A 68,259-nucleotide genomic window follows, 5' to 3' on the forward strand; every position below is an offset into this window, starting at 1 on the left:
ATTTGTTGTGTAATGAGTAGTAAGCAGTAACTTGATCTTGGATGGATGGATACTTTATTAATCCAGAGGGAAATTTTAGGACATCGAGTAGCATCCAGACACATCATCCATTTTTTTCTCAATTTGAATTTGAATTACATGGGATGCACACTATGGTCTTATCTGGTTTTCCAGAGCTGATATAGAACAAAAGAAAATATATTTAATTGTAATTTCTTTGTTAGCTAGTGACGTGACGACAAAGGTCAGAAGGTCACAGCCCAGTGCGCCCACGGCAAATAGGGAGCTTAAGTTTTATATCTTGCCTATATGGGGGGGAGGGGGCTTCTTGTGTTTCCGTTCCGTTCTTTTGAACGTGTTCTCCCTATGTGGATGTGATTTGTGGATGTTGTGTCTGGATGCTACTGGATGTCCTAAAATGTCCCTCTAGATTAAAAAAAGTATCCATCCATCCAAGATCAAGTTACTGCCCCCCCCTAATTTTTAGTAACAAATACAAGAATGGAAGGGATTGTGCAATTAGGCTAGTAGAGCAAGTTAAGGGATAGACAGTGGGTTGCCGAGATGGGGATCTTCCCAAATAGTGAGCCTGCATCGACGTATAAAACTTTGTTTATAACTCATTTGTAAGGGCTTAGTAATGACTTACAAAGTGTTTACAACCTAATTAATAACCTATTTATAAACCATTTAGAATGGAGTCTTATTGTAAAATGGTACAGAAAAATGTGTTTATTTAAAAAAATGAATCCGTCTGGCACCTGTTTTAAGAGCAATTGTTTTGGTTTTCCTGGGTCTGATGACATCATATTTTGTATAGCCATTTACTTCTTCTCCATTAATATTAACAATGAATTTGAAGAAAAATTTTATATTAGCCAATGGTAGAGCTTTTTGGGGTGTACACACATAGTAAACAAATGACATATGCTGTCAACACGGACCTAAATTCTTCCCTAGGATTACACCATTTTTATCTCATGGTGAAAGTTGAGCTTCTTGATTGGCTGAAGAGTTTGTTCACGTTTCAGTAAATCAACGTGGTTTACAACGAGAAAAGTAGCATCTCACAAGTTTAAACGATGTGCCCCAGCCACCAATGGTTGTTCATTGTGAGCTTGCCTATTCTGATAGCTTCTCCTAGTGCAGGAAAGAGCAATCATAAATATTGTATTGCAGAGGTGTCATTTTAGTTCCCCGATGGGCTGAAAGATCTGGATAGTTAAACCTTCTTTTTGTTATAATATACTTTGCATTTTCTTCACATAAAGTTCATGTAGTTGTTTTTTTATATTAAAAACGTTTTATTCAAACCTTTTACAATACATTCTGGGTCGTTTTTAGTGACAAGAATCCATGATGCGCTTCATGCTCATGAACCTGGTGTTGCTGTATCCCTGGTCCCTGAAGCTTCTGTGCTCTCCAGGCCTCATGTACATCATTCTGCCTCTGAAGTGGGGCTGCTCATACATGAGCCAGTGGCCATCCATAACGTTGCAGGACTGGCAGTCAGACATACGATGGCGATCCATGATGGAGTCACAGTCATCCATCAGCTCCATACTCTGACCACCGAAGTTCTCCCTCTCGAAGACCTTCATTCTGAACTGTCCTCTGTGCTGTATTGGAGATAGTTCAAACTTAATAGTTGTAATACCTACAACAACCAGCTTAACATCATGTGGACAGAATAGACAAAATATTGATAAAGAAATTACCATTGGGATCATACGGCAGGACCTGATGTTGTCGAACATCATTCCCATGCTCTGCATGCGCTGCATGTCATTGTACTCGCCCCTCTTCATGAAGAACTGGTTGCCCATGAAGTTGGGACGCTCGTACATCATGAAGCAGCCGCTCTCCACCCTGCAGGACTGGCAGCGGTTGAGTTGGGAGGACATGTCGGAACAGTCGCTCATGCACTCATAGGAGCGCCCCTGGAAGTTCTTTTCCTCGTAAAAGACAATCTGAAATAATAATAATTATTATATTAATGAAATAATCCCAAAATATACATATACATTATTATTTTTTAATATATATATAAATTTACCTTGCCCATGGTGGTAGTTTTAAAGAATATCCCCCGATACTGAGCTGTTGGCACTGCACTACGTGGTTTAACCCTTACTTATATATGAGTCTGAACATAATATGTGGCCTCCTATTGTGTCTACAACCCTGACCCAGCAACACGGCATAGAGGCCTTTAGAGAACAGATGCTTTTGTCATAATTTCATGTACAGTTAATGGTCAACTAAATACTTTGAAGAATGGAATGTTCCTTTGAACAGGGCTTTCTGTAACTGTGAAAGGCAGCTGTAAATCACATGAAATAAATAGTGCCTTAAAAAGTCTTCACCAAGGTGTAAAGAAAACCTCAGACTGTTATTGATATGTAGAAAACTTGGAATGTGATACCGAAGCTCAAATGTTCAATGGAGCTGTACTGTATGCATGTGAGTTCAATGTAAAACTATATGCTAAAAAGTGTTTTCTCACTGCAGCAGTTACTTGTACCGTATTGCATGTCCTTTATGTTTATAGTCTAATTCTCTGGACCACTTTAATTTGGTAAAAGTAGAATTTTGGGTTGACTAGTCTGAATTTATAGGTAACATGATTGTAACACCGAACTTGCAACTGCTATTACACCACTATAGCGAATTTTAAGGATTTGTATTATATAGAATGGAATATATGTATTTGTCATTGCACAAGTGCAACGAAATTGAGGTGGCAGCTCTCAGACTTCAGTGCAATTGAAAAGTAAAAAACAAAAACAATACAAATATATACAATATAACTATACAGATTTACACTATTAATACTCAGCTTAAGTAAAAACAAGTAAGAAAACACAAGTCATATTACACAACAGAGAGACAAATACAGGTCCGTTTGTGCATTGTTGAGTGCATTGGATAGAAGCTGTTACTCAGCCTGTCTGTTTTTGCTTTGATGGTCCGAAAGCGCCTCCCTGAGGGCAACAGTTCAAATAGGTGGTAACTGTCTTTGTCTTGGAGGTGTTGAGGATAAAGGCTGAATTAGACTTATCCGTAAAACACGATTTTGGGCACATAGGAAAGCCTTCAGGTAGCTGGAACGCCTTCTCAGGTAGCTGAAACGCCCTCTCCGTGCTCTACAGAGCCCTCGGACAGCTCTCCATGTCCCCGCAAAAATGTAAACAGAATATCAACAAAAGAAAATAAAAAAGTGCGTTTTATAACATTTATGACTTTATTTGCATTTGATGCAGAAAATAAGTATTTGAACCCCTAACAAAACATGACTTAGTTCTTGGTGGAAAATCTCTCGTTGGCAAGCACAGACATCAGACATTTATTGTAGTTGGTCACCAGGTTTACACACATCTCACGAAGGATTTTGGTCCATTTCTCTTTGCAGATCCTCTCCAATTCCTTAAGGTTGCTTTTTCAATGGGAGGGAATAAGGTTGTTAAAGAGGGGGGTCGGGAAATCTGTTATCCCTGAGAGGCATCCGGTAAGAATGGGAAATAATGGAGACTTGGATTGTAGTTTGATTATAAGCACTTGTATTGTTTTCACACAAATAAATGGAATGGATTGTAGGTGAGTGTATGTTTGTATGTGTGTGTGATTGTGTGTGATAATGTGTGTGTGTGTGTGTGTAATTGTGGGTGTGTGTGTGATTGTGGGTGATAACGTGTGTGGTTCTGAAAGTAAAATACAAACAGAAATATACATTAATCCACAACCCTGTAATAACATTTAAATAATAAATGAAACAGGGAACTAACTAACTAAGGGCATGTACAATAAATAAAAGATTGCTCAAAAGTTAGCATAAATAAACTTCAACACTTGTATATTAGCAGTATTAGCAGATTATGCTAAGCTAGTTCACTAACAGTTCACCATCATGCTAACGTAATTAAATTACATTACTTGTAACAATTATGATCAAACTATAACTAAACTATAGCAATCACATAATAACAAGGTACTCACTTATAGATGGACGCACACAACTTAAACCATGTCTAACGTTAAATAATATACAGTACAATTGTTGTTCGAAGGAAACTGCCACTCCAACTATATCTGCCCTTAAGCAAACCTAAAAACAATACCGTTTGGAGTGCAGTCACATGACCAATGTAATGACCTTATATGGTCATAAACCAAAAACATGCTCTGCTGGGCAACTTAACGAATAGTTCCCATGGCCTTTTTAACAGAGGTTCAAGCCAAATATTCCACGTTACATGGCCCCATCCATAGTCCCTTCGATGCGGTGGAGTCATCCTGTACCCTTGGCAGAGAAACAGCCCCTAAGCATAATGTTTCCCCCTCCCTGCTGGACGGTGGGGATGTTGGTCATATTCAGCATTCGTTCCCCTCCAAACGCGGCAAGTCGAGTTGATGCCAAAGAGCTTGATTTTGGTTTCATCTGACCACATCCCATCTCACAATCCTCCATAGAATCATTTAACCATCAAGGGCAAACTTCGGACGGCCCTGTACATGTGCTTCCTTGAGCAGGGAGACCTTGCGAGTGCTGCAGTACTTCAAACCATTACAGCATACAGTAGTATGTTGCCAATGGCTTTCTTGGTGACTGTGGTCCCAGCTGCCTTGAGATCATTCACAAGCTCCCCCTGTGTAGTTCTGGGGTTATTCTGCACCTTTCGGATGATCACCGTTACCGCACAAGGGGATATCTCGCATGGAGCCCCAGACCTAGAGCGATTGACAGTTGTTTGGTTTTCTTCAATTTACGAATAATCGCACCAATATTTGTCTGCTTCTCACCAAGCTGCTTGCCGATAGTTTTGTAGCCCATTCCAGCCTTGTGCAGGTCTACAATCTTATCTTTGAAGTGCTCTGACAACTCTTTGGTCTAGCCCATGGTGGTGAGGTTGAAGGTGTGAAGTATGATTCTTTGGACAGGTTTCTTTTTTGCACGTCACCAGTTGAGATCAGGTCTAGCCTACCTTGTTAGGCCAAATGAGGACTAATCTGCTTGGGGGTTCAAATACTTATTTTCTGCATCAAATACAAATAAAAGTCATAAAGTCAAGAGCCGGTGCTGATGCTGAGAGCTGAGGAGAGATGGGCTCCTACTCTTACCCTCTGAGAGCGGTCTGTCAGGAAATGTTTGATCGATCAATTTTGTGACCAGTCTGCTTGGTATGATCGTGTTGAAAGCAGAGCTGAAGTCTATGAAGAGCAGCCTGGCGTAGTTCCCTCTCTGTTCCACGTGTGTAAGAGTGGTGTGGAGAGCCGTGGCAATAGCATCTTCTGTAGCCCTGTTTGCTCTGTATGCAAACTCAAAAGTGGGTGGCAGGCTTGTTTTGATGTGACTCCGGACCAGTTTCTCGAAACACTTCATTATAATAGGTGTCTGTGCCACTGGTCGGTAGTCGTTAGGGGTGCTGGCAGTTGTCTTTTTTGGTAGAGGAATGATTGTGGAGGACTTCAGGAAAGGTGGAATCAATTAATCATGAATATGTTAGTGAACACACCAGCCAGTTTGTCTGCACAGCCCCTCAGCACCCTCCCAGTCACACCGTCTGGGCCAGCAGCTTTTCTTGGGTTCACTGCCTGCAGAACACGCCATACCTCCTGTGCCTGCACTGTGAGGGTGTGGCTACAGGTGTCTAGTGGAAGTGGCGTGGTCGCATCCAGTGTATAAAGCTCAAAGCAGGTGAAGAAGCAGTTTAGTCCCTCATCCAGCGAGTCATCACCGCCGGCTGCAGTTAGGTTGCGGGACCTGTAGTTGGTGATGTGTTGGACCCCTTGCCACACCTTCCGTATGTTGTTGCTGCTGAAGTGGTACTCAATCCTCCTCTTGTATTCTGTCTTGGCCTCCCTGATTAGGGTTGGGTACCGAGAACCGGTACCAATACGGCACCGGTTCCATACAACCGATACCTACCCGGACCGAAATGCAACGCAGATTTCGGTGCTTCCTTTCGGTGCCTGAGCAGATTTTTTTTTTTTTTTTTTTTTTTTTTTAATTAAAATTTTTATAATTTAACAAAACTAGCGATAGCTAACGAGATGTAACGTTAGTGGCGTAGATCTTTCTGAGTACGATCTGTATACTTTTTTGTGTTGCTAACAGATTTCGTGGGGCACATATAAAACTGCTCCATCTCCCAATGTAGACTCTCGCCTGTGTAGCTCACGCTGCATTCCGTATGGGACTAGTGGAAACGAGATTTGTGTTGAGTAGTTGCCATGGTAATGGGTTGACTTGCGTGTGGTTTCGGTTTCAAGATAAGTGTGGTTGTTCTAAGCAGAAGTTGGATACGCTTTATTAAACGGAGAGCTACCGTCTCATCCAAAGATATTCCTTCTCAATGTGAGTTCTTAAGAGAGCACTCGGACGCTACAATAACATTGCAACAGTCTGACAGCGAAGAGCAGGCAGCCTTGCACAGAGCAAGCACAAACATAGAAAACTAATTAATATTTTTTTTTACTCTGAAGGCAAACATGCTCATATTTCTGCAAAAGTATTACTGAAGTGTGAAGTGTGTGTACAGAGTGTGTTATGTATTTATTTATATTTATTTAAGTATACTGTAAACAGTTGTTATAAGTTAATATATTGTTCATAGTTGAAGTTAAAAGGTTTGAAGCCAAGTGTTTTGTATTTATTTTTATTTATAGTATACCTTAAACAGTTAATATATTGTTAAATTTGAAGAAAACTATTTGCCTTGGCAATAAATAAGCCTAATGTCTTTAATTAAAAAAAAAAAAAAAGTATCGGTTCTGGCACCGTTTAGGCACCGGTATCGTTTTAAAAGTATCGGTTATGTACCGGTATCGGAAAAAACCCAAACGATACCCATCCCTAAAAATAATGTGCTTTTTAAGTGTTGAAAAATCATGATCCCCCTATTCCTCAAAGTGGTTGGGTATGATGTTTCCAAAGGGCGGGGCGAGCACCGTGTTTTAGTCAATCGGCCCATTAATACACGGTCAGGTTGTGAGATTGTTTCTTCCTCTCTCCACCTCCCGCTATGATACACGATATGTAAAGATATTTACCTCATTCTCGAGCAAAGTTTTTCTAAACTCCATTTACGAAGTTTCAATCGATAATCACAAGTATTCATAAGTTTATTAATGGATTGACATGACAACGTGAACGTTTGCCATAACACACGCAGGTAATTAACACCCTTACGATAGCTAGCTAGACAGTTAGGACACGGTCCTGTCAGGGGCAGGTTAATGCTTGTTAATAAACGTAGGTCTACATGTCAGTGCCTCTCCAGATTAGTTAAATTAACTGAAAGTAAATTAATGTCCTTTTTTCGTGGGGTCAATAAACAATACTGGTATTGGTGGCATCAGGTGAGAGTGGTACAGTGGATAGAGAGGTCGTAAGTTACTGAGAAGGTTGCTAGTTCAATTCCCAGTCAAAACGTCCTGAAGCCTTTTTAGAACTAACTTTGAGCATCAAGTTCTATTGCACTTTGGACATTATTGGTCTGTGAGTAGATATTTCGCATTAGTTCATTTAATGCCATTTAGATCATTCAAAAATCACTTTGAATTTCTGTTTGAAAATGTGATACGATAATTCGGTATTAAGCAGTTTATGCTAGCTCTCGTGAAAGCAATTTTTTCATGTCCCCCCCCCCCCCCCCCCCCCCCCGGAATTACTCTCTGAAATGTTACCATGTATTGTCCACCCCTACAATGAAACGGGATGTCCGCCCCTGGGTGCGGGAGTCCGTTGTCGGTTGGCCATCCTTCAAGACTGAACCGCGTTTCTCAGGAGCATATCCAGGGCTCCCTTCCAAATGCGGCGACAATGGTGGATTAACCTCACAGCAACAGAACTGTAATTCCTTATAAAACGTCTATAAAAATTAGCAAAGCCCAGAAAGCGATGTAATTGCTTGCAACTAGACGGAGTAGCTCATTCTGTCACTGCACTGACCTTAGTAGGATCCATCTCAATGTTATCCTTTGAGACAATGAACCCCAGGAAAGAGACGGAGGGGACATCAAACTCGCATTTCTCTGCTTTTACAAAAAGCTGATTGGCGAGGAGGCGTTGAAGAACTTGCCGGACGTGCTGAACGTGTGTCGTCTCATCCTGTGAGAAAAAAAAGAATGTTATCCAGGTAGACAGGAGGACATCATTGATCAGAGCCTGGAAAACAGCTGGGGCATTGGTCAAACCGAAAGGTATCGCAAGGTACTCATAGTGACCACTAGGAGTGTTAAAGGCAGTCTTCCATTTGTCCCCCCCCCCATCCTCACGAGATGATAAGTGTTTCTTAGATCTAGCTTGGTGTTCCCCAACAATTCAGAGGACATCAGAGGGAGGAGATACCTGTTCTTGTTGGTGATGCCGTTCAAAAGAACGCGTTCATTGAACACGTTTATTTTTATGAGAACGATGACCTGAACGTAACTTAATAAGAAATAATGAATTTCAACGGTGAACACGTTCATATTATCTGGGTCCGGTGCAACTGAGATTTAGCTAAAACGTCAGTACCTGTTAAAAAGGCCATAGTAATTATTTGTTAAGTTGCCAGGACAGAGCATGTTTCGGTAAATGACCATATTTGGTAACTGTGTTGGTCATGTGATAGTCTTTTGATTTCTCTTCACGACTTATTTAGATGGAGTGGCAGTTAACTTCGGGAATATTTTCACATAATTGAATGTTGCACTTTGTTGAAGTTGTGTGTGTCCGTACATGTAGCACATTTGTAAGTTTGACTTTGTAGCCTGCCTTGTCTTTGAGTTTTTTTTATAGTTTAGCTTGCTCATAATTGTTAAGAGCACTGTCACTTAATTGATCTAGCACGATGGTACTGTTCGTGAACTCGCTTAGCATAAACTGCTAATGTATAAATACGAGTGTTACAGGGTGCACCTTTGCTAACTTTTAAGCGGTCTTTCATTTAGTGTACATGCTCTTGTATATCTTAGATTAAGCCAGTCACATATCATTGCTTATGGAGTTGCATTCCGTTAGTTCCCTTTAGAATTCATTATTTAAATGGAACAACAGGGCTGGGTATCTGATAACGTTTCCGACAGTAAAAATCTTACCTTTTTGTGCAAAATATGTCCTCCTGGAAAATTAGCACTTATTAAAATAAAAATGAAAATGAACTGAACTGAACTATGAACGAGTTCAGAATTTAATTGGTGAACTATGAAAGTGAACAGGGGCGTCGCCAGGCCTATATTGCTGGGGCACGTGCCCCAGTATAAGTCGCCAGTGCCCCAGTAACTCCAGTGTCAAATGTACCTGCAGTAGCGCCGTTCTCATTACGGAACCGGCAGGAATCATCAAGGCATCTCCATGAGCCTGCTACTTACAAGCCAATCAAAAAAAGAAATGGGCTACACAATAGCTAATCAGAAAATAGTACTACTGTATCTGGGGAAGATCTAACGCAAAAACCAATGAAAAAAGCACAATTATTCTGGAATTGGTCACGTCATTCCTTCGAAAGTTTCTTTGTTCAAGTTCATCTCTCCCCGTTTCGCAGTTCTTACTTTCTGAGGAAGAGGTCAGTGGTGGAAGAAGTACTACAGTTTCTTACTTAAGTAAAAGTACAAGTAAACAGGCAAATGAAAGTAAAAGTAAAAGTAAAAGTACTACATCAACAATCCTACTTAAGTAAAAAGTAAAAAGTACTCACTTTTAAATTTACTTTTAAAGTAAAAGTAAAAGTACTCACGCAATGGGTTGTCTCAATGTCTAGGCTGTCCCATTTTGATAAAGAAATAGCGACTGGTAATAAATGCCTCTACAGATGTCACTACTAGTAATAATTATAAGCAACAACATTTGTTAATTGGAAAGGTTGGTGTACTTATTGGGCCTATTGTCTGTAATACTGTTCACACTCTATCTTACAATTCTGCAGATGACAAGTTATCTACCGGGGATTATTTGCAAAGTTAATACCATTAAGCCAAACCAATAAAAATATCTTTTAATCTTTTATTTAATTGTAAACGTGTAAAAAATGGAAATATGAAACATGAAAAACAAATGGAGTTGTTAAACTGGTCAATGCAGAGTTTTATGCTCTATTGATTGCAGAAAAGAAAAAGAAAAACATATTGAGTAACCCAAGACTAGGCATTGCATGCCAGGCAATAACCAGTCAATACAAAAGGCAAATCTTCACGTTAGCTTGACATTGCTAAACTACCAGCTTTATCTTACCACTACGTTAAATAAATAATCAAGGTACAATCGTGTTATTTTGATGCTATTGCTGTATGTCAACATGTATTTTTGCTAGATAACAGTATAAAATCATGTCAGTAACCGCATACGATATGCAAAAGTCATTAACTTAGCATAGCAAGAACTCTGCATAATTTGACCTGTTTCTCCAAATTTGAAGGCGATTTTTTTTAGGTAGACAAGAAACGCACTGAAACCTCCACGGGTTATTCTTGGGGCCTCTGAACTTGAACATGTCCTCAGATGAGGCTGACTCTGAATCCATGCTGAAAAGTTGTTTGTTAGTCAGGCTGTTTGTCGAATGTTTAAGCAAAACAGGCAAGGCTACCGTAGTGCTGCTGCTGCTGCCAAATACACACTCTGCTGTCATTGGAGCTGATAGAGCCACCTGATTGGCTGAAACGTCCTAAAGCAACGCAATCCATATTTTTGTGTAGGCAACATTTTGGCAAAACTCTGTTCATAAAATGTAACGAATAACGACACATATTGTAGAAATGTAGCGGAGTAAAAGTATAGATAATAGCTGCAAAATGTTACGAAGTAAAAGTAAAAAGTATACACTATTATTTTTACTTAAGTAAAGTACAGATACGTAAAAATGTAACGAAGTAAAAATACTTCGTTACATTCCACCACTGGAAGAGGTATGATATGCTCTCTATTTTCAAAATCTAATAACTATCCCCTTTACAAATTGACATCCACCACTATTCAAAGTTCTGTCCTGATTGTTCTTATAATACTGCTCATTTTAATATGATTATTATGGTGGTGACTTGTAGTATTATCATATATTAATATGATAGTGTCGCATGGTATAAAATAAGCCTGTGGCTATTTAGCTTGGGGTATGCTCATTGCAAATGTGCACATATGCACATTTTAATATGATTATTATGGTGGTGAGTTGTTCTTATATTGCATATTGATATGATAGTGTCGCATGGTAAAATACACCTGTGGTTCTGTCCGTTATTAGCATGCTAGGTCTCGCTAGCATGTAGTATGCGTTAAGGTTAGCTAGGCTAGCAAGCTGCCTGTATGGCACTCTTACCCATGCTCTTACCCGTCTTCAAAACTTGAGAGCCCAGGCAGTAACCGTTAATAGCATGCTAGGTCTCGCTAGCATGTATGCTGTAAGGTTAGCTAGGCAGAAGAAATAGAAAAAGAAGAAGAAGCTGCCTGTTTAGCATTATTAGTAACCTGTCTTTCAGATTCGAGAGCCCTGTAAATGTATAAGCATTTGTTTTGTGAAGCTGTCCTGTGATTAAACATTAGCCCTCTGCACAACTATTCAGATGGACATTAGGAAATTCTTTGAAAACAGGCAGAGGGAGAGGAGCAAGGAAAAATGAGGAGGTCGAGGGAGGTAGGCAATTATAATTGCCCACATTTACGTTAACATTAACTTTTCTAATGTAATGGCCTACAATTGAAAGTATGCTGTGCTGTTTTTGATCAGTTGATTAATGGCGAAACAAGTTTGCTGCATTTGAAGAGGTAACCTACAGTATCACCTATATCACTAGACTTGTGTAGGCTTAAGTATATTAGCGATAAGCTACAAAGAACCAGGATGACTACAGTATATGACCAAACAGTAAATTCAATTGTTTTATCTTTTTCAAATTACGACCTGTAATTACGACTATCTGACTGATTTGCCATGGAGGGAAGTACATTTATATTTTGCCTATTCAGTTTTGTCTATACTGAAAAAGGTAAACTTTAAGTTAAGTAGGAAAGACTATAAAATTCATGCAGTGAGTTTACTTAGGCCTTTGTGTTTGAATGTTGCTGGCTAGTGGCTGCTAGAGAGAATGAGGGGCAGAGTGCTGGAGCAGGAGGAGAAGAAGGAGGGGAGGAGGGGGAGGAGGAGGAGAAGAGAGGGAAGAAGGAGCACAGGCTGGGCAGTCCAGGGCCAGGCAGGGGGGGGGAGGAGGAGAGAGACATGGGGGCTAGACGTAAAACTAATCAGAATATGGAGAAGGAGATCTGTGACCTAGGGGAGATATGTGATGGTCCAAATCAGGTCAAATTGGCCCAATACCCACAGCACTGGTTCAGGTTGAAAAAAACGATCTTTTAATTCCAGCTGGTTTGTCAATTTTCCTCTGTTGGAGTACTCTGTGGCAAAAGATGCAGCTTTGTGTGTGTGTGTGTTTAAATAAATATCATCAAACAGTACTCATGAAACTATCTTTGTATTTTATCTTTACCTGTGCTATAATATAGTGTATGACGGTGACAATAATGATTTTGAAGCTTGTGCATACCCTTCTGTAATCTGTAGCCGTCTATTTCATAGTTTCATATTGTGCGCACATTATAAATAAATAAATAAAATAATGTTGGGGCCTGTGCCCCAGTAAAGCTCTAAGTCTAGCAACGCCCCTGAACGTGAAGGATTCATATTTACTTGTATGAACTAAACTTTGTACTAGTTCATGAGAGGTGTGAACATGCACAACACTGCTGGCGTTACTGTCCTCCGCAGTTAAGTGAAGACTGTCTACTGGCCAATGGGAGGGAACTGGAAAGAACAAATGTTGATTGAAGAATTTATATATGTATGAGCTGATAGTTGGTATTCTTGTCTTTTGTGTAAAGTGTGTGTATCTGGTAGGAAAACAACAGGCAGTATGTAGCTTTAAAAAGACTCCTTTGTAAAAAGGGAAACATTTTATTGTAGTCATCATTGTACCGATTGCTTGACCAAGAACGTTTTACAAGAACATTTACATCATATCAGTGATACGTCTCATGCTCATGTATTTTGTGTTGTTGAATCCCATGTTCCTGAAGCTTTTGTACTCTCCAGGCCTCATGTACATCATTTTGCCTCTGAAGTGGGGCTGCTCATACATGAGCCAGTGGCCATCCATAACGTTGCAGGACATGCAATCAGACATACGGTAGCGATCCATGATGGAGTCACAGTCATCATTCAGCTCGTTCATCTGACCGCCGAAGTTCTCCTTCTCGTAGATCTTCATTCTGTACTGTCCTCCGTGCTGTAGACATAAGATGCCATAAAAGATGAGTTCTCTACATAAAATTCTCATAATAATAATAATAATACTTATAATTCTGAATTTATTTACCATGGGGATACTGCGGCAGGATCTAATACAGTCATTCCAACTCAGCATATTCATGTCGGAATACTCGCCCCTCCTCATGAAGAACTGGTTGCCAATGAAGTTGGGACGGTCGTAGACCATGAAGCAGCCGCTATCCACCTTGCAGGAGTGGCAGCGGCTAAGGTGGGAGTGCATATCAGAACAGTCTCCCATGCACTCATAAGAGCGCCCCTGGAAGTTCTTGTCCTCGTAGAAGATGATCTGTAAAAAAAATGGAAAATTGTATGTACATTTTCCTTGGTAAGTAAGGCATCGTTTTCTCTAGAACTAACCTAATATCATTATTAATAATTTATAATTAAAATTAGAACTTTTTCATTTTGGGTCGTTCAAGTGGTGTAGAGGAGTGTTAGTGTTGCCCTTGTGTGTGACATACCCTGCCAATGTGTGTTAGTGTTGTCCTTGTGTGTGACATACCTTGCCAATGTGGGTTAGTGTTGCCATTGTGTGTGACATACCCTGCCCATGTGCTGGGTGTCGTCCTTGTGTGTGACATTACCCTGCCCATGTGTGTAGGCGTTGCCCTTGTGTGTGACATACCCTGCCCATGTGTATAAGTGTTGCCCTTGTGTGTGACATACCCTGCCCATGTTGATGGTGGAGATGTCTGATGGAGTTTTAGAACTAAGCGTTCACGACTGATGCACAGACATCCTGGTGGTTTATCTCTTACTTTTATACCAAACCAACGTAAAGAATATGTTGTCTATTGTATATAAAACCCTGACAAAGCAACCACACATTGAGGCCTGCCTTGCAGGGACAGCTCCAAAAGGTTTGTTATTTTTCACTGTGTGCATTTCTATAGCATGTGTGTTAGTATTGTTTCCACATGAAGTAGAAAGAAGTTTCTACACACATCACTACAAAACAAATCACCTCACTTTTCACCATACATGATATTACATTTCAGGGTTAGGTGTAAGTATAGGGTGTGGGTAATGGGTGCATGTGTTTTGCGTATTTGTGCACTGGCCTAGAGGTCAATATGGGTGATGCGTGCAGTGGTAGTGTCTATATGTGGGAGAGTGGGAAGGGGGTAGAGGGCGAAGGGCTGGGCTGGGGTGGGCTGGGGTGGGGGGAGAAGGGGGAAACAAATATATATTAAATAGTGCTGTCAGTTTAACGCGTTATTAACGGCGTTAACGCGAACCCATTTTAACGCCGTTAATTTTTTTATTGCGCGATTAACGCGATGTAAAAAAAAAAAAATTTTTTTTTTTTTAGATTAACGTTATTTTGCCCTCCCAAACTTTGTAGTAGGCTAACGTCACGTTTCAGTGAATGATGAGCGCGATACAGCGAAATGGATGATAAAAAGCTTCTGAATAGAAAGTTTACCTTTAAAAGTTGTGTTGTGCAAAAGAAGCGAGCTTCACTGTTGTCTGGAAATGTCAACAGGCAGCTGGCAGCAAAAAATATTAAGCCATGGTTTAACTGCACTATAGGCTGAGTCCATGTTTATCTTATATGTGCACTTTATAATTTTATTTTGTACCGCCCTGTTTGGCAATGTTGTTTTTCAATAAAATAAAACATTGCTTAAAGCAAGCCAATCCACTTTTCCATGTTGATAACAGCATTAAAATAAAATAAAAATGATGGAAAACAAATAATTGAAGGGGCATTTAGAATAGATAAAATTTGTGATCGCGATTAATTTTGATTAATTTAATCGCGATTAATTTTGAGTTAACTATGACAAAAATGCGATTAATCGCGATTAAATATTTTAATCGTTTGACAGCACTAATATTAAACACACTCTTTTAAAAATAATAGTATAAAAGGACTGGTAAAAAGTGCTAAACAATAAGTGCTAAAAGGTGAAGTGTTAAAAAGCACACAAACAAGGTGAAATTATAAAAAAATATATAGATAAATGCTAGGTAAAAGAAGTAATGAGTAAAAAACACAAATTAAGAACACAAAAACCAACACAAATAAGAAGATACCAGTCCTTATAAACTGAAACCATACAGAGTATAAACATTTAGATACATAATTAATTGATAGTTAATAATTAATAAATAGTTAATAAATACTTTATCAAATATAAAACTTAAACAAGGGGAGGGAAGGAAACAGACAGGGAGACACAAGGGGGTAAAACATTTTTATTTTTTAATTCACTTTTTCATTGAGCCCTGTGGGCAAAAGAGTATTCAGTTTAAAATCCACAGCCGCTCTGCTCTTTTTCTCTGGGCTGTGGACCAGCCTTGATTCCCCTCCAGACCACAAGTCTTGAGGTGTGCAATGTTGTGTGTTTGAAAGTGAGTGACGAGGTGTGTGTGGAGTTTATTGTTTCGTATGTTTCTGAGGTGTTGTCTGAGTCGTATGCGGAGTGTATGCTTTGTTTCCCCAATGTAATTATGTGGCAGATGGTGCAGGTGATGGCGTAAACTAGGTTGGGGGTGTCTAGATTAAGGGGGTTGTTGGGGGCTGAAAGGTGGCTGTGGATGTTGGTGATGAAGTGATGGGGCCTGAAATATATGTTTTCTTTGGGAGTGGGGGGCTTGAGATGACGGGTGAAGGTGGTTCTGACGAGTTGGTCCTTGAGGTTTTTATTGCGTTTGTATGCAGAAATTATTGTAGTGTTCTGAAATGCAGGGAGTGTTGTTTGTAATGTAGTGAAGTTATGTTTCAGTTTGTGGTGTAGATGTTGTGTGTCTTTTGAGAAGGTGGTGACGAGGGGTAGGATGTATGTGTCTGTAGGGGGGGTCAATGTTAGGGTTAGGAATGATGTCTGGTATAGGGTGTGATGGTACGGCTGGGCTAGGGTTGAGATCTGAGTTGGGGTTAGGATGTGGGTTAGGGTTAGGGATGTATTCAGTGTTTGATGGAAGGTGTGGGTTGGGAGGTGTGGAAGGCTTGAAAAGTGTCTGAATGGGCCTGTGTGTGGCTGGGATGTTGTGTGTGAGGGATGTTTGAGTAGGTTGGAGCAAGACCGGACAGTGTTTTGTTTTTGATGGATCGGAGGAAGCATTTTGAATAATGGCGTGTATGCAGGGCTTGAAAGAGAATTCTAATGGCGTGGTGGAGGTCTGAGGGGAAGGAGCAAATGCGGTGAAAGCGGATAATTTGTGATTTAATGATTGATCTGAATGTGTGTTTGGGGTGGTTGCTGTGTTTATGTAAAAGGGAATGTGTGTCTGTGGGTTTGAAATAAACTTTTGAACCGATGGCTTTGTGGGTGGGGGAGATGGGGGAGAAGAAGATGGTGGTGTCTAGGAAATGTATCTGTTCTGGGTGGAATTTGGCCTTGAGTGTGATATGTTGGTGATGGGAGTTGAGGGTGGCTTAGAAGGTGTCGAATTCTGAAAGTGAGTGTGGCCAGGCTCCTATGATGTCGTCGAGGAATCGGAAGTAGAATATGGGTTGTAGGGGGCATTTGGCGAGGGCGGCTTGCTCCCACTCACTCATGTAAATGTTTGCATAACTGGGGGCAAATCTTTGGCCCATGGCAGTCCCATGAATTTGTAAAAAGAGTTTATTGTCAAATTGGAAATCGCTGTGAGTGAGGCAGAGTTGAAGTAATTGCAGGAGGATGTTGTCTGGTCTGTCTGGGTCTGGGTGTTTGCTGAAGGTGGTGCGGACGGCTTGGTTGCCTGTGGTTGTGTCGATGTTGGTGTATAAACTGTCTACATCTAAAGTGAAAAGATGGGTGTTGTTTGGGACTACCATGGACCTGATTTTAATGAGGAAGTGGTCTTTGAGGTAGGAGGGATGTTTGGTGGAAATGGGGTTCAGGTGTGCGTCAATAAATATGGATATGTTGTATGTGGAGCTGTTGCAATCAGAGACTATGGGTCTACCAGGAGGAACTTCAAAGGGAATGGTCCAGGTTTCTGGGGGCTTGTGAATTTTAGGGAGGAGATAGAATTGGCGTGGGCGGGGGTTGTCTGGGCCGGAGAGGAAAATCTTTTGTTTGTGATTGATGTAACCTTGCTGGTAGAGGGTGGAGAGGTGGTGACAGATCTGGGATTGTGCTGAGGGTTGGGTGGACTGTGAGATGGGCCGGTAGTGTTGGATATTGGCTTCGGTGAGGTACTGATGGGTGTCCAAGATGACAATCTTGGATCCCTTGTCAGCTGGCTTAATGATGATGTTTGGGTTATTGCAAAGTTGTTTGATGGCCTGTTTTTCTGATGGAGTGATGTTGTTGACTGAGGGAAGGGGAGGGGGGCCTTCTAAGGTGAAAAGTGAGGGTTTTCCTATCGGTTTTGAGGTGCTTGAGGAGAGAAGTGTTGAGTTTAGAGGAGGGTGGTTCCCAGGTGGAAGGGTAAGTGAAGGGAGTGGGAGTTGTCTGTGTCAAAGTAGTCGTGTAGTTTGAGGCGGCGGTGAAAGTTGTGAATGTCCCTTCGAAGTTCCTCCTGGTTCTGGCGTGTGGTGTGGGGTATGAAGGTGAGACCTTTGTCCAAAAGTGACTGCTGTGAGGGTGTGAGGTGGAAGGAAGTGGAGAGATTCAGGACAAGGTCATTTAAGGGAGTGAAGGTTGATGGTGGGAGATGTGATTGTGAGGGGGCGGCAGTTTGACGGGCGGCCAGGGTTGTGGTTGGAGCTAGTGTAAATTTAGGTATGTCTGCCAGTGTGTGAAAATTGTCTGTGCTGTGGTGGGAGTCCAATATATGTTATCACCTGTTGGGCCCTATCTTGCACCCAGCGCAATTGACATTGTCACCGACGCATGTATCATTCCTATCTTGCACCCGGCGCACAGCGCGATTTTCCCTCCAGAGGCGCGTTTCGAAATGAACTTGCGTCGACATGGGCGGGGGCGGAACAGAGAAGGCGTTTCTCTGGCGCAATTTGTATTTTGCAGTTTCAAAACAATGCCGTGCGCAGTGCGCCATTGACCACAAAAAAGCTGGTCTAATGTCAGAGGCGCAATGTCTTAAGTCTGTAACGCGTATTCAGAACGCTATTTTAAGGGCGTATGTGCTTGCCCGCACAGTATAGGACCTATAAGCTACACTTTACTTCTGTCGTTTACACGAGAGATTTACACCAATTTTTTGGCAAGCCATATATAATTACAAGGAAAATAAAGTATTTACCACATGAGGAAATCATTGTGATATCCGTATCCAAGATATTTTAAAACTAGGCATACATCTAGCTTACACATTGACCCAAATGATTCAGGTTAATTGAAGCTGCGTGACATTTGATTTATTGTATGGCTTTGTTGCATTTATTTTATGCCAGTATTATTATACATCTTGTAAACTCATCTCTGTGTATGTGGACTTTATTTATGTACCTTGGGTTTGGTCAGCTGGTGCACTGGGTTGGGTGCCGATTTCCATGCCCCCAAATCCCTGCACGCTCTCAGGCGTGAGGGTAGACGTGGCGATGTCCTCTGCTGCCGTCAGATCCTGGGTCGAGGCAGATCCACCTCCCGTGAGGCCACGAGAACGTGTTACCTTCCAGCTTGGATGTCCCATGTCTCCGGACGTCATTATAGCGTTTTCGGCACCGTTTTCGGGTGCCCCGTAGCAGAAACAATCACGGCAATATCTTCCCATGCTTGCTTGACTTTGCTAACTTTTGGAGGGTCTCTCGCATCCCCATATATATCTATCTCCCGGCTTTTTACAAAGCCATACAATAAATCAAATGTCACGCAGCTTCAATTAACCTGAATCATTTGGGTCAATGTGTACGCTAGATGTATGCCTATTTTTAAAATATCTTGGATATGGATATCACAATGATTTCCTCATGTGGTAAATACTTAATTTTCCTTGTAATTTTATATGGCTTGCCAAAAAATTGGTGTAAATCTCACGTCGGTCTCCTCGGCTGTGAACTTTTCCGGTCTTCCACCAGGTAATTCCGCCATCAAAATAACAAGCCGCTATGGACTATGCGCTCCTCGCTCTTAAAGGGAATGTGAGATGACGCTCGGATTGGTTTATTGCATATTACGCCCAAACCACACCTATGGCTGAGTAACCTCCTTTGGACCAACCCTTTTGACACTTGCGCTGGACGCAAATGTGTGTTTTTTCCGCCGTTAAAATAGCAACTGCGCCATAGAGCCGCCCACACAGCTACTTGCGTTTGGCGCCGTCCTACTTGCGTTTCTGATCGGCAAGATAGGGCCCGTTGTCTGGAAGAGGTGTTGGGGGATAGCGGGAATGTGGGGGAAGTGTGATGCAATGTATTTGTTAAGGTCTGTGAGTGTTTGTTGTTCTTGTGGGGTGAGGTTGGGAGAGAAGTTGATGAGAGGGATGTGTATGAGGGCATTGGGGAAGACTTTGGAGGCTTGTTTGTATAGGGTGAGTAATAGTGCTTGTAGCTGGTGTCTTTTGATTTGTGATTTTTATTGTTAATGCCTACTGAAATGATGACTGAAGATGCGTGTGGGATGATGTCTGTGTGTGCAAGCAGTTGTGCAAAGTGGTAGATGGCTGCTCCGGGGTAGCTGTCTATTTGTATTTGTGGGTGAGTGAATGGGGGAATGCGGTTGAGGTTGGAGTCTCCTAGGAAGAGGATGGGTAAGTGAGATCTGATTAGCCATTCCTTTAGCTTTCTGTTGGGGGCAGAGGTGGCATGGTAGGTTGAATATGACAGAGGGATGTTCTGGGGATGCTGATGTAGGGAGGTGGATGGGAGTGTTGAGGGATTAGTCTGAGTGGTGTGTGGTGAGGGGGGGCGACCCCGGCAACTCCACAGCTTGGTGGGTAGAGGGCTCAGACACGGTACTGAAAAGTTGGTTGACTTTCTTAAACCGCTCCTTTATCAGCGCCCTCCGTTGCTGCGGAGGTGCCGGTGAAGCCCTCTCCTTTTCCTGTTCCTGTTGGGAAGATGGGGAGAGGGTGAGGAGATCTGGTGTAAAACTCACTGCAGGGTTCTGAACGGGTGTGTGTGTGTTTGAAGGAAGAGGGTCAGGAGAGTCTGGTTGGCTGTGTAGGGTGTGGTGAAAATCTGCTGTGGTGGCATCTTTGGGATGTGGGGTTAGTTGATGTGAGGGAAGGGTAGTTAATGTAATTTATGGGAAAAGTCTGTTGAATGTTTTGCAGCATTGAAGGGGGAGTACTGGTGAGTAGGGCCAATAGTTTTCCGCGTCAAAAAAAAGCAAATTCCGTGTCACGTTTTTGGTAATTCCGTGATTCCGCGTCAAAAAAATAAAAACAGCCGTATAATGCCTTTCTGCACGTTAACTGTATGAAAAACTCTGTTGATAGTGATGTTGCCTAGCAACGCTGTTTGCTTGCGTGCAGCACCCACAGTTAAGATACTGTCGAGTTCAGTTTGTCGCTAAGTAGTTGACCATACTGTGCCTTATACATTTCCAATGCTTAAATCATCATTGTTCGACCTGTATGTGAGGCATTATGTGCATACTTAATGAAAGTAAGGGTTTTCATGAAGTTGCTTCTGTAATAGATCGTGTATTAATACCAAATTTTGGGCTACCTGCTCGTGCTATTAGTAGTGATTAGCATGATGCTAAGCGGAGATTTAGCCATGTTCTGTTCTTATGTTGATACGCTGTAATAAAGATGGGTTCAATCCTGTTAAGATTTCGACTGGATGAGATATGAATGAGATCCATGTTGCCTAGTGTAATGTCCACTATTGTATGTATCTAGTAATATTAGTTGTGTAATTGTTATTGTGTAGCATAACTCATGGTAATGTAATTCAGTGCAGTGCTAATTAGTCCCCATAAATTAGACTGCTTGGTAACTCAGTGAATAATACGTGCCCTTCTTAGATTGTTGTTTGCCAGCCATCAACACAACAGAAGACTTAACATTTTTAGTTTTTAATGCGATTGGGAAGATGAGCAAATTAACGTGACTACCGTTGAAAAGGGGGGCGTGGCCGGAGCAGAGTTCAGCGCAGACGTGACATTTTCTGACCGCTTTTGTTCTTTAATTAATGTTTGTTCATTGTTGCGATCGTTGTTGTGTTTATTTGAAAGAAATTCAGTCTTACAGGGTAAAATACAGGGGGTTTTGGGCGATTTTGATGCACAAAATTATGTTTCCGTTTGAAAAGTTGCAATTCCGTTTTCAGTGGTCCATTCCGTTTCAGATGGTCCATTCCGCGTATTCCGTCCGTTTTCCGTTTTCGCGGAAAACTATTGGCCCTAGGTGAGGTGTCAGGGATAAGTGTTTGTGTTGTGGATGTGGGTGGTGAGGTGGATGGGCTGGGAGGGGGGCTGGGGTCAGACCTCAGGTGAGTAGGAGAAAGTGGAAATTCTTGAGGGTCTGAAGGAGAGGGAGGGAGAATGTTGGGTGGTGTATGTGAAGTTGTCTGTGTGGCCAAGGCCAGGGTAGTGGGGAGACTGATTGCTTGATGAGATGTGGTTTTTGGTGAATGTGTTGTGGATGTAGATGGTGAGGCGGATGTGTTGGGAGTGGAGATGGGGTCAGACCTAGGGTGAGTGGGGAGGGATGGGAATTCTTGATGGTCTGAAAGAGAGGGAGGGAGGGTGTTGGGTGATGTATGTGAAGTTGTGTGTGTGACTGAGTTTGGAGAAGTGATGAGTGGGACAGAGGGCTTGATGGGCTGTGGTGAGTGTAGTGTCTGAAAGTCTGAACCTTTTTCTAGCCCAGCCACTGGCTATTTGGAATGCTTGGCTATTGTAGGGATATGTTGTCTGGAGAAGGGAGGAGATTTTTGAGGTGTAAGTGGTTATGTAAAATGTGCAAGTTTTGGTGCATCCAGAATGTTATAATTTGGTCACTCAGCACACGTCCCCAGGACGTCCTTTAAAAACGTCCCCGTAACCTTTACCTGCAGGTCCTCTGCGTGACGTTCGCATGAGCCTTAAATCGGACTTTTAGGGAACGTTATAATATGGTCACTCAGCACACGTCCCCAGGACGTCCTTTAAAAACGTCCCCGTTACCTTAACCTGCAGGTCCTCTGCGTGACGTTCGCATGAGCCTTAAATCGGACTTTAAGGGAACGTTATAATATGGTCGATCAGCACACGTCCCCAGGACGTCCTTTAAAAACCTCCCCGTTACCTTTACCTGTGGTCCTCTCCGTGACGTTCGCATGAGCCTTAAAACGGACTTTTAGGGAACGTTCTGATTTGGTCTCTCAGCACACGTCCCCAGGACGTCCTTCAAAAACGTCCCCGTTACCTTTACCTGTGGTCCCCTGCGTGACGTTTGCATTAGCCTTAAATCGGACTTTTAGGGAACATTCTGATTTGGTCTCTAGGCACACGTCCCCAGGACTTCCTTCAAAAACATCCCCGTAACCTTTACCTGTGGTCCTCTGCGGGACGTTCGCATTCGGTCCTTCCAAAACGTCCCCTTGACGTCTTCTGATGGTCCTCTCTGAACCAGAGGTTCCGCTAGAGAATTTTTTTTTTAATTTGCACGACATTTTAATGATAAGCCGGCCAAATATCTATTTGTGCTTCTAAATAAGCCTATTGAAGAAAAATAATGGCCTGTGTAGCTTAAATAATAACAATCAGGTAGTTTAGAATGCAACATGTTTATTTTCCTAACTTTACAATGGGAAACAAAAACATTAATGTCTGATGCACGTCAATAAGTGGCCTTTAATCGCAACCTGCTGTGGCGTTAAAATGAGCGCCGCAACATGGTCATTGCTCTGTTCAATGAGAGCAGAGATTCTAAAATTATTCGATCCTCTTGTGAATCCTTTGCATCGCCTTTTCGCAGTGCTAACAGAACATTTTACTGTGACTATCAATTACCTCGCACCTTAGCCAAGAGAACTTGTAACTCCATAACGACATAAACGCCTGACATTTCGGCCTTTTGTCTGGTGAAGCTGTTCGAACATCTAGGGCTTCAGGTATTCAGTGTTTGGAGAGTTCACTTTCTACATGAACTAGTTCAGTTCATTGTCCATAATTTAAAATTTTGAACTAAGTTCACAGCTCCAATTTTCAATATGCTGCAAGTGCGAGCTTTAATTTTCCCAAATCTCTGTCTGCAATACCGCTCTCGGCTCCTACACAACTTCGGCGCGCTCACGCGCAAGCATAGACAGTAATGAAATGAAACACGTTCAGACGCAACACTACAGGTATTACAGGTTCATCCTCGTCAGACGGTTTACCCTCATCAGTTGTGTTTGGCCTCTGAAAAAAAGCTTTTAAGGCTAGTCTGCTTGGCCATGTTGGATCCTTCTCACTCAGTTCGCTTCTTGTTTGTAACCGAGGGTTTGCGCTTTATTTAAAATGCAGCATATGCGTGTTGTTGAATAACTTTCTAACGGCAGATTAGCCTGTTCCTTTCAAACATAATAAGGGAAGTGCACGTTTGCTTTATAGGCCTAAATATTAGGATTGTTGTCAAATCCAGATTGTGTTTGCGAGACGGGTTTTTTTAAGAAATTCCAATCAGACAATTTGACCGGTGAGCTCTACGTTCTGTTGCAGCATCTTTGAAGGCCTGTGGAAAGCTCAATGTTAAAGCTAGAGACTTGATAGACTTTCCTATGTATGCATTGTATTGGAATCATGCGGACATTACATTTATAGCACAGATCAGTAGAGAAGCATTCATAGTTTGGCTAGTTATTCTGCCTCCCTGCCCGCACGTCCGTGACGTGCCATGGATGTTAATTTAAAAAGGGAGCATTACGGAAAACCCTCAATGCGTAGTGACTGAGATCGCTACAATATGCTTTTTCCTCAAACCCTTGGAAAAAAATGACTACGTTTGTTGGCTGTCTCACACTGTGCTAAACGTGTTAAAGTGACAAAAATAATTATCAGATAGTGTTAGTACAGTAGGTAGAGAAGAGGTTTAGTAATAGGAAAGTTAACAGTTCAATTCCCAAGCCTCGCAATCAAGTTTGTAAGCGCGTGTGTCTGTGTCTATGTATATCATGTGAAATGTGCTACATAAATAAACTTGAACCTGTGTCTGTGTGTGCCCTGTAAGCAATATGACGGCTCCGCGATCTATTATTTTTTATTTTTTTTCATTTAGCTCAGCAAAAACGGGCGTTACCCCCACCGTGCCTGCTACGTCCGCGGTGCGTCCTTGAATAACGTCCTTGAATAACGTCCCCAGGACGTCTAAAACACGTTTCCCAGAAGTCACCACAATGCCCTCAGGACGTTCTTGCAACTTCCTGCAGAACGTCCCCAGGACCTATAGAAACACGTTTTCCAGACGTAGCCGCAATGTCCTGGGGACGTTCTTGCAACGTCCTGCAGAACGTCCCCAGGACCTATAGAAAATGTTTCCCAATTGTCACCGCAACGTCCTCGGGATGGTCTCGGAACGTCGTGCAAAACGTCCTAGAGTTGTCAAGGGAACCATACACATTTACGTTTTTAGAACGTCCAGAGAGACCATTACAGGACGTCGAGGGGACATAATTTTGCTTACAGGGTAATGAATGTTGTCAGTTTATGTACTTGTCTGTTCATGCCTATGGGAAAAATGTGTGTATGTTGTACTGTATCTATTATCTGTTTGTGGTGTGTGACTTGAAAGATTTTGAAGTAATGTTTTGCTTGCTGTCCTGTCTGGGGGTCCGGTTCCTGTCTGAGTGTGTTGGTGTATATGTCTGGTTGTTGGTGGGAGTGTGAGTGTGTGGGGTTGGGGTTGGGGTTGGGGAGCCGGTTGTTGGGTGTTGAGATATGCTTGTGAGTGAATGATGGATGTGGGATGGGTCGTCTGTGTGTGATTTGTCTGTGGTTTGTGTGTGTGGTTTGTCTGTGGTTAATGCGTGTGGTAGTAGTGTGGGGAGTGGGTAAGAGTGGTCTTGGGGTATGTATGCAGGATTGTATGCGTGGAACAGAGTGAAAGGGTAGAAGTGGAGGAATTTTTCTTGTGTAATGGTGGGAGCGTGTTGGTAATGGGTGGCTAGGTAATGTGGTGTTTGTTGGTGTAGGAAGCAAAGATGTGGGCATTGCGGGACGTGTGTTATTTGTAGGTTTGGGAGGCATTGGAAGGGAAGGAAGAGTGTAGGGAGAACACAGCTGAGGGGTCGGGCACAAAGTGTGGTGAAGGTGGTGTGTGGTGAAATAAAACAAAGATCAATGGTACAATAAAAAAGATATAAATAAGCCAAAAGACATTTAAAAGGAAAAAAACTAAAGATAAGGTGGGAACAATACAGGAAAGGGTTGTTTGTAAAAGAAAAGAAAAGGGGGGGGGGGGGGGGGGCAGAGGACAGTTATTCTGATTGAGCGAAGTGGGGGGTGAGTAAAATGTGTATTTATTAGTCAGAAAATAAAAAATGGGGACCAAATAACTGTTGGGTAATGTGAGAAAACAAAAAGTTTGGACAAACAGGGAGCTGTTGGGTCAATGAGTGGTGAGGCAAGGAATGGCGTGGCAGGGGAAATAGACAATAAATGTTAAGGGGGAACAGTGGGCCTAAATTCTGGCAGGGGTGGGCAAATAGAAATAAGGGAGCTAATAGGGCAAACTAAGGGTGGCTAAAACCAGGATTTAAAACAATGCTGTACAGATAATAAAACACGATTTAAAAGCTGTGGGTGTATCTTAAAAAGAGAGCAGGAAAGTCCAGTATTGGAGGTGGTCCGTTTAAAATCCAAAGAACTTTATTAAAACAGCCAATCCAGTGTTGTAGTTGGGCTTTTAAAAGGAGTATTAAAACATCCAGTAAAAACCAGGACCTCAAACAAGGGGTTAAAAAGAGTCCGTACCTCAGTTGAGGTTTTTTTTAAAAGGTTTGAAAAATCCTTAAAAAGGCTCTTAAAAAGTAAAAATCCACACTCTTAAAAAGGTAAGAAGGTAAAATCTCCACAGTTAAGATTTAAAAGGCAAATTTAAGAACAAACGCTATAATCCAATTGGGGTTTTAAAACTGTTCAGCAAAATGTTTAAACCTGTGTTAAAAGGCCGACGTTTCAGAGATCATCTCCTTCATCAGGGTAAGTGAGCTCTGGGGGACTGCCAATGGAAACTAGCCTTTAGGCTACAATTGGGTGCATTTACATTTGAATGTTTATTAATGTACAATGTCCCTCTTCAACAAATAAACAAACTGAAACTGAAACCTCCTGTGCCTGCATTGTGAGGGTGTGGCTACATGTGTCTAGTGGAAGTGGCGTGGTCGCATCCGGTGTATTAAGCTCAAAGCAGGTGAAGAAGCAGTTTAGCACCTCAGCCAGCGAGTCATCACGGTCGGCTGCAGTTAGGTTGCTGGACCTGTAGTTGGTGATGTGTTGGACCCCTTGCCACACCTTCCGTATGTTGTTGCTGCTGAAGTGGTCCTCAATCCTCCTCTTGTATATTGTCTTGGCCTCCCTGATGCCCCTCCTCAGGTTGGCTCTAGCAGTCCTGTATTGTGCCTCATCCCCAGACCTGAAGGCGCCGCTTCTCTCCTTCAGCAGCACTTTTACTTCTTTTGTCATCCAGGGCTTCTGGTTATGATACACCCTGATGCACCTGTTCACTGTGACAGTGTTGACACAGTGTTTGATCAGTGTTGCCAAAAAAAAATCACAAGAAGTCGCTATTGGTTCACTGGAAAGTCGCCAGAAGTCGCTAGATTGCGTAATGACGTCATGCGGGACGTAACCACGCCCACCACGCGCGTGACGTAAACACGTGGCCAGGCGGAACTGACCTTTTTGTAAATGCTAAAAAAAAAAAAAAGCGCTATACCCACATTTTACCAATAGATGGCACTGTTTTAGCATGTTTCAGCTGTGAATTCTCGTGACATTTATGAACATAAATTCAACATACTTTCGAAATTGTCTAAACGGAATTTATACAACACAAAATATGCACTTTCAGACAAATAATGCCATTAAACATGACAAACGTCAGTAAACAGCTGGACAATGCTTTGAAATCAAGTTCGTTTTTTTTAGGAAACGTCAGACCAGTTATGTTTTCAAACGTAATGTTCTATGTCTATGCCGCGGAGCATGTCGGGGCGAAATTCTCACAAGAACTCAAATAAATGCCCCCCTCAGATATCAAAACACATTTGGGGAAATTGATGACAGAGGCACTAATTTGTATTCTAAAAATATTGATGAATGAAAAATGTTTTGGGCTCCAGCCAAAAGGGCACTTTTTCTCAACCAGGGCACAAGTGGTGGTGCTTGGGGTCTATCTATGCACTTGCCTGCTGCAGTGTATGTTGCGCCATTGCTGCATAGCTCTGTCTATTGCAAGGTCAGAGCAGCCTAGCAACTTGCCATCTGCTTAAGTGCAGCAAAATTTGAAGGTACTCGCCTTCAATTCATGGAGCAGGGCCATGATGTAGCGCACACATCTTGTGCGCACACATCTTGCGCGCACATTTGCTTCGTCCTGGGATGGGAGTTTGAGCTCCTCCACCATGGACTCCAACAGCACAAGACAAGTGAAATTGTCGCTAGATTCGGCCAGATTGAGCCTGAAAGTCGCTAGATTATTTTTTTTGTCGCCAGAGGTGTCCAGAAGTCGCTAAATATAGCGACAAAGTCGCTAAATTGGCAACACTGTGTTTGATGTAGCCCAGAACAGTTAAGGTGTACACTGTACACTTCCAGGTCCTGGTGCTAGAAAATATCCCAGTTGGTGGTTTCAAAACAGTCCTGCAGCTGCTGAGAGGCATTATCAGGCCAAGTCTTAATAGTCTTTGTTGGGGGGGGGGGGCTTTTTTCTTAAGGGGGGTTGTATGACGGTAAGAGAAGCAGGGACATGTGATCAGACAAGCGAAAATGGGGTAGCTGTGTAGCCCTGTAACCATGCTTGATATTTGAGAAGGTTTTACCCAGAGTAACGCCCGACTCACATTGTTGCGTTGGAAGGCGTTGATGCAACGGACGGTGGAGGAGGAGTCTGGCGCATGGGGTTCTGCTGATACCGGAGACGTTATAGCGAGATGGACAGGTCAACAAACCATTCACGTCACTAGCAAGCTTTACCCTGTGAGTAGTAGCATGCTATTATTATATAGGGTGCTAAGACACCTCGCAAATCCTATGATACGTATTTTTCAGGTACAATAAAGGGGTTTTTACATTGTACAGTGTCTACTTCTCGGTAACTTTAAAAAAATCTAACCAAAAAAAAGTCAAACAACCAACTTGTAGGTACAAATACGACCATCTACGGAGTTTGGTAAGCCATTTTTTTTTTTTTTTGAGCTTGCCGCTGTGTAGACGTGAGCATATACGGGATATGATTGGCTAGCGCCTGTGCTGTCAGTTATGCATGAAAGGGAATTTGATTTGCTGACGCATGCTTTGCCTCTCGAAAAGTTCAACATTCTTCAACTCTTGCCGCATGCAAAGCATGAAATGTAACGTACGCAAACCAAACGGAGCCACAATTCAGTTCGGCAAAGGATGACGTCACCCCATTCAAAGTGAATGGGGATGCGTTAACCCTGACGCATCAACGCCTTCCAACGCAACAATGTGAGTCGGGCGTAAGTATATGGCAATGATAGTATGAACGTTCTGCGTATAGCCCTCTCAGTGGGCGACATGAATTGCGTATTGCCCTCCAACTACATTATTCGGGAGGAGATTTGAGAGCAGGAGAAGGAGCAAAGAGGAGAAGGAGAGAAAAACGTCAGCTTTGGCGTATCAACCTCGCTATTGCTCTGTCATTATGCCAAAGCCTCAGTTTGATATTTCCCGGCATGACCTCACTCTCGGTTAGTAAGTTGTTAGTATCGATTCAGTATTATGTCATTTAAAGCATAGTTAAGGTACAGGACTATTGACCAGAGTATACTGAAGCTATTAAATTGATTTGTTTTCAGATTTTTTTATTGATTGAATGTAATTTATATCACATACCAAAAGAGATGAACTTGCTCCTTAACTGAAAAAATATTAAAGTTGTGTATGCCAAATAAAAACATAGTTGTCCTGAAAATATTCCTAATATTATGTTGTAGCGTTTATTTTTAAGTTTTTATTTATTTGCTTGTAAAAGAAAATTACAACCTTTTTTGCCTTAAGTTTGTTTGAGACTCTAGCAGGGACCATATACAACAGGTAAAGGGGGAAGTATTTTTGTGTGTGTCTGCTATATACGTAGTGGTGGTAAGCAGTATTGGTACCTTGTGATATTTGGTAAAGTAAAAGCATTAAGAGAAAAAATAATAGGGGCCCAAGAATCGTACCCTTGGGATCTCCATTCCGATACACAATTTCATGGCTCATCTCCCTATTCGGTCCCAGGAATATCTGGACCCATCAGATCTCATTTTGCCATAACTTGGGTCAGCATTTTTTAGATATGCTCTTAGGTCAATTGGAATCCAATGGCTTTCATCTAGAACTAAATGAATTTAATGCAATTTTACTGGCAGAGTCAGACTTTGAGAGAGCATGTAAATAAAAATACAGACATCGTCAGAGAAGGCTAAATGCTTAGAAAGGTAGTCGGTTTATTACATTTCAGGTGAGTGATTATCATAACCTCCACAGACAGATTTTTTTTTTTTTTTTTTAAATAGCTGGGAGTCTTCTTACATTTCAGGCATATGCTGTAAAACAATCTCAGTTTGTCAAACTCCACAATTTCCACCATCTCTACCGATTTACTTCGATACATTGTCTACTTCTCTCAACACAAAAGACAGTGACAATTTTGAACATATTTTACAGCCAGTACCGATTGACAAAGCACCATTTCAGTTGTTGCATCAAAAGCATTTATTTATTTATTTTAAATTAAAACGTTAACATAATAAAATAAAAGTGGTGCTGCCAAAAATAAACACATTGCTATTTTTCCACTGTTGTGTTCCAACTCTTCAATGTATTGCACTAATCATACAATGCAATGAATTAAATCAGTGAATCAGGTTGACTCTTTGGTGACCCAGGTTAAGCATGTGATGATCTCAGACTGTGGATCCAATTGCAGGACAAGGAGACAGATGTATGTGCAATATAATAATTTTACTGTTTTGGGTTCGGTACACGTATCGGCAGTCCATACACAAGTACACAAATCCCAGTAGAAAACGACAGCGGCAGAGTTCGTAGTCAGATCTGTCCAAGGCTGGTACATGGGCAGGCAGTCGATGATGGAGCAGGGTATCCAAAAAGGGAAAAGACAAAGAAGTAATCCGTTGATTATACGGTAGAGGTCGGTACCCGGGCAGCCAGTCCAAGATAGGGCAGGGTATCCAAAAAGGGAAAAGCAGAGACGTAATCTGTTAAACAAGCAGAGGTCGGCAACAACAGATCTATCAAACACGGGCCATCGCTGGAACGCTAGAAACATGAAGAGACTTAGACCAACTGACGGCACTCCACACAGGGGGAGGTCACGTGTGGACAACCAAACTCAAACCTTATGTGCAGGCCGGCTAGTGGGTGCGGGAGTCCGTTGTCGGTTGGCCAACCTTTAAGACTGGACCGCGTTTCTCAGGAGCATATCCAGGGCTCCCTTCCAAATGCGGCGACAATGGTGGATGAACCTCACAGCAACAGAACTGTAATTCCTTATAAAACGTCTATAAAAATTAGCAAAGCCCAGAAAGCGCTGTAATTGCTTGCAACTAGACGGAGTAGCTCATTCTGTCACTGCACTGACCTTAGTAGGATCCATCTCAATGTTATCCTTCGATACAATGAACCCCAGGAAAGAGACGGAGGGGACATCAAACTCACATTTCTCTGCTTTTACAAAAAAGCTGTTTGGCGAGGAGGCGTTGAAGAACTTGCCGGACGTGCTGAACATGTGTCGTCTCATCCTGTGAGAAAAAAAGAATGTCATCCAGGTAGACAAAAACGTAACGGTCAAGCATGTCTCGGAGGAGATCATTGACCAGAGCCTGGAAAACAGCTGGGGCATTGGTCAAACTGAAAGGTATCGCGAGGTACTCATAATGACCACTAGGAGTGTTAAAGGCAGGCTTCCATTTGTTCCCCTCCCTTATCCTCACGAAATGATAAGCGTTTCTTAGATCTAGCTTGGTGAAGGTCTTGGCGTTCCCCAACAATTTTAAGTCAGAGGACATCATTGACCAGAGCCTGGAAAACAGCTGGGGCATTGGTCAAACAGAAAGGTATCGCGAGGTACTCATAGTGACCACTAGGAGTGTTAAAGGCAGTCTTCCATTTGTCCCCCTCCCTTATCCTCATGAGATGATAAGCGTTTCTTAGATCTAGCTTGGTGAAGGTCTTGGCGTTCCCCAACAATTTTAAGTCAGAGGACATCATTGACCAGAGCCTGGAAAACAGCTGGGGCATTGGTCAAATCGAAAGGTATCGCGAGGTACTCATAGTGACCCCTAGGAGTGTTAAAGGCAGTCTTCCATTTGTCCCCCTCCCTTATCCTCACGAGATGATAAGCGTTTCTTAGATCTAGCTTGGTGAAGGTCTTGGCGTTCCCCAACAATTCAGAGGACATCAGAGGGAGGAGATACCTGTTCTTGTTGGTGATGCCGTTCAAAAGAATGCGTTCATTGAACACGTTCATTTTTATGAGAATGATGACCTGAACGTAACTTAATAAGAAATAATGAATTTCAACGGTGAACAAGTTCATATTTTCTGGGTCCGGTGCAACTGAGGTCTAGCTAAAACGTTTCAGAATGTTTTCCTTCTACTGAGGAAAGACGCTGTCTAAATTGAATGCTTGCAACCTGTCATTGCTCAGTACCTGGTTAAAAAGGCCATAGTAATTATTTGTTAAGTTGCCAGGACAGAGCATGTTTTGGTAAATGACCATATTTGGTAACTGCATTGGTCATGTGATAGTGTTTTGATTTCTCTTCACGACTTATTTAGATGGAGTGGCAGTTAACTTCTGGAATATTTTCACATAATTGAATTTTGCACTTTGTTGAAGTTGTGTGCGTCCACGTAGCATATTTGTAAGTTTGACTTTGTAGCCTACCTTGTCTTTAGGTGTTTGTTATAGTTTAGTTTGCTCATAATTGCTAAGAGCACTGTCACTTAATTAATCTAGCATGATGGTACTGTTCGTGAACTCGCTTAGCATAAACTGCTAATGTACAAATACGAGTGTTACAGGGTGCACCTTTGCTAACTTTTAAGCGGTCTTTCATTTAGTGTATGCTCTTGTATCTTAGATTAAGCCAGTCGCATATCATTGCTTATGGAGGTGCATTCCGTTAGTTCCCTTTATAATTCATTATTTAAATGGTACAACAGGGCTGGGTATCTGATAACGTTTCCGACAGTAAAAATCTTACCTTTTTGTGCAAACTATGTCCTCCTGGAGAATTAGCAATTATTAAAATAAAAATGAAAATGAACTGAACTGAACTATGAACGAGTTCAGAATTTAATTGGTGAACTATGAACGTGAAGGATTCATATTTACTTGTATGAACTAAACTTTGTACTCGTTCATGAGAGGTGTGAACATGCACAACACTGCTGGCGTTACTGTCCTCCGCAGTTAAGTGAAGACTGTCTACTGGCCAATGGGAAGGAACTGGAAAGAACAAATGTTGATTGTAGAATTTATATATGTATGAGCTGATAGTTGGTATTCTGGTCTTTTGTGTAAAGTGTGTGTATGTGGTAGGAAAACAACAGGCAGTAGTATGTTGTTTTAAAAAGGGGAACATTTTATTGTAGTCATCATTGTACCGATTGCTTGACCAAGAACGTTTTACAAGAACATTTACATCATATCAGTGATACGTCTCATGCTCATGTATTTTGTGTTGTTGAATCCCATGTTCCTGAAGCTTTTGTACTCTCCAGGCCTCATGTACATCATTTTGCCTCTGAAGTGGGGCTGCTCATACATGAGCCAGTGGCCATCCATAACGTTGCAGGACATGCAATCAGACATACGGTAGCGATCCATGATGGAGTCACAGTCATCATTCAGCTCGTTCATCTGACCGCCGAAGTTCTCCTTCTCGTAGATCTTCATTCTGTACTGTCCTCCGTGCTGTAGACATAAGATGCCATAAAAGATGAGTTCTCTACATACAATTATCATAATAATAATAATACTCATAATTCTGAATTTATTTACCATGGGGATGCTGCGGCAGGATCTAATACAGTCATTCCAACTCAGCATATTCATGTCGGAATACTCGCCCCTCCTCATGAAGAACTGGTTGCCAATGAAGTTGGGACGGTCGTAGACCATGAAGCAGCCGCTATCCACCTTGCAGGAGTGGCAGCGGCTAAGGTGGGAGTGCATATCAGAACAGTCTCCCATGCACTCATAAGAGCGCCCCTGGAAGTTCTTGTCCTCGTAGAAGATGATCTGTAAAGAATTGAAAAATTGTATGTACATTTTCCTTAGTAAGTAAGGCATTGTTTTCTGTAGAAGTAACCTAATATCATTATTAATAATTTTTAATTAGAATTAGAACTTTTCCATTTTGGATCGTTCAAGTGGTGTAGAGGAGTGTTAGTGTTGCCCTTGTGTGACATACCCTGCCAATGTGTGTTAGTGTTGTCCTTGTGTGTGACATACCTTGCCAATGTGGGTTAGTGTTGCCATTGTGTGTGACATACCCTGCCCATGTGTGTAGGTGTTGCCCTTGTGTGTGACATACCCTGCCCATGTTGATGGTGGAGATGTCTGATGGAGTTTTAGGACTGATTGTTCACGACTGATGCACTGACATCCTGGTGGTTTAACTCTTACTTTTATACCAAACCAACGTAAAAAATATGTTGTCTATTGTATATAAAACCCTGACAAAGCAACCACACATTGAGGCCTGCCCTGCAGGGACAGCTCCAAAAGGTTTGCTATTTTTCACTGTGTGCATTTCTATAGCATGTGTGTTAGTATTGTTTCCACATGAAGTAAAAAGAAGTTTCTACACACATCACTACAAAACAAATCACCTCACTTTTCACCATACATGATATTACATTTCAGCGTTAGGGTTTATGGGGATGAAATTATTTGGATTTAAGGTTTTTCATTATTACACCAATGTGATAATATAGTTGCACCCCATTATTACACAAATAGCTCTTGAGCTATTTACTGTATGCTAGTGTGCGCTCTTTAGCTATTTACTGTGTGCTACTGTAAACTCTTAAGCATTTTACTGTATGCTAGTGTGAGCTATCAAGCTATTAACTGCATGTTTACTCATGCAGTATGTGTTTGGAGGGTTATGGAGTGTAATTTGTGTCATCTTTTACATTTGCATGTGTAGGTATATAGTGTGTACAGCAAATAGTGTGGAGATTTCTGTGAAAGAGTCTCTTTTCCAAAAGACATGCCCTTGTGGAAAGGCTTTGTATTGAGATGGGAAGGAGTGTTAACAGCCCCCATCTGCATCTGCATGGTTTAAGGTCATTAGCCCTCCCACTGAAACCTTTTGGATAATACTAATGACATGGACATAAATGTTTGATAGCAATTTATTTGTTTATGTGAATGGAGTGATTCAGTGTTTTTATGCTTATGGCACACCCAAGGCCTTAGAGAATCAGCTCAAGTGACCAAAACAGTTTGTCACTGTGGGTTAGTATATGTTTCTGCACATATTCCAGTACAAGTAAAAAAAAAAAAAAATGCTTATGACAGTATGATTTTGTTTAAGAGGGATTTGGGGAGAGAAAAAAATTAAAATACGAAATACATACTACTTACACAAAAAAATGTGACTTTGGAACCACTGTTTAAAGCTGCTTACATTTTAAAAGGTTTGTCAGAACCACACGTCAGTGCCTGAGTCCAGCTTTGGCCTCCTGGGGGTTAAAGGTCATAAAATTTATATAATTTAATATCAGTTAATTCTTATACTGAAATGTTGTGAACTGACAGTGTAGTGCAAAGGTAATAGAGATATTGAAAGTGAAGCACAATATTGGGATTGTATTTTTAGACTAATGAAAAAAGGTAAAAATGTTGAGTGATGGTGTGTGTGTGTGTGTGTGGGGGGGGGGGGGGGGTAGTTGTTGATAGGTATCTGTGTACATATTTTGGTGGAAGTACTTAAATGTAACCTACTGATGAATTAGGGAAGGTGAAATACAGACAGCGAAGAAAAAACTGGGGTGCGATGGCAAGGGTGCAGCACAGGGGAGAGGGCCGTAGTTCAAATATGGTAGTGTGGATCTGAATGAGGATTGTTTAAAGCTGTTGATGGTTTTATGATCTCAACAAAAGGGGAGCGCAGTCACAATTTGAAAAATAAGATCACAGAAACCCCAGACCACAACTGCAAGATGGTAGGAGAGGTTTGGATTCAGAGAAACCCCCTTAGAAGTAACATCAGAATGTGTGCATGATTGTGGAGCTTGGTCATCTGTGCTTCTTATAGGGGGCCATTCTTTGAGTGGATAACTGATTTAGCTTGATTTAACAGTTAATATGCTGATGTGGTCTGGTATTTTTGCATTCTTTAAAGCTAATGTCAGATGTCGTCAATGCAACATGTCCCCAAACCTGCTCAGTTGCTGGCTTGTTCAGTAACGAAACTGGATTGTATCATATTATTATAACCTGTAATAAGAAGCCTTTCCCAGCCACACCATTACTGGAGTCAGCCAAATAAGAATACCCTTTCCAGTATAATAAAGTGTAATGAAGGTGGACCTTCAAGTTTTTTTGAAATGGAATTATTTGCCAACAGATCTTATATAGGCATATATTTTAATTGTTAATTATTTAATTAATTTGTTTGGAATTAATACTAAATCACAAGTAATAGTCAATGTTTATAACTAAGCCGTATGTTATAATAGGCCTAATGTTCTAATTGGCCTAATTTTTATTTCCTTTGTTCTTTTGCCAGTTGTAGACTTGTTGGTCATGGTTTTGAGTCGTAACACTTATGACCTTTCTTAACAACACAGGAACCAAATGTATATTGTATAGGTTTAGAATGCCCTGTTTGCTTGATCAAGGACAAAGATCTAACAATTTTCACATCTCCCATTTTCTAAACCACTTGGTATTTGTTCTGAACCAGACACATCCTGTAGCTAGGTTTATGTAAGGGATAATGTATTGTCCGGAGGTCATTCTACAAAAATAATTCCTGACGGGGCGAACAACACCCCGACGCGCAGCGGAGGGTGTTGTTTTGTATCGAAGGGAATTATTTTTGTAGAATGACCGACGGACAATACATTATCCCGCTTATTATACGGGTGCTTGCCAAAAACGATAGAAGACATTCCTCCAACATATCTCTTTTTAATGATTTAGGTGCCGTTTCATGTGTCCCGTTTAGAAATAAATAGTTCTTCAAGCAAATAGAACTTTGAAGTTTCAGGTGTTGCATAGCAACCCATTACTTGCTGACTTCAAATTACTCTCTACTGTTGCGTTAAAATGACTGGACTTCTGGCGGAATGATATGAAAGATGTGAATTAGAAGTACAAAACCCGTTGCCAATGACAGCGGTGATTATCTTTCGCAGAGGTCTGTTAGCAGGAATTAATGTATGGGTATGACGTAGGGATGGCCCATTCAAATCAACGGTACTTTTTGGAACATTCTGAAGAGCCGTATAATAATAATATTTATTCTATTTAGTTACTTAATTTAATTAATGACTTACTTTATTACTTACTCCTATGTGCAGAAAGCACCAGCATTACAGCTAGTTACAAAACAATATTCTCACTTTGTATGAGTAGTTAAAGGTATGACTGTGCTGTGGGTGTGAAGACTATTTAAATCTCCTAGAGCAGAATTTGTAAAGAAGCCAGTCATGGTGTGGTCTGTGACCATTGAGGTATTACCAGTTTCAGCTTGTCTTAAAGCCATCCACAGACTGACATAAGAAATGTTTATTTTCAAGCTTTGGTTTTTGGTAATCTCATGAACTCCATGAACCACTGTCGTCAAAACCTGCTAACATCTGATAATGGAGAAGAAAATAGATGGCTCAGGATATCTTACAATGCAGTTTTATTTCTTGTTTCTACTCTGGAATATAGTTCTACTCTGGCAACTATATGGTTTGCGTATGCATTTAGATGGTGGCCATAAACATCACTATTCTGACTCCGTCTTAGTCATTTGTCAATAGCCTGCATGACTTAACTGGGTTGGCAGAAAAAGATCCATCAAGATGGACTGTATTTCACATATTTTTTCAGGTTTTATTAACTGAGACTAAGGAGTCTTGGCTGCATTTAGGTGTGAATTATTAACTTGTCCTTTTTATTTATCTAAAATTATGGCTTGCACCTTGTGCAGATATGGTTCTCACAATTACTGGGATGTGGCTATAATGTGAATTTAATGTAAAAACACTGCCTAACCATTACCAGTGAATGTTGTTTTTGGAACAGTTTATTTAGTACAAACAGTTCAGGTAGATAAACATCTGAGACTCAGTTTAACAATAATCGGTGATGCGTTTGATGGAGCTAATTCTCATGGTTGTGCCCATGTCCCTGAAGCTCCTGTGTTCTCCTGGCATCATGTACATCATCCTGCCTCTGAAGTGGGGCTGCTCATACATGAGCCAGTGGCCATCCATCACGTTGCAGGACTGGCAGTCGGCCATGCGGAAGCGATCCATGATGGATTCACAGTCCTCCATCAGCTCAGACATCTGCCCGACGAAGTTCTCCCTCTCGTAGATCCTCATTCTGAACTGTCCTCTGTGCTGTATTGGAGATAGGTCAAACTTAATAGTTGTAGTTCCTACTACAATCAGCTATATATCATGTGGACAGAATAGACAAAATATTGATAAAACAAATTACCATTGGGATCATACGGCAGGACTTGATGTTGTCGGACATCATGCCCATGCTCTGCATGCGCTGCATGTCAGTGTACTCGCCCCTCTTCATTAAGAACTGGTTGCCCCTGAAGTCAGTACGGTCGTACACCATGAAGCAGCCGTTTTCCACCCTGATGGAGTTGCAACGACTGAGGAAGGACGTCATGTCGGAACAGTCGCTCATGCACTCATAGGAGCGACCCTGGAAGTTCCTTTCCTCGTAGAAGATGATCTGAAAATACACACACGAGAAGGAAACGCTGTTAAATTGAATCTTCCAGATTTCCAATGATGTTTTCAACCTTGATAATCTATCATTTAATTTGAATACCACCACAAGCTTACACGACAGTACCTCGATAAACGAGATACATTATCACTTATAATGTGTAAATACTTGTAGTGATTCCATACCCTTCCCATGATGATGTTTTAAGTCCTGTCTCACACCTACAGTGCAACCTGTAACACCAGCTGCCACTTTTATACCCAACTTAGAACCCAAACCATCTGTGGCACCATTGTACTGAAGCCCTGACTCATCAGCATACAGTGTCAGAGGGGTGTGTTCTTTGTCAAAGCGCACTATACTGTAAAGGGTTATTATTTGATGTTGGTGACGAGATGACCCATTTCCATATTGTTCTATGCATTGTCTGAAAGCATAGAAAATTCTGTCCCCTGGAAGCATTTACTTGAATCTTTTCTTTTTGGGCCACAACAAAATAAACACACAGTGTGAACATATATACAGTTAAAACTTGAAATGCCTTAGCCCTACTCTTACAACAGATCTGGAATTTCTTGTCTCGAGAAGAGGATAGTTTGGACAAAAAATGTAACCCGAAAAATACAAATATACTAAACCATGAGAGTGACAAAGTGACTTCATACATTTGAAGCCTGTTTTTTAATTCACATATGATGAAACTTTGAAAGAGGGAAGTGTTCATCTACACAAGTCCCTGACTCTTCACTCAGGAAATGAAATGGAAATCTCATATAGTTGCCAAGCTTACTGTGAAGGTGAAAAATGAAGCATAAATATATAAGTATATTTTTATGGTTGAATCTGAAATTGATTTTCATGTAGCTTAGTTATGAGGAATTATTTTCATTTCATGTTTATCTCAGTTTACTGAAAGGTTCCTCTCTGGTGTGTGTCACTATTCATAACTAAATCTAGTGGGTATCTGTCGTGTATGTCTCGGCAGTGTAGTGAAACCTTATCAGGCAGACCGAGCAAATACTAAGGCAAATACTCCACACATTTTAAACCACAATTATGACATTATGTTGCTTCCACATTTTTTGATGGTGTAGGTGCTTTATGTGTCACTTACAAGTGAGGGCAAAATAATTGGCTTTATTTTTACATAATTAATTTATTCATTGATGTTGTTAACATAATTTATCATATTAATATCATACAATCAGTCATACAAGTCCGACGGCACTTTAAATTCAGTACATAAGCATCTATATATGTAGTAACATATAAGCATCTCCCAAAATGGCAGAGTTGACGTGAATTAAACTAGACGTAACGCAAAGCGTTACAAAATATGACCGCCGAACTGTTCAGTAGGTTTTGGCACAGAATGAGTCATGGTTGTCAGTGTGTTTGTGTGTTTTTATGGGTTTTGTGTGTGTAAATTGGTTTGTATTTCATTTTTATGTATTAAAGAAATTATTTGTGATAGATTTTGATGATTTGGTTACGTAATGTTTTGTGTACTACTTTTTTGTGGATTGTTTTGGTATATTTTTCTTTTGCAATGTAGTTTGTTAAAACAGGTCAAATAAAGAGGTGTGGAAACAAAGTGAAGTTTCCAACCACGAGGTGTGCAAACGGCGTCAAAACGCATCTTCCACTCAAAATGGCTGACTTCCTGTGGACCTGCCACCATGGCGTCAAGAGACTTTTTGGGCCGTCCATGCATGATGAAGACGTGTACCGAATTCCGTCAAGCTTCGCCAAAATAACCCCAATGCGCAGGGGTTTTTGCAATGTTCTAGGGGGCGCTACAGAGCCATTTTGCTCCATCCATGGACAAAAATTCTACCGAAGCTGGACGGTTACAGGCTTGATGTCCCTGACAAATTTGGTAATTTTTCGAGCACTTTGACATATATTCGATTAAAACACCTAATTTTTGCTTTTTAATTTTTAACTAGGTGGCGCTATACATGTAATGACTGGTTATGGTAGGGGTTGTCATGGCCCCTTGACACAAACATACAAGAACAATTTGGCCCTCCAAGGCCCTACGGTTCTCGGGATATTCGAAGAAAACTGTCGCGCCACCTATAGGCCAGTTGGTGTATAATCATATAAATCAATTTATTGCATGCCCCCCCAAACAGCAGGTCTGTGATGAAAACAGCAGGTCTTCTTTTATTTCAGTCAGTAGAGTTTAACAGTCGAAAAGTCAAGACTCTAAGCAACTGATATGCAGTTAACCAACATTATAATCACATAAATGTAAAGATGCCATATATATTCTGTGCATAAACATACATACAATATCAAATACATGAAATTGCATTTCAGGCAGATGGGATTCCTAGCGTAAGCTTATGCTCCAGAGTGGAAACCACTTAACATTCATGATATGAATCACATTCGAACGATGCAACATTGATCATACCCCCTACCTACACCCCCCACCCCCGACAATCCCTCTCTTTACTCTGTCATGAATGACTTGAATTAATATTGTGGTGCTTACTCTCAACAGGTCTTCTTACGGTGGCTTTCTCAAAAAGTTTGAGAGTGATATTCTTTTAAGCTAAATCTATGTATATGAAAAGGCAGTATGTAAATCCAATGAAAAATTAATGTATCTTTCCACTTGGAATGGAATACATTGTTTTACTTTTAAGTTGATATTTTAGGTAGAATTAATTGATACAGATAATTTCAAGTCAAATTGTCAAGTTATACTCACTTGCACTCAGACTTTATTTGCAAGTTGTGCTCTTTGCACTTGTGAGGACATTGTGCTACAGTGAAGGTTTTAGTCATTCACACATTGGCAGGAGTGCTCTGACCAAGTGAGCTTGGAGAGGCACAATCAAGGATGGGGGAAAAAGAAAAAAAGAGTAACAGTACAATAGAAAAGCAGGAGTGTATATAAAATGCACCATAGCTCTCTGTGCCATGAGACGCCAGGACTCAGGTTGAGGTTTTGCAGTGAAACAGGGTTTATTATGGAATACAGAAGGGGAGCAGGACACACAAAAACAGGTTAGACTAATGAACTAACTTGACTTAACACTGAGTCACACTCAGGAACTCTAAAACAAGACAAAAGACAGTCTCACTCTGTTTAATTCGTGCAAGGGTGCGTAACAGAACTGTACAGCTCGTAGCCGGACAAGAAAGTTACGTAAGACCTGGGGCCGTGAGCACGGACTCCGGGTAAAGCAGGCGTTGGATCCAGGAGGCACGGAACTCTGGGATATGTAGGCGTAGGAACCAGAAGGCATGGAGCTTGCTGATGTGGAAGGCAGCGGACAAGGAATCTTGCTGGGTGGAAGCCAGCAGACCAGTAACTCGTAGAGGCTGACAACTGGAGGCGGCATCTCGGGAGCTATAAGTGATTTGAGGAGCTGGTTGCTCGGGCATAAACTCTGTCCGTGTATCGACCAGACCAGACACCAGAGTGAGGCAAGTGAAGAGTATATGTAGGGAAGTGCCAGGTGTGTGTGTGGTTCGTGATTATGTGATGGGAATTATGTGCAGCTGGGAGTGCGAACGTGACTAATGCGGAGATAAGACGTGCAGCTGGGTGAGAGTGTGCTGAAGGGGTATGAAGTGAAACTTTATTTGCTCGCTCAAATTCATACTTTTGGCACTGTGTGGGCAGGAACCAAAGCACACTGCATGAAATAAGGGATTTACGACAGTATTCGACCCTGTGTATTGCCGTAGAAGCCCACATTGGTGTGAAAACCCCCCCGACCCCTTCCCTTGACCAGGCCTAGGTTTTGTTATGTTAATTGAATTGACCTGGATTGAAAACAACCCCCCCCCTCCCGCCAGGGGAGGCACCCCGTCACTGCTTCACTGATTTAAAAAAACCTGAAAGTCACAGGTTCGATCCCTACTAGTGGCAACCATGGAACCAAGTTGCTTAACGACTGTTAACGACTCTTAATGACTGTTATCAGAGTAAGCCTGACTCTGTATAATTACATGCCAGAAACGAATCTCAAGAACATTAAGGTGAAATAATAATATATAAGTTAGGAACATTACACATAGCCTAAGTTAAAACTTTTAAACACATACCACCATAAACATGTGAGATAATTCGACAAGAGACATTGAAAGACAGCTAACTCACTGCTTCGTCAAATAAGAGAGATCAACTATATATATATATATATATATATATATATATACAGCGGCTGTATATCTGGAAACCACTTACAGATTCCGATTAGCTAAATTTGCGTCTGGATGGAAAGGTGCTATCTTTCCCCATCCCACCCATGCTAAGCCATTTCTAGCATAACATGCAATCAACCGTGGAAAACAGAAGGCAGGCGATTTTTTTTATCAGTTCTCACCACACAACGACGTCTCATCTTTGCTCCTTGAATGTCCAGTGGTGTAGTCCAGTGTATACGCAGGTATACGGAGTATACCCACTTATTTTTCAGTCACCATTGGGTATAGCCTACCCACTTCTCAAAACAGGGTGTTTATCCTGTGCTGTATGAATAAATAAAAAGTATACCCACTTCTCCAGGGACCACTACCACGATATGTCGATATGTAATGGTATGGTGTGATTAAAACTAAAAAAGACTAGATATTGAACGTTTATTATTCGAGTCTAAAGTTTCTAATGTTGCCTTGGGCGCCTTTACGTGAACATAATTAAAACGTCACATAAGTCCACTAAACAATTCCCAATTCGCACGCTCCAGTAACAGAAGAGAAATACGCCAGAGGAGGGAGGAATGATAAACCAGGTACTTGGTCGCACCGACGAGCTTGAATCTTACCAGCAACGTGGCTAAGCGGTTAGCCACAGGTATACAATACCATTAACCTGAAGAGGGCAGGTTCGAAGCTCGCGCAAGATTTCGAAATTTACCTGAAAAGACACAGGATAGATATTCACAAGTGGCAAACATGTCCCAAGTTGCGAAATGACTATCTCAATATCAGAGTAAGCCCGACTCTGTATAATTACATGCCAAAAGTGAATCTCAACAACATTACAGAGAGGAAGCTCGGGAATATAAGTGGAACAGACCGCCAAAGTACATTGCAATCCTCAAACTCTGAAAATGAAAGGCAAAGCAAAGCAAGAATCGTGATATCCACGGAATCAAAACCCTAAAGGCAGAACTCTGAAAACGGAAGGTGAATCAAGAAATGTGATAACCCCGGACCAAAACCCTAAAGACAGAATAGTGATTAAATTATTTTTAATTTCGTTTTTATGGGGCAATAGCTGTAAATGGGAGGGGATACGTTTTGTCAGTTAAAAAGCTGACCTTTAGACAGAATCTCATTCCGTCTTATCACAAGACGTTTTAATTCAATTCCTTGTCGTTTTCAACCAATGGCTGCAGCAGGGTGTGTGTGGCTAGACTGCTGACAGTCAATATGCTAATAAGAGCATTTCGCACCTCTGTCAGCGGGAGGTGAGAATGCTAAACACATCGGCCCCCCTCCCCTCGCAGGTTCCTTCCCGGGAAATTCCGTCAGTATGCGGCAGACAGATATTTCGGGGGAATGTCCGCGATCAGCCAGGAATGGTGATCATTCGCGGCTGTATCACAGCGTATACGGGCCCGATAATCTTGCTTTTCGTGCAGTGGCAGGAAGGGCTCTTCTGTGATTGGTCCTAATTTGACAGCAGGAGAGTCTCATAGTCACAACCTGAAGTCAACCTGAAATCCGTTTAGACTTTTCCTCGAGTGTGTGAGTTTTGTCACTAAATTTACACCATAAAGGGGGCTTTGTGTCGGCACAGACGTGACATTACCTACCCCCCCCCCCCCCCCCTTTTCAGGAGCCGCTCCTGGAAACGCTCCAGGTCCCAGCACCGGAGTTTGCGCCTCGGTCTAGGGGTACTGGACTATCTTTGAGGTGGCCTCGACAGCGTCGGGTGACCAGCAGGAGCAGCAAAAAGGGGGGTATCCACAGTTGCGCCTCGAGCGTACCGATGTCCTGGTCTACCGGGGTCGGGGGTCTCTTGGGCCATCCCGTGGCATTGGCGGGGAGTGCGGCACTTGGGAAAGGAACACCTGGGACAGAGACACCTGGAACACTTGGGACAGAGACACCTGGGATACCAGGGACAGAGACACCTGGGATACCTGGGATGGGGACACTTAAGCCTAATTTATACTTCGGTAGACGACACTTTTGAAAAGGTCGCCGACACAAATTACGATATGGACAACACTTTAAACCGTCGTTTTAAAGTGTCGGCTATATGGAGAAATTTCTACTGGCGCTGAAGTCGTCACAGTAGCGTAACGTAGATACAACGGGCCCCGGTGCCTGCTATTATGACGAGCCCCTGTCAGTGGCATAAGGTAGATGGGCTCTAGTATTGTATTGGGAAAGTAGACAGGTCAACGAGAAAGCGATCAGAAACATGGATAGTGCTTTGACTCGCGGTAACGTAAACAGACGGTCAAAGTGCTGAAACATTTTTAAAACACTGATGAAAGGAATTATTTGGTGCAGCAGCACACACAGCAACTTTACCCACATCTGAAAAACACATACACAATTAAACAGGCGCTCGGCGGCGACCTGACTCCGAAAGTATAACAACCTGTTCAATAATGGCTCGGCAGTTATTGCTACATCCCTGTTGTATGACCAGGCAAAACTTCTGTGTGGCTGTGGGACTGCCAAGTGTTCCGAAAGCTCAATATTTCGAAAAAAATTCTGAAATATCTTTACCAAATGAAACCCTCTGTTCCGAAATGCCTTTGTTCCAACCAGTGTTGCCGGAATCATGTTTGTGGTGGTGTGGCAAAAAGTGCGTGTGCAAGGTGAAGAATTCAAGAGGTCAGCTCACTGGAGGAATTTTCATGTTTTACTCATAGGCCTAAACAAGGAAGCTGGAAGTGCAGGCTCTGGCATAATTTAGAAATATTTTAAGTGACACAAATGACACACGCAGTGGCACAGTGACACACGCAGCATTTAATTTGCGCAGCGGAAACGCTTACCGGGCCTTTACGCATATAACTTTTCCTAGGCAATATTTGTTAACTTAGCCTACTCTCCTTTTGAATATAGGGTAGGCTACCACTCGTGAGAAGGAAATCACCGGCAGATTGCCGCAGGACATTACGCAGATCTTGTTAACAGCTCACTCACATTGTTGCGTTGGAATGCGTTGATGCGTCAGGGTTAACGCATCCCCACTCACTTTGAGTGGGGTGACGTCATCCTTTGCCGAACTGAATTGTGGCTCCGTTTGGTTCGCGTGCGTTGCATTTCATGCTTTGCTTGCGGCAAGAGTTGAACAATGTTGAACTTTTCATGCATGCGTCAGCCAATCATATTGCCTTTCATGCATAACTGACAGCACAGGCGCTAGCCAATCATATCCCGTATATGCTCACGTCTACAGAGCGGCAAACTCAAAAAAAAAGATGGCTGCCAAACTCCGTAGATGGTCGTATTTGTACCTACAAGTTGGTTGTTTGACTTTTTTTTGGTTAGATTTTTTTTAAAGTTACCGAGAAATAGACACTGTACAATGTAAAAAGCCCTTTTTTGTCACTGAAAAATAGGATTTGCGAGGTGTCTGAGAACCCTATGTAAAGATAGCATGCTACTACTCACAGGGTAAAAGCTTGCTAGTGACGTGATTGGTTTGTTGACCTGTCAATTTCACTATAACGTCTCCGGTATCAACAGAACCCCACGCGCCAGACTCCTCCTCCGCCTTCCGTTGGATCAATGCATTCCAACGCAACAATGTGAGTGAGCTGTAAGCACTGACAAAGCATTCATGTGCAATGCACATCATAGGCTTGATTTATTCAATGCAATGCCATTTTGGAAAGTGTTGTCTGCTGTTAACAAGAGGTAGGCTAATCAGCGAATGTTGCATTTGTTTCGCCAACTTTATTAGGAGACGGGCAAACCCTGTCTCTGCGCTTAAGCTGCGTCCTCCACATGAGAAAGTGGAGGCGCCTGGAGAGGAGAATTGCGCGGTTACAATCAAGGGTTCCGCACGCTGCAGCAGCTGGGCAGCAGTTCAGATCTTGGTCCACAACTGTGTTTGACTTGTTTTGAAAACATACATTTTACCAAGCAATCATCATTGCAAATCTGAATATGACAAAAATACCAAAGAAATAAGAACTTATTAATTTCATTGTATCGTGTTTTAATAGTTTATGTAGTGTATGTAAGATTAGCATATACTTTTATTATAGCTTGCTTCCTCCACAAATAATACCTACCTATTAAAACGGATATACAGCCGCGGAAAAAATTAAGAGACCACTTCAAAATTATCAGTTTCTCTGGTTTTACTATTTATTGGTATGTGTTAAAGTAAAATGTACATTTTAGTTTTGTTCTATAACCTACTGGCAACATTCCTACCAAATTTCAAATAAAAATATTGTCATTTAGATCATTTATTTGCAGAAAAATGACAATTGGTCAAAATAGCAAAAAAGATGCAGTGTCTTCAGATCTCGAATAATGTAAAGAAAACAAGCTCATATTCATTTTTAAACTACACAATACTAATGCTTTAACTTAGGAAGAGTTCAGAAATCAATATTTGGTGGAATAACCTTGATTTAAAATCACAACTTTCATGTGTCTTGGCATGCTCTCCACCAGTCTTTCACATTGCCGTTGGGTGACTTTATGCTACTCCTGGCGCAAGAATTCAAGCAGCTCGGCTTCTTTTCATGGCTTGTGACCATCCATCTTCCTCTTGATCACATTTCAGAGGATTGAACCAAAGCGGACTGGAGGGTCTCCTAGTTCGTCTTCTCTGATGAGTCATATTTTCAGCTTTGCCCAACACATGGTCGTCTGATGGTTAGACGGAGACCTGGAGAGGCCTACAAGCCACAGAGTCTTGCACCTACTGTGAAATTGGATTCATCAGAGAAGACGAACTAGGAGACCCTCCAGTCGGCTTTGGTTCAATCCTTATGGTCTTTTACAAACCTCAGCCAGGCAAAGTACAACGTTGTCCCGGAAGAAAAACTTGCTTCCTTTTGCTCTGACAATGTTCCCCAACTCTGAGAAGTGTTTTTTCCAGCAGGGCAATGCTCCATGCCACACAGCCAGGCCAGTAAAGGTGTGGATGGAGTATCACCAGATCAGGACCCTGTCATGGCCAGCCCAATTTCGAGACCTGAATCCCATAAAAAAAACTCTGAAATGTGATCAAGAGGAAGATGGATGGTCACAAGCCATGAAAAGAAGCCGAGCTGCTTGAATTCTTGCGCCAGGAGTAGCATAAAGTCACCCAACGGCAATGTGAAAGACTGGTGGAGAGCATGCCAAGACACATGAAAGTTGTGCTTTTAAATCAAGGTTATTCCACCAAATATTGATTTCTGAACTCTTCCTAAGTTAAAGCATTAGTATTGTGTAGTTTAAAAATGAATATGAGCTTGTTTTCTTTGCATTATTCGAGATCTGAAGACACTGCATCTTTTTTGCTATTTTGACCAATTGTAATTTTTCTGTAAATAAATGATCTAAATGACAATATTTTTATTTGAAATTTGGTAGGAATGTTGCCAGTAGGTTATAGAATAAAACAAAAATGTACATTTTACTTTAACACATACCAATAAATAGTAAAACCAGAGAAACTGATAATTTTGAAGTGGTCTCTTAATTTTTTACGCGGCTGTATATCATTAAACACTCTTCATAATTATGTCAGTGTGATTAGCTATATAGATGGCACGCGCCGTTGATTTTCAAAAAGTTTATCATTTCACTTGATGCGGAAAAAGCTTTTGATAAGGTAAACTGGGCATTTTTATTCACTACTCTCCACAGGTTTGGCTTTGGAGAGTCGTTCATCCACTGGATTAAAACACTGTACACATCACCCAGGACCACAATTACCACTAATGGAATCACTTCACAGAGTTTCACACTGCACCAGGGCACCAGACAGGGATGCCCCCTCTCGCCTTCTCTCTTTGCCATTTTCATCGAACCTCTCGCAGCAGCAATACGACAAAACAGCATAATCAAAGGAATTCAGGTAGCAAACATACAACACAAAATCAGTTTATATGCAGACGATTTACTACTCTATATACAGAACCCACAGGTATCACTTCAAGAAATCTTCAATATCATCAATAAATCCTCTCATGTCTCACATTATAATATCAACTGGAGTAAATCAATCTTACTACCCCTCTCAGATGATGCATGGGATTCTGGAGTTCAGGACACTTCCCTCCACTTTCATACTGGCAATATCAAGTACCTAGGGATTCATATTTCCCCCAGGCTGTCAGAGCTTTTTACCCTCAACTATACTCCCCTCCTCAAAAAAATCGAAGACGATTATAAACGCTGGTCTAAACATCCACTCACACTCATCGGAAGAATAGCTGCAGTCAAAATGAAAATCCTTCTTAAGATTAACTACCTCTTCTCTATGATTCCCACCACTCCTACAGACAATTGGTTCAAAACTCTCAACTCACTAACAACACAATTTTATTGGAAATATAAAAACCCCAGAATATCGTCAAATCACAAAATCATCACTGGCACTAAACAAGTACACCCATCTCTGGCACAACCCAGCTTTCACATTACAGAACAAACCGTTTCACTTTCCCACGTGGGCACAAAAAGGAATCACACATCTTCACCACCTGTTTGAGAACCACCAATTAATGTCATTCAACACACTGACCCAGAAATATGGGGTTGGGAGAGAACAGTTTCTTCAATATCAACAGCTTAAGCATAAAATTAAAGATAAAACTAGACTAACCAACAACACATTACAACTTTCTGAACTTATAGAAAATCTCATGAAAATTAATAACTTCAAAAAATTAACCTCCCAACTATATACAATAATAGCAAACCTAAAAACAACAATAACACTCCCAACGACCAAGTGGGAAAATGACTTGGCCTTCACTCCCAACCCTGATTATTGGGAACAAATCTGCAAAAACACATTTTCCATGACCACTGACACAAACCTACAGCTTATACAATATAAAGTCATTCATAGATCTCACATCACCCAAAGTAAAATGTTCAAAATGGGCTTAACCAACACAGGTATTTGTTCACAATGCACTTTGGGTAGCACAGACGATTACCTACACGCCATGTGGCTCTGTCAACCAGTCTACTCTTTTTGGATCACGGTCACTGAAGCACTCTCTACCATCCTGAACTTCAGAATCCCATCAACCCCAACACTCTGTCTCCTTGGTGACATCTCCATAGTCCACATCCCGCAAAAATTCAAGAACCCCTTGCTCATCTCTTTAACTGTCGCTAAGAAAGTAGTCCTTCAAAACTGGAAGTCAAAGAAATCTTGCCACATCAACCACTGGAAAAATCTAATCACACAATACATTGCAATAGAAAAACACAACGCACATAGAGGGAGGCAAATGCCAGCCTTTGAAAATACCTGGTCACCATTTCTATCATTTCTAAATTAAACTGAAACATCACCAAAACCTAACCATAAGCCACATATATCAACAGACACCACTTTTCAATGTTTTATAACTCCCCCCCACCCTCCTGCATTACCATTATACACATAGGCACTCACTAGCAACACTCAAGCGCACCAACACCCAAGTTACAATTAACATTCTCAACATTCTTCCGTAACCTCCCAATATAAATCAGAGACCATTCTGTTCAATAACTAATGCATCCCATGTGTTTAGCTGTCCAGTCCTGTCTTGTCTGTTCTGTCTTTGCCCCACCTTGCTCCCTGCCAACCTGCCTGGTTATCTGTCTCTCCGTTTGTTCGTCTGTCACCTGTCTGTCTGTCATGTGTTTAATGTCACACTTTAAATGTGGTGCTATTGGGATTCAGGGTAAAAAAAAAAAATGGTTACGGTAGGACAACATGTTAATATGAAGTAAATGTAAATCCTGATCATATTGTACTACATTGGAATTTTTTTTTTTTTGTTATGCTTTATTAAAAATAAAGTAACCTTTAAAAAAAAAAAAGTAGAATGTAGTGGCAGAAAAATGTCGTTAGCGCCTCTCCCATTATGACGAACTCGGCGACTGTTCGCCTGAAGTATAAACACACCTGGCCTGGACGCCTTTTCAAAAGTGTCGTCTACCGAAGTATAAATTGGCCTTTAGGATACCAGGGACAGAGACACCTGGGATACCTGGGATGGGGACACCTAGGATACCTGGGACCGGGACACATAGGATACCTGGGACCAGGAAACTGGGACTGCCGGGTCTGGGGTGCCTGCAGGGTTGTCTACGGCTCTCGGGAGCAATGAGGGACTCGCGGAGCTGGCCGTCTCGAGCATATACTCTGTCCGTGTAGCGACGAGACCAGACAACTGAGTGAGGCAAGTGAGAGTGTATTTAAGAATTTCCACCGAGCAACTGTCCAGTTCTTTTCTCCTTTGCTCAGGTAAGGCGCTGCTGACATTGACTCTGGTTCAGGAGTGGCTTGACACTAGGAATGTGACTGCTGTGGTCATCCCTGTTGCTTGTGTTTCCTACGACACTTTTCCCTTCCAGACATTTTTTGCATGAATATGCTTTAATACAGCACTCTGCGAACAGCCAGGCCTTTCAGCAATGACTTTCTGTGGCTTACCCTCCTCATGGAGGGTGTCAATGAGTGTCTTCTGGACAACTGTCAAGTGTTCCCCATCTTCAACTAACCTTTCTCAATGTGACCACCTTTAAAGTTTCCTCTGAACTTGTCTTCCATGGGACTATTATGTTCCTCATGAAGGATATTTGTTTTATTGTAGTTATCAATGATCTTCCTCTTGAATAAGGCAAAGTAACCAAAATCATTGCTGCTTGATAAAAAAAGATCATGAAGAATTTGACAAGTCAGATTTTTTAATAAACTTTACATGGGAATTAAATTATTACTTCCACTATAACCATACATGTGACATCTAACAAGAATCCATGATGCGTCTGATGGAGCTAACTTTCATGGTAATACCCATGTCTCTGAAACTCCTATGATCACCAGGCATCAGGTACATCATCCTGCCTCTGAAGTTGGGCTGCTCAAACATGAGCCAGTGGCCATCCATCACGTTGCAGGACTGGCAGTCAGCCATTTGGAAACGTTCCTGGATGGATTCACAGTCCTCCATCAGCTCCATAGACTGACCGACGAAGTTCTCCCTCTCGTAGATCTTCATTCTGAAAGTTCCTCTGTGCTGTAGTTGGAGGACATAGATATCAAAGCCATTAGGACACATTTAAAACATACAAACTGTTAAACTTTTTTGCCTAATATGGCAATTGAATAATAATGAAATAATGAAAAAAGGTGATTGGTTGTAATATTTTTCTGCACATTTAAATGGCATCTTAATTCAGAATTCAGCACTAAATTGATCCAAAAGATCATAATGTTGAATCAAATCAAAATTTTACAGTAAAAATGGTTTACCATGGGGATCATACGACAGGAACGGATGGAGTCACTCAGTCCCATACGCTGGAAGTCAGAGTACTCGCCCCTCCTCATGAAGAACTGGTTGCCCATGTAGTTGGTACGCTCGTATACCATGAAGCAGCCGCTCTCCACCCTGCAGGATTGACAGCGGCTGAGGTAGGAGGACACATCAGAACAGTCGCTCATGCACTCATGGGAGCGACCCTGGAAGTTTCTCTCCTCGTAGAAGATGATCTGCAAAGAAACACAAAGATCTCACAGTTCATACCTTTGTGGGATCAAATATTATTATGCTAGAGTAGATGGCAGCTGTGTATCCTACTTTAATTTTAGGATTTAACATTACTGGGATTTACTGAATGAAGTGAACTTCATATTGTTTCAAGGAATGTAATGTTTTCTATATATTTCCCCCCCCCTAAATAAGTCATCTTGGCTCCACAAAATATGGTGCCACTGCCACTCTTTAGAAGAGAGCTGAAATCAACTTTTTGTACATATTAAACATATGTTCAAAAGCAGTGCCATCCAATTTAATGGGATTAATTAACAGATCAGTCTTTCAATCCCATAATTACAACTATGTGATGTACATCGTCTTACTCTGCCCATGGTGATAGATGGTCGTATCTCACAGCTGATGCCATTATGTTGCCCTTCTGGCCATATTTATACTGAACATCATTCCTGACAAACTGCTATACCTTTGTCTGAAAGCCCTGAGTCATCAGCCTAATCGTGTTGTACTGGGGCCTGTTTTTCAAAGCAGAACCCAAAGGGTTATTATTTGGCATTGAATGCGTTTAGAACTAACGGCTTCTTTCTATATTGTCTGTTGTGCACTGTAGAATATTCCCCTTACAAAAAGAGCTGTCTGAATATGGAGGCCGTTTCTGATGTGCTCTACGATGGGAAACTGATAATGTACAGATCATGCATAGACAAGCCCAGATAATTAAACTTGGCCCTCTGCCATGTACTCCTACTAGATGTTGTGGATTAAGGACTGATTTATATATTTGCAATACATTTTTAAGTAATGGTTAACAGGGGTGCACGGGGAGGGGTAATATCTCTGATGGGGAGGCCTGCCGGGCCCCTGTTAGGACAGCTCGCACACCTTTGACTTGACTTGACTTATGTCTTGCCACTGGATTGTAGATGGACTCAGGCGAAGGAGAGTCAGGCCTATGAGCTGCATAACTCACTTGAATCCAAGTCTTTGTGCAAGTCATAGTAATAGTTATCAACTAACCCTCCAAGTCCTGTAAGCATATGTAAGCGATGAAGTGCCATGTGTGGCAGCGTTCACGGGCAGCCGTAGCCCCATTGTGAGTGAGCGAGACTCGGGTAGCTGGGGAGGATGAGCTGTGTGAAAGCAGCTCAGGCTACAGTTTCTTCTGGAGTACAAGAAGTATTGAAGAAAGACATGCAGTGGGAGTTGGATTTGCTGTCAAGACCACGCTTGTTAGCAAGCTAGCTGGGCTCCCAAAAGGTGTGAAGGACCTTTGACCTATGACTGTTAAGCTCCACCTGCTACCAGGCAAAAGGCATGCCACTATTATCACAGCCTATACACAAACCATGATCAACCCCGATGCAGTCAAGGACAGGTTTTTACAAAGAAGTACATGTCATTGCCTCTGTTCCCAAGGCCAACAAGCTCATCGGTCTTGGTGATTTTCAATGCAAGAGTTAGGACTGTCATTCGGAAGCATGGTGTAGAACACTGCCGCAGCAACTGCCTTCTTCTTCTTCAGACGTTTGCTGAACATTATGTTTGAATACCAACACAGTCTTTTGCCTTCTACACATAACAGGACATCATAGATGCTCCCTTGGTCCAAGCACTGGCATCTACCTCATTGCCTTTGAAAACTTCCACAGGAATGTAATGCAAAAACTATGGAAATGCAAGGGTCTTGGCTGAGCAGGAAAGGCGATGAGGTCCATGGTTATGCAGATAGGTATGACATGAAATACTTTTACAGTGTACTGAAGGAAGTCAATGGCCCCATATCATCAGGATCATCAGATGGGAACACACTGATCACTGACAAAAACTAAATTCTCGAGGTGGGCAGTGCATCCTTCACACATCAATGAATGGGGATCCGTCAACCTTGACGGCTCAACACATTCCAACGCGTACGTGTGAATCCAGCCTCAGTCAGTAAAACTTCTGCTCTCCAAGGGCAAAGCTCCTGGCTCAGACTCAATCCCAGCTGAAATCTGTATGGAAACCAGCCCACGGTGACTGAAAGCTTCACCTGCTCTTTTACAGTTGTGAGAGGTGGAAACGATTCCACAGGATTGCAGGGATGCGACAATCATTCACTTGTACAAGCGCAAGGGAAACCACCAGGTATGCGTATGAAAGTCCCTTTGTGTCATCCCAACTGCCCTTATTGTAATCCAAGGATGTCAGTTTTACACAGAGTCTTACAAGCACAGTTTGAACCTTCACCTCTGACCTAACTCAAACATAGACAAAAGGTTCCTTCTCTTACACACACATATGCAGACTAAGTGGTGTGAGCACCTAATAATCTAAGTAACCCACACACAGAAATACAGAAGCCACGTTCCTGCTTACATAAGCACATGATTCATACAAGGTAATTATTACAGTTTTTATCCGTTGCTAAAACTATTTTTTTTCAAAGCATGCCTCGGTATAATGTTTTAACTCAAATATAAAACAACACACAAATATACAGTTACAACAAAAATGTTTCTTTATTACATTACATTTTTTTTTCACAGAACAAACAATAGAAAATAGACCACTAGTCAACAAAAAAGAAAGAAAAATGGAAAAAAAAATTGCCCTCATCCTGTCGTCGGTTCCTGTCTGGCCACAGGACCTCATCCACATCGCAGTCAATAATCTCCCTGGCCAAGCAGCGGGGGAAGTATCGCCTGGTGTGGCGAATCCAGCCCTGGAAGGCCTCTGGGGCTACATCCCCACATGCATCCTCCATGGCCTGTATGAGAGGGATTTGCCCTTGAGGATTTTGCGCATATACTTTCCACCTCCATGCTGAAAAGAACTCTTCTATTGGATTTAGGAAGGGCGAGTATGGTGGGAGGGGAAGTGCTAAGAACCGTGGGTGGTTGGTATACCAGGTGCGCACCAGAGCAGCCCGGTGGAAACAGCCCGGTGGCACGCCGGCCGATGATGTTTCTGCTCCGACGCCTTATTTTCGCTAGGTTGAAACCAACTTCGTCTATACAGATGAAGTTATTGACCTCTTCTGCTGCCTCTAACTCAATAACTCTTTGAAACAAACATGACAATATTGTATCAGAAATAGATCTAAACATTGTTGTGAAACACTTGAAAATAACATTGGATTAGATTACAAAACAGTACAGTCATGAGTCAGTGCTGATAGGACACAATCAGTTGTGAGAATATATAGGATTTACCTGCACATAGTCATGCCGGAGTTGTTTTACCTTTTCAGAGTTCCTTTCAAAAGGCACCCGGTAGACCTGCTTCATCCTCAGCTCATTACGCCATAACACACGGTCCACTGTAGCTATGCTCACAGTTTCAATGTTTTGGAACATGGCCTGGTCATCAATAATGGCATTTTTGATTTGTTTCAATGTTATTGCATTATTTTCCAGAACCATGTTCACTATAGCGGTCTACTGCTCCGCTGTAAACATGCGCTCCCTCCCACCACTCCGGGGTAATCTTCAGTACAAATTCAGTACAATGTAAAATACTTACAGTACAGTACAATAAATACAAGAACACTATGCTCCTGATAAGGATTCAAACTAGTGTTTTCCTGTTATAGTTTCTTACCTATTCTCTCTTCTGAAAGTCCGGATGATAGATGCTACTGAAAAGCGGCTAACATGAGGTTGCACCCTCTGGCCAGCCTCCTGCGTGGTTAAGCCATGGTTGAGGACATGGTCAATAAGTGTTGCCCGAATCTCATCTAAGATCATACCTCCCCTCCCTCTTCCTCCTCTCCTTCCTCCTCCTCGTCCTCCACCTCGTCCTCCTCCTCTTACCCTTACTCCTCTGCCTCTCTGGTCTCCTCTACCTTCCATGTTTTCATCCATTTTTCTCGAAATTAGGTCACCTGTGGCCATTATATTGCTAAAGCCTTGATTCCAAATTGCAAAACAGCCTTGGAAATGGAAGTTTTGCCAATTGATTAGCAGTGTGTTCTGTTTGAACACAAGGAGGTTTTGGCATTGATGAAGTATGCAAAGTAGAGAGGATGGTGTTCAGTGTTTTGAAGAAAATGTGGTTAACAACTGAAAACTGTGTCTAAAGCAGAGAATTGTGTGTTGTGTTTTGAAGAAAGTGCGGTTAACAATTGAAACCTGTGTCTAAAGCAGAGAATTGTGCTTATAGTATAGCAGAATTGGTTTAGGGAGTTGGCACATGAGGAACAGGTTGTGGCCATTGTGCCATAAGCTGCAGTTTTCAGTGTTAGGAACGGAGAAAAACTGTAATACAAGTGACTTGATTAATACATTCTTAAGTCATTAACAGTGTTTTGAAATGAATTCTATTACTTACTATTGCTTTTAAGGATGATGATGGTAGTATTTGACATAAGATGTTGTACTAAAGATTAGCTTTCCAACCTTAGGAGGCTTAAAGTGAAAACCTAGGTCATAACAGGTACCATTCGGGACTCCTGTTTGGTGAATATTGATGATTTCTCTCCAACAACACAGAGAAAACTGAAGTAATGCACCGGCCAGCCCTAGTGAAAGCATATTTCGAGCCCAGCATCAGTGAATATGACTGACCGTCGATAATAAGTTCACCCAACTTCATTAGTTCACCAGCACACTGTCCCAAAACGTCACCGTCGATGGTGAAGTGAGCCCCAGGATTGCTAAAGCTAACACTGCCTTGGGCAAGCTATACCCCAATGTTTGCAACAGAGGTGGTATTAACTTGCAAAATTAAAGGCACAGAGTGCAATTTTCGAGGCAAAAATAAACATTCAATTTCTAGTCTTTTTTACACGTAGTAGGTTTCAATAACTCCATACCATTACATATCGGCATTCAAGGAGCAAAGATGAGCCGACCGAACTGACAACGAACTCTGCCGCTGTTTTTGTTATTTGGAATATAACCTGTTTATGGACTGCCTATAAACAATACAGTAAAGAATTGAATTGCACTTACCCCTGTCTCTGTGTCGTGCGTTTGGCTCCACAAGTTCAACTGAAACCCTTACAGTACGAATTGGCCAAGATGGATCCAGCCGACACGGAGAGTGTGCGCCTGGCTCTGCAAGCCCAGGGCAAAATAATCATCCAGACCGAAGAGGTTCTACATGCCGTGAGTACCGAGGTGTCCGGGATCACTGCCCAGATGGGACGACTGTCTACACAGTTTGAGCAGCTGTCGGCTCAGATGACTTCACCTCCCGCTCCAACTCCGGTAGATCATGCTCCGATGGCAGCGCCAGCGTTCCAGCCTAATCCAGTGCCTTCCGTGAAGCCAATGCCGCTCTCCCAGCCCGGGAAGTTTTCTGGCGAATCTGGAGACTGTCGGGATTTTTTAGTTTAATGTGGACTTCATTTCGAGATGCAGGCACAGTCCTTTCCGACAGAACGCACTCGGGTAGCGTATATCATCTCCTTTCTTACTGGCCGAGCTGCGAAGTGGGCGACTGCTGAGTGGGCTAGAGGCACTCCGATCTGTGCCTCAGTGCAGCTGTTCACAGAGAGTTTAGGTAAAATATTTGATCACACTGCTCATGGCAGAGAGGCAGCACGATCATTGATGGATCTACGGCAGGGTAATCGTAGTGTTAGTGCATATGCTATGGAATTTCGTTCTCTGGCCACAGATAGTGGTTGGAATAAGAAGTCACTTTTCGCTTTCATGCGTGGATTGGCTGATCATATTAGGGATCACCTGACAGCCCTCGAGCTGCCAACGGATGTCGATTCTCTCATCGCGCTAGTGAATCTGATTGAGAACCGTATGAAGCTACGAGAGAGAAAGAGAGCTAAGCCGCACGTCAACCCTCCGTTCCTAAGGGGACCAGCGACTGATTCTCGTCGACATTCCTGGCGATCTGCTCGAGCAAGTCCAGCGGCTGCCTCACCAGCGCCGGCCGCGGATGTGGAGGAGCCAATGTTGGGTCGGACAAGACTCACGGCAGAGGAGCGCCAGCGGCGGCTTCGTGAGGGAAAGTGCATCTACTGCAGGCAGATGGGCCACTTCATCTCCGGATGTCCATTGAAGAGCCAGGCTTTTGTGAGAAACAATGGTAAGCCGTGCTATATTCTCTTCATTTAGGCCTGTGATTCAGGCACAACTAATCACTCCTTCTCAGACCGTTACTCATCCTGTGTTAGAAGACTCTGGGGCTGATGAGAGTTTTATTGATTGGAGGTTAGCTCAGAAATTAGAATTGGAATTAATTCCTCTCCCCAAGCCCTTAGAGGCTCATGCTCTTGATGGACGCCTCCTGTGTAGGGTGACTCACCGCACCCATCCTATCCGTTTTACTATTTCTGAGGAACATACAGAGCTTTTGAGTTTCCATCTCCTTAAGTCTCCAGCACACCCTCTCATTTTGGGTTTTCCATGGCTGGCTAAGCATAACCCCCCCGTTACCGAATGGTTTTCAATAAGACCCGGGCCTCAGCTCTACCACCTCACCGGTCTTATGACTGTGCGATTAATTTGCTCCCAGGGACTTCACCCCCTAAGGGGCGTCTCTATTCCTTGTCGGCACCAGAGGCTGAGACTATGAGGGAATATAAAAGCTCTTCTTTGTCTTCGGGGCTCAATCGTCCATCCTCCTCTCCTGCCGATGCAGGATTTTTTTTCGTGGACAAGAAGGATAAGACGCTTCGTCCATGCATTGACTACTGTGGTCTTAATGATATCACCATTAAGAATACGTACCCTCTCCCTTTGATGTCCTCTGCGTTTGAATTGTTAGGAGATGCTAAGATCTTCACTAAGCTAGACCTGAGAAACGCGTATCATCTGGTGAGGATAAGGGAGGGGGACGAATGGAAGACTGCCTTCAACACACCTAGTGGTCATTACGAGTATCTGGTGATGCCTTTTGGATTGACCAATGATCCAGGGGTCTTCCAGGCTTTGGTCAATGATGTTCTCCGTGACATGCTTGACCGCTATGTTTTTGTCTACCTGGACGACATACTTATCTTCTCACCGGATGAGGAGACGCACGTTCAGCACGTCCGGGAGGTTCTCCAACGCCTACTCATCAACCAGTTTTTGTGAAAGCAGAAAAGTGTGAGTTTCACGTCTCTTCCGTCTCTTTCCTGGGTTTCATAGTCTCTAAGGACAACATTGAGATGGACCCTTCTAAGGTCAGTGCTGTGACTGAATGGGCTACTCCGTCCACATGAAGCAGTTACAGCGCTTTCTGGGCTTTGCAAATTTCTATAGACGCTTCATTAGGAATTATAGTTCTGTTGCTGCTCCACTGCATTCTCTGACCTCTCCCAACACCAGGTTTCAGTGGTCCCCTGCAGCAGAACAAGCCTTCCAGAGGCTGAAAGAGATTTTCACATCTGCTCCTGTCCTCACTCTTCCTGATCCCCACCTACTGTTTGTGGTGGAGGTGGACGCCTCTGATGTCGGAGTGGGAGGAATCCTCTCGCAGCGTTCACCGAAGGACAATAAGCTCCACCCCTGCGCCTTCCTCTCCCGAAAACTCTCTCCTGCCGAGAGAAATTATGATGTCGGTAATAGGGAGTTGTTAGCCATCAAGGTGGCTCTAGAGGAGTGGCGTCACTGGTTGGAGGGAGCAGAGATCCCTTTTCTAGTATGGACTGACCATAAGAACTTAGAGTATATCCGCACTGCCAAGCGGCTAAATTCTAGACTGGCAAGATGGACTCTATTTTTTACTAGATTTAAATTCACTCTGTCTTATCGTCCTGGTTCGAAGAATGTCAAGCCTGATGCTCTGTCCCGCCTGTTTGACTCTAGTTCTGCTCCCAGATCCCCGTCCAACATCCTACCTCCAGCCTGTGTGATAGGAGCGGTCACTTGGGGAATCGAGGGGAAGGTCAGACAGGCAAATAGTAACAAGAATGTACCGGATGGCTGCCCCCCAAGCCGGTTGTATGTTCCTGTATCTCTTCGTTCCCAGGTCATCCACTGGGCTCACACTTCCCTGGTGTCCTGCCATCCCGGAGTCCGACGAACCCTCTTCGATGCCAGGCAACGGTTCTGGTGGCCGTCCATGGAGAGGGAGGTCGGGGAATATGTGGCAGCCTGCTCGGTGTGTGCCCGGAACAAGGTTTCCCACCGCCCCCCCGCTGGTTATCTTCAGCGGCTTCCTGTGCCCCATCGTCCCTGGTCTGACATCTCCTTAGATTTCGTCACTGGGTTACCATCATCCGAAGGTAATACTACAGACTTAACAGTCGTTGACCGATTTTCTAAGATGGTACATTTTATTCCCCTGCCTAAACTGCCCTCTGCCAAAGGGGCTGCAGAGGCAGTTCTGTCCCATGTTTTTCGCATACATGGTTTTCCTAGGGATGTGGTGTCAGATCGGGGACCACAGTTTATTTCTCAATTCTGGAAGGCTTTTTGTTCTCTCCTCGGTGCCACGGTCAGCCTCTCTTCAGGTTATCATCCCCAGTCTAACGGCCAAGCGGAGAGGTTGAACCAGGAACTGGAGACCGGATTACGCTATATAGTCTCCCAGAGTCCAACCACGTGGAGTAAACATCTCATGGGGGTGGAGTATGCGCACAACACGCTACCCAGTGCTTCTACTGGCTTGTCTCCATTCCAGTGCGCTTACATTTACCAGCCACCCCTGTTCCCCGACCTTGAGGCGTAAGTTAGCGTCCCCTCTGCCCAGAGGTTCATCCACCGATGTCGTCGTGTTTGGAAGGGAGCCCGAGATATGCTCATGAGGAGTGCAACCCAGTCGAAGAGGATGGCGGACATGTACGCGTTCCGGCTGGATCCAGCGTCCACCCTAAGACATTTTCTCTGGATCAAACAATGTACGCAAGAGTTATAAGAGACTTTGTGTTTTGTGGCAAGCACTAACAAGTTGGCAAAGTTTGAGGGTCTGCCACGCCCACACCTTCCGACTAATGAGAAAATCCAATATAACTTTTAGTCGCCCATGGCTGAAGAGTAGCCAGACCACATTTCAAGGCGTTAGCATTAAATCTGTCGAAGGAGTTCGATCAGATGCGAGGTGTGCAAACGGCGTCAAAATGCATCTTCCACTCAAAATGGCCGACTTCCTGTGGACCTGCCACCATGGCGTCAAGAGACTTTTTGGTGCGTCCATGAATGATGAAGACGTGTACCAAATTCCGTCAAGCTTCGCCACGTAACCCCAATGCCCAGGGTTTTTTGCAATGTTCTAGGGGGCGCTACAGAGCCATTTTGCTCCATCCATGGACAAAAACTCTACCGAAGATTGACGGTTACAGGCTTGATGTCCCTGGCAAATTTGGTAATTTTTCGAGCACTTTGACATATATTCGATTAAAACACCTCATTTTTGCTTTTTAATATTTAACTAGGTGGCACTATGCATGTAATGACTGGTTATGGTATGGGTTGACATGGCCCCTTGACACAAACATACAAGAACAATTTGGCCCTCCAAGGCCCTACGGTTTTTGGGATATTCGAAGAAAACTGTGTCGCGCCACCTATAGTCCAGTTGGTGTATAATCATATAAATCAATTTATTGCAGGCCCCCCCCGTGAACGGAATTCCACGAAACTTAACGTGCAGTCAGAAGGTGTAATAATGATCCCACACCTCCGATTTCGTGCAGTTCTGACCTTGTCAACTTACAATTAAAATGTTTTACAACACTCCATTTTTGCTTTTTCATTTGTAACTAGGTGGCGCTATACATTAAATAAGTGGTAGTGGAATGGTTGACGTGGCCTCTTAAGACCAACATACAAAACAAATGTGGTCCTCCTAAGCCCTACGGTTTTCGACTTATTCACAGAAAACTGAATCGCCCCACCCTCTTTAAAACGGGTCCAGTCCGGCGGGGGTGCAACGGATCAAAACGAAAATCAGTGGGACTACATGCCCACCCAATTTCGTGCACCTCTGTATTTCAGTGTCCCGGGAATCGTTGACAGAAAATCCGCAAACAAAAAAAATAACCAGAAAAAAAACTTGCGCGGCGGTCATAATAAATAATACAAAATAAATAATATGTCATATTTTTCTGCAGCCCACTGTACGTATAACTTGTGATCCATCTCATCATGCTAATACATTATGGGATATTCTTTTTGCATGTGTCTGTTGTGACCCAATGTATGAATTTAATTTTGGCTTAACATCCAAACAATGGTTTTTTTCAACCATGATATAGTCATAATTTAGTTAAATGAGGTGTGATGTTTAGTGAGTTGTGTATGAAGCCTTGATTTATGTCCCAAATCATTTTTATTCCAGTTTTTCTTACCCGGTGATCTGGTTATTACAGTTTTCCACTATTGCGAATGTGACCAGATCAATTTTAGAGTGTAGGGTTTGTCGACTACGCCACCCTGGGACTAATACCCAGGGACACCAGAACATTACACAGGGGATTTCAATTTGCACAGATTCATATACAATAGGCAGAGACGTGAATTCCAGTAAAACAAATGTCACTTTATTGAATGGACTGCTGCGGAGAGAAGAAATGTCAGGTGTGATGCAATAGGAAACTTGCACTGGGAAGAACTGACCTGAAATATAAATCTGGAAAAATATACTTTATTATGCTATAATTTTCGTAGTATAGACTGTAACACAATTAAGAATAATATAAGAACACTGGCAAGGTGGCACTCACATAGAGGACAGAACACCGGCAAGCGGGGCTTACCTGAGGACGGGGGAAAGCGGCTATCTAGGGGAAGTGTCCACACGTGCATGCACTCTCACTGCAGAAAGGTGTCACACCACTGTCACAGCAAACCACCACCAACATACTAATAATAATACACTACAAAGTAAAGGTCGCAAGCCCACTACCAAGTGACTAGCTACCCCCCGCCAAAGGGAAACCACAAGCCTGCCAAAGCATAAACCAAACAAAAATGCACAGTAGCCACACCAGCATAGCAGTTGTAACGGCGACCGAGATGCCTAATTAATACAATGGCCCTAGCAGCGAAAGCAAGCCATGCGCATGCAGTCAAGAACACAAATGAGCACGAAATAAGAACTACACACTACAAGCCCACACGCATGCCATAGCGTAAGTAGGACCAACACTGCAAACAAACACTGGACAAAATGCAAAATGCTACTTTGCTTTCAAAAAATATTGAAAGTGTGTGTTCTTCCTCCACAGTGTGGTTCTCTTTCAGTCCTGCAAAATACAAATACTGTGAGCACATTGTATTCTATTTATATGCAGTATTACACTACACAAGGCAAATAGATTTCGTACCTGTACTCCATCCTTAATGTTCTAATGATGGCAGCAACTGTGAAGCGGCTGAGATTTGGTTGGACCCTTTGGCCAGCCTCCCTCTTGCTCAAACCATGGTTGAGCACATGGTCTACCACAGCGGCTCAAATTTCATTAGAGATGACCATTCTCCTTCTTCTTTCTCCTACCCTTCCTCCTTCTTCTCCTTGCCCTTGCCCTTCTCATTCTCTTCCTCCTCCTTGTCCTCCTCTTCCTTCTCTGTCCTCTCAATCTTACCCCTATCCTTCTCTGGTTGTCGATCTTTTCAAAGTTCTCCATAGTTTACCAAACAAAACAGAGGCTCAAGACACTTTTATGGTGCAGTCCTCACTGCAAATTGGTCTGTTTAGAGATTTGACTATTTGTGTCTTGTAGGTTGATGCTTTGAGATTTTACTTGAGAAGTGTGTGCAACAACAGAACATTGTGTACAGTGTTTTGACAACAACGTGATGTGTAATTAATCGTTGACAGAAAATCCGCAAACAAAAAAAATAACCAGAAAAAAAACTTGCGCGGCGGTCATAATAAATAATACAAAATAAATAATATGTCATATTTTTCTGCAGCCCACTGTACGTATAACTTGTGATCCATCTCATCATGCTAATACATTATGGGATATTCTTTTTGCATGTGTCTGTTGTGACCCAATGTATGAATTTAATTTTGGCTTAACATCCAAACAATGGTTTTTTTCAACCATGATATAGTCATAATTTAGTTAAATGAGGTGTGATGTTTAGTGAGTTGTGTATGAAGCCTTGATTTATGTCCCAAATCATTTTTATTCCAGTTTTTCTTACCCGGTGATCTGGTTATTACAGTTTTCCACTATTGCGAATGTGACCAGATCAATTTTAGAGTGTAGGGTTTGTCGACTACGCCACCCTGGGACTAATACCCAGGGACACCAGAACATTACACAGGGGATTTCAATTTGCACAGATTCATATACAATAGGCAGAGACGTGAATTCCAGTAAAACAAATGTCACTTTATTGAATGGACTGCTGCGGAGAGAAGAAATGTCAGGTGTGATGCAATAGGAAACTTGCACTGGGAAGAACTGACCTGAAATATAAATCTGGAAAAATATACTTTATTATGCTATAATTTTCGTAGTATAGACTGTAACACAATTAAGAATAATATAAGAACACTGGCAAGGTGGCACTCACATAGAGGACAGAACACCGGCAAGCGGGGCTTACCTGAGGACGGGGGAAAGCGGCTATCTAGGGGAAGTGTCCACACGTGCATGCACTCTCACTGCAGAAAGGTGTCACACCACTGTCACAGCAAACCACCACCAACATACTAATAATAATACACTACAAAGTAAAGGTCGCAAGCCCACTACCAAGTGACTAGCTACCCCCCGCCAAAGGGAAACCACAAGCCTGCCAAAGCATAAACCAAACAAAAATGCACAGTAGCCACACCAGCATAGCAGTTGTAACGGCGACCGAGATGCCTAATTAATACAATGGCCCTAGCAGCGAAAGCAAGCCATGCGCATGCAGTCAAGAACACAAATGAGCACGAAATAAGAACTACACACTACAAGCCCACACGCATGCCATAGCGTAAGTAGGACCAACACTGCAAACAAACACTGGACAAAATGCAAAATGCTACTTTGCTTTCAAAAAATATTGAAAGTGTGTGTTCTTCCTCCACAGTGTGGTTCTCTTTCAGTCCTGCAAAATACAAATACTGTGAGCACATTGTATTCTATTTATATGCAGTATTACACTACACAAGGCAAATAGATTTCGTACCTGTACTCCATCCTTAATGTTCTAATGATGGCAGCAACTGTGAAGCGGCTGAGATTTGGTTGGACCCTTTGGCCAGCCTCCCTCTTGCTCAAACCATGGTTGAGCACATGGTCTACCACAGCGGCTCAAATTTCATTAGAGATGACCATTCTCCTTCTTCTTTCTCCTACCCTTCCTCCTTCTTCTCCTTGCCCTTGCCCTTCTCATTCTCTTCCTCCTCCTTGTCCTCCTCTTCCTTCTCTGTCCTCTCAATCTTACCCCTATCCTTCTCTGGTTGTCGATCTTTTCAAAGTTCTCCATAGTTTACCAAACAAAACAGAGGCTCAAGACACTTTTATGGTGCAGTCCTCACTGCAAATTGGTCTGTTTAGAGATTTGACTATTTGTGTCTTGTAGGTTGATGCTTTGAGATTTTACTTGAGAAGTGTGTGCAACAACAGAACATTGTGTACAGTGTTTTGACAACAACGTGATGTGTAATTAATCGTTGACAGAAAATCCGCAAACAAAAAAAATAACCAGAAAAAAAACTTGCGCGGCGGTCATAATAAATAATACAAAATAAATAATATGTCATATTTTTCTGCAGCCCACTGTACGTATAACTTGTGATCCATCTCATCATGCTAATACATTATGGGATATTCTTTTTGCATGTGTCTGTTGTGACCCAATGTATGAATTTAATTTTGGCTTAACATCCAAACAATGGTTTTTTTCAACCATGATATAGTCATAATTTAGTTAAATGAGGTGTGATGTTTAGTGAGTTGTGTATGAAGCCTTGATTTATGTCCCAAATCATTTTTATTCCAGTTTTTCTTACCCGGTGATCTGGTTATTACAGTTTTCCACTATTGCGAATGTGACCAGATCAATTTTAGAGTGTAGGGTTTGTCGACTACGCCACCCTGGGACTAATACCCAGGGACACCAGAACATTACACAGGGGATTTCAATTTGCACAGATTCATATACAATAGGCAGAGACGTGAATTCCAGTAAAACAAATGTCACTTTATTGAATGGACTGCTGCGGAGAGAAGAAATGTCAGGTGTGATGCAATAGGAAACTTGCACTGGGAAGAACTGACCTGAAATATAAATCTGGAAAAATATACTTTATTATGCTATAATTTTCGTAGTATAGACTGTAACACAATTAAGAATAATATAAGAACACTGGCAAGGTGGCACTCACATAGAGGACAGAACACCGGCAAGCGGGGCTTACCTGAGGACGGGGGAAAGCGGCTATCTAGGGGAAGTGTCCACACGTGCATGCACTCTCACTGCAGAAAGGTGTCACACCACTGTCACAGCAAACCACCACCAACATACTAATAATAATACACTACAAAGTAAAGGTCGCAAGCCCACTACCAAGTGACTAGCTACCCCCCGCCAAAGGGAAACCACAAGCCTGCCAAAGCATAAACCAAACAAAAATGCACAGTAGCCACACCAGCATAGCAGTTGTAACGGCGACCGAGATGCCTAATTAATACAATGGCCCTAGCAGCGAAAGCAAGCCATGCGCATGCAGTCAAGAACACAAATGAGCACGAAATAAGAACTACACACTACAAGCCCACACGCATGCCATAGCGTAAGTAGGACCAACACTGCAAACAAACACTGGACAAAATGCAAAATGCTACTTTGCTTTCAAAAAATATTGAAAGTGTGTGTTCTTCCTCCACAGTGTGGTTCTCTTTCAGTCCTGCAAAATACAAATACTGTGAGCACATTGTATTCTATTTATATGCAGTATTACACTACACAAGGCAAATAGATTTCGTACCTGTACTCCATCCTTAATGTTCTAATGATGGCAGCAACTGTGAAGCGGCTGAGATTTGGTTGGACCCTTTGGCCAGCCTCCCTCTTGCTCAAACCATGGTTGAGCACATGGTCTACCACAGCGGCTCAAATTTCATTACAGTTTTTCACTATTGTTAAAAAGTATAAAGCGAAAATTCGGCACAATCTGCACAACCTTCACGTCATGTATCAATCGCTCGCCCCAAGTGGGAAATACTTAAGATTCCCTTATCTACATTAGAGTCCGATTTTCCTTGTGAACACACTGATGTCAATTACACATCACGTTGTTGTCAAAACAGTGTACACAAAGTTCTGTTGTTGCACACAATTTTCAAGTAAAATCTCAAAGCATCAACCTGCAAACGACAAATAGTCAAATCTCTAAACTTTCAGGTCTTTTGACCAATTTGCAGTGAGGACTGCACCATTAAAGTGTCTTGAGCCTCTGTTTTGTTGGATAAACTATTGAAAACTTTGAAAAGATCCACAACCAGAGAAGGAGAGGGGTAAGAGTGAGAGGAGGAAGAAGAGGAGGACAAGAAGGAGGAGGAGTAGGAGGTTGAAGAGTAGGAGGACAGAGAGAAGGAAGAGGAGGACAAGGAGGAGGAACAGAATGAGGACAAGGTGAAGAAGGAGGAGGATCAGGAGAAAGAAGAAGGAGAATGGTCATCTCTAATGAGATTTGGGCCGCTGTGGTAGACCATGTTTTCATGGTTTTTCATTAGAACCTTCAGGATGGAGAACAAGAACGAAATCTGTTTGCCTTGTGTACTGTAATACTGCATATCAATATAATATACGTAGTGTGCTCACAGTATTTGTATTTTGCAGGACTGAAAGAGAACCACACTGTGGAGGAAGAAAACACACTTTCAATATTTTTTTGAAAGCAAAGTAGCATTTTCCAGGAGATATAAAGGGTTTTGCATTTTCAGTTAGTTGCTTTGGAATTTGTGTTTAGAGTTTTGAGAACGAGGCATGCTTTCAAAAAATGTGTGTAAGCAATTGAGAAAAACTATAAGCATTTTGTATACAATTTTATGTCAATACAATCTGGTGGAACAGGAGACTAAAATTGTAAATATGGTTTGTGAGAACAACGGTATTGCTGTTTTATGTTTGACTATGAAAAATGTAGGCCTACACTGATACATTTTACAAAAGGAGAAAGGGCTCAATGAGTCATTGTCATTCATATGGTGTGTTTCGATGATTGTGTTTTCAATTTTGCACTTCTGTGTGCTGTAAATGCTTGGTAGTGTGCAGCTAATGCTTAGTTGTGTGTACTAAATGAATGTATGTGTGTGTGTTTTGAAAATATGGCTGTGTGTACCAAATGAAAACACGAGTTCCATTTTGTGAACAGTTAAGAGATTTGATAGCAAAGAGTCATCTTGCAAAGGGAGTGTCAGGTTTAGCATTTTGTGTGTGAGGTTTTCAATTTTCTGTGTGCAGTTTTGAGAAAGACGTTACTGTTTTGAAAAACGGGTTTTAGCAACAGTGAAAAACTGTAGAGATGACCATTCTCCTTCT

The 68,259-nt window shown here is 42.2% G+C and overlaps 3 protein-coding genes and 1 pseudogene across 4 annotated transcripts; all 4 read right to left on the reverse strand.

The window, feature by feature from the left end:
* Positions 1-1,340: 1,340 nt before the first annotated feature.
* Positions 1,341-51,888, reverse strand: LOC308365203 (gamma-crystallin M1-like; the record flags this gene model as incomplete). The annotated part of the gene is made up of 3 exons (XM_080838558.1): positions 51,655-51,888; positions 1,719-1,970; positions 1,341-1,619 (listed from the first exon to the last, which is right to left on the reverse strand). The coding sequence occupies exons 1-3, from the start codon at positions 51,844-51,846 to the stop codon at positions 1,341-1,343; spliced, it is 723 nt and encodes a 240-aa protein (XP_080694684.1). The 5' UTR covers positions 51,847-51,888.
* Positions 12,979-13,615, reverse strand: LOC308365185 (gamma-crystallin M3-like; annotated as a pseudogene). Its single transcript has 2 exons — positions 13,345-13,615; positions 12,979-13,254 (listed from the first exon to the last, which is right to left on the reverse strand). The product of its transcript is annotated as a gamma-crystallin M3-like (transcript).
* On the reverse strand, positions 32,943-33,575 carry LOC308365184 (gamma-crystallin M3-like; the record flags this gene model as incomplete). Its single annotated transcript, XM_080838538.1, has 2 exons — positions 32,943-33,218; positions 33,306-33,575. 2 exons carry the CDS (start codon positions 33,573-33,575, stop codon positions 32,943-32,945), a joined length of 546 nt encoding a protein of 181 aa, XP_080694664.1.
* On the reverse strand, positions 37,604-38,228 carry LOC308365205 (gamma-crystallin M1-like; the record flags this gene model as incomplete). Its single annotated transcript, XM_080838560.1, has 2 exons — positions 37,977-38,228; positions 37,604-37,876 (listed from the first exon to the last, which is right to left on the reverse strand). The coding sequence occupies exons 1-2, from the start codon at positions 38,178-38,180 to the stop codon at positions 37,604-37,606; spliced, it is 477 nt and encodes a 158-aa protein (XP_080694686.1). The 5' UTR covers positions 38,181-38,228.
* Positions 51,889-68,259: the final 16,371 nt, after the last annotated feature.

This window comes from Sprattus sprattus, assembly GCF_963457725.1.
Source record: "Sprattus sprattus genome assembly, chromosome: 5".
Taxonomy (NCBI): Eukaryota; Metazoa; Chordata; class Actinopteri; order Clupeiformes; family Clupeidae; genus Sprattus; species Sprattus sprattus.